We start from the raw sequence: 72,089 nt of genomic DNA, 5'->3' as shown, positions 1-72,089 counted from the left end.
GAATGGCGGTGCTGGCTTGAAGGACCGAGTGGCCTTTCCTGCACCTATTGTCTGTTGTCTATAATGAAATTCTTACTTGCTTCAGCACAACAGAATATGTAAACATAGTACATAATGGGAGATGAAAAAAAGTTCAAAATGCACACATACTCAATAATCTGTTACAGTTCAGAGCTTATTTGTTGTTGTGTTGAATAGCCTGATGACTGTAGGGAAGAAGCTGTTCCTGAACCTGGACGTTACAGTTTTCAGGCTCCTGTACCTTCTTCCCGATGGCAGTGGTGAGATGAGTATGTGGCCAGGATGGTGTGGGTCTTTGATGATGTTGGATGCCTTTTTGAGGCAGTGACTTAGATAGATCCCTTCAATGGTGGGGCGGTCAAAGCTGGTGATGGACTGGGCACTGGTCCCAACTTTTTGCAGTCTTTTCCGCTCCTGGACGTTCAAGTTGCCAAACCAGGCCACGATGCAACCAGTCAATATGCTCTCTATTGTGCACCTGTAGAAGTTCAGGATAATCCTCTTTGACATGCCGAATCTCTGTAATATGCTCAGTACAGTTGCTGATGTGCTCTCTTTATAATTGCATCAGTGTGCTGGGTCCAGGAAACATCTTTGGAAATATGCACGCCCAGGAATTTTAAGTTTTTGACCCTCTCCACCATTGTCCCATTGATGTGAACAAGATCCCCACAATCAGTTCCTTGGTTTTACTGATGTTGAGATGTTCTTGGTCACCTCCCTGACCAAGTCCCATCTCCCCCGATTACTCCTTTTGGCCGGGAGGCCAGCTCTATGAAGTGTCCTGGTGGTTCCAAAGTGCTTCCATTTAAGAATGACAGAGGCCACTTTGCTCTTCAGGACCTGCAGTGCTGCAGAAATTGTTTCATACCCTTCCCCAGATCTGTGTCTTAACACAATCCTGTCTCGGACGCCTACGGACAATTCCTTCGTCTTCATGGCTTAGTTTTTGCTCTGAAATGCACCATCATCCGGTTTGACCTTATATAGACAGTTGTGTGCCTTTCCAAATCGTGTACAATCAATTTAATTTACAACTGGTGGATTCCAATCAAGTTGTAGAAACATCTCAAGAATAATCAATGGAAACAGGATGCACCAAAGCTCAATTTTCAGTGTCATAGCAAAGGGTCTGAATACTTATGTAAGTAAATGTGATGTTTCAGTTATTTATTATTAATTACTTTGCAAAAATTTCTGGGGTATTGTGTGTGGATTGATGATAAAAAAAAATGAATTTAAGCCATTTTAAAATAAGGCTGTAATGTAACAAAATGTGAAAAAAGTGAAGGGGTCTGAATACTTTCTGAATGCACTGTATGCCTACACAAAAATCTATGGTATCTGCCTCAACCACCACCCCTGGCAGCATGTTCCAGGCTTTCACCACCCGCTCCGTACATCTCTTTTAAACTACGCCCCCCTCACCTTAAAGCTCTGCCCTCTCTTATTTGAATTTTCCATCTTGGGAATAAAGTTCTGGCTGTCTGTGTTGTGTGTTGTTGGAGGATAGCATCTCAAAGCCCGGTGGCCTGAAAATCCTTCTGTGGACTGCTTCATCTTGATAGGGCCAACAGTTGTGTAAGCAGGCACACACTTGACCTCAACATTGTCTGAGTGATAGTGGTGGAAGGAGGAACATCGGGTGCTCTTTGTTGAGTTGTCAGCTTTCCAAATCTCTTCAGCACCACTTAACTGAAAGTCCATTATGTCATAGAAACATAGAAATATAGAAATTAGGTGCAGGAGTAGGCCATTCGGCCCTTCGAGCCTGCACCGCCATTCAATATGATCATGGCTGATCATCCAACTCAGTATCCCGTACCTGCCTTCTCTCCATACCCCCTGATCCCCTTAGCCACAATGGCCACATCTAACTCCCTCTTAAATATAGTCAATGAACTGGCCTTAACTACCCTCTGTGGCAGAGAGTTCCAGAGATTCACCACTCTCTGTGTGAAAAAAGTTCTTCTCATCTCGGTTTTAAAGGATTTCCCCCTTATCCTTAAGCTGTGACCCCCTTGTCCTGGACTTCCCCAACATCGGGAGCAATGTTCCTGCATCTAGCCTGTCCAACCCCTTAAGAATGTCAAAGTGTTTATGCTTGTGTGTAACTAATCAGGTTTCGAAAACTAGACTGAGAACATGCCAAAGTGAAGGCTGTTCTTGATGGAATGCAATTATTAAACAAATCAAACCCCACATTAACAAAAAAAATCACAATTCAACCAACATTACTGTGTGTTGTTATCAATGTAATGACTTCTAGACAGGACAGATTTGCATTCTTTCTGGTCTATATCAGTCTGAGTGCAGGATTTGTTTTCCTTGTGTGGTTGTATGATCAGGAAGTTGGAAGGGAATCATTTGCCACGCAGTACAGCTGGCATCAGCGTTTTACATTCCGATGTCAGGTGCAACAAGCTTGGAATCTCAACATTTTTTGTACTTTGGCCAGAGTGTGTGGAAACAAAAACACATTTGGGAACCTCACAGTCAGGAGGCAGACTATTTCTCACTGTAAAGGGTAGTGGGTAGATGGAATGAGATGCCTGAGGAGATAGATAGGTTACCCTTATATCTTTCCCCCCTCTCCTTAAACCTGTTTCCTCCCATTCTCACCCCCCCCCCAACTTTGTGTAAAAGACTCTGTGCATTTACCCAATCTCTTCCTCTCGTGATTTTGAATTGCTCTATAATATCACATCTCACCTTCCTGCACTCCAAGGAATAAATCCCAGCCTGCCCTATAGCCCAGTTCCTTGAGTCTTGGCAACATCTTGGTAAATCTTTTCTGAACCCTTTCAAGCTTGACAACATCTTTCCTTGAACAAGGTGACCAAAACTGAGCACAATACTCTAAAAAGAGTCACGACCCATATCTTCTCTCCAGAGATGCTGCCTGTCCAGAGTTACTCCAGCATTTTGTGTCTATCTATAGTATGTATTGATCCATTATTTAAAGAGTAGGATTTGCAGTTGCAGGATAGTTGATACTGCCTGGAGGCAGAGTACAACACATAAATACAACATACACCATGCACATTGCCCACAATGTCAATGCTGAACATTATACCAAGATCAATAGGACGGTGGTGCAGCAGTAGAGTTGCTGCCTTAAGACCAGGGTTCGATCCCGACTACAGGTGCTGTCTGTATGGAGTTTCTACGTTCTCCCCGTGACCTGCGTGGGTTTTCTCTGGGAGCTTCGGTTTTCTCCCACACTCCAAAGACATAAAGGTTTGTCGGTTAATTGGCTTCCAATAAATGTTAAATTGTCCCTTGTGTAAGATAGTGTTAATGTGCGGGGATCGCTGGGCGGTGCGGACTCCGTGGGCTGGAAGAGCCTGTTTCCGCGCTGCCATTTAAACTAAAAAACGAAACATTGTGTTTTTTATTCAGGTCGCTCGCCTGTTGCAGCCTTCTGTTGTGTGGATCGATAACGCTGAGAAAACGTTCTACAAGAAGGTTCCAAAGGAGGAGAAGGGGGTATGCACAGAACTTCCTTTTGTGTTCAGCAGTTTTGAAATTCTTAGTTTGTAATTGAAAGTCTAATCATTGCATCAGCTGATTCTGATGTATTAAAGACCTTGAAGTATAAATGGTAGCAGAGTTTTGCTACCTACACAAGGCAAATTCACTGTCTGAGAGTTTCAACGCCACCTCAAAACTGAATCCACCAACTGTTTCACACCATAGCAATTGTCTCACAAGGAACAAGGCAGCTTTTTATAATTCCGTGTAGAATAAAATAGTAATTTGTTTCAGTCAGCTCCGGAGACCCAGGTTCGATCCTGACCACGGGTGCTGTCTGTACGGAGTTTGTACGATCTCCCCGTGATCGCGTGGGCTTTCTCCGAGATCTTGCTCAAAGGTTCCTGTTCAGTGGGGTGATTAAGATTGTTTGATTGTCATATCTACCGAAAATGGAACAATGAAGTTGCTGAACTTGGGGGTCGACGTTTTCAGACTCCTATGCATTCTTGCCTATAGCAGCAATAAAATGACAGTGGCCACGGTGGTGTGGGGTCCTTGATGGTGCTGGTTGCTCTTTTGAGGCTGCGCCTCCTGTAGATCCCAGTAATGGTGAGGGGGTCAGTACCTGTGATGGACAGGGTAGTCCTCCACCCTCTGTAGATCCCATTGATGTTCTCCTGATTGCGTAAGGCATGCGCAGCCTAAAGTTGTAGGACAACTTGTTCTATTTGATCATATTTGATTGTGCACGCCGGGTTGATTGCATTCGTCGAAACAGGGCAGATCACGTGAAGGTTGCAATCTTCCACCCCCCATTGATGTTGAGGTGGCCGGCACCCGTGATGGACTGGCCAGTGTCTACCACTTTTTGTAATTTCCTTCATTCTTGGGCCAAAGTTGCCAAACCAGGCCGTGGTGCAACTAGTCAATATTCTTTTCTACTGTATACTTATAGAAGTTCACGAGGATATAACCACATTCAGGGAAAGAAGCTGACTCGGCAGAGAGTAGAGCTCCTTAGAAACCAAAGGGGCCATCTCTGTGTGGAGCAGCAGAAGATAGAATCCCAGCTTGATCAACTTCTCCCTATAGCTCAGATTCTCGATAAGGTATATCATCGTATACCTTCTCTGTCTCCTTTTCAACATTGGAACATGACAAAATCTATTCCATAACATCGTGCCCAGAACAATACTCTAAGTGCGGCCTCACCAATGTCTGGTATAACTGCAGTATGACCTCCCGACTTCTATCCTCAATACTTTGATGAAAGCCAATGTACCAAAAGGCTACAGGGGTACCCCAAGGGGTACCCCAAGGCTCAGTACTGGGACCCCAGCTATTTACAATATATATTAATGATCTGGATGAGGGAATTGAAGGCAATATCTCCAAGTTTGCGGATGACACTAAGCTGGGGGGCAGTGTTAGCGGAGAGGAGGATGCTAGGAGACTGCAGGGTGACTTGGATAGGCTGGGTGAGTGGGCAAATGTTTGGCAGATGCAGTATAATGTGGATAAATGTGAGGTTATCCATTTTGGTGGCAAAAAAACAGGAAAGCAGACTATGTCTAAATGGTGGCCGATTGGGAAAGGGGGAGATGCAGCGAGACCTGGGTGTCATGGTACACCAGTCATTGAAGGTAGGCATGCAGGTGCAACAGGCAGTAAAGAAAGCGAATGGTATGTTAGCTTTCATTGCAAAAGGATTTGAGTATAGGAGCAGAGAGGTTCTACTGCAGTTGTACAGGGTCTTGGTGAGACCACACCTGGAGTATTGCGTACAGTTTTGGTCTCCAAGTCTGAGGAAGGACATTATTGCCATAGAGGGAGTGCAGAGACGGTTCACCAGACTGATTCCTGGGATGTCAGGACTGTCTTATGAAGAAAGACTGGACGGTTTATACTCTCTAGAATTTAGAAGATTGAGAGGGGATCTTATAGAAACTTACAAAATTCTTAAGGGGTTGGACAGGCTAGATGCAGGAAGATTGTTCCCGATGTTAGGGAAGTCCAGGACAAGGGGTCACAGCTTAAGGATAAAGGGGAAATCCTTTAAAACCGAGATGAGAAGAACTTTTTTCACACAGAGAGTGTGTGAATCTCTGGAACTCTCTGCCACAGAGGGTAGTTGAGGCCAGTTCATTGGCTATATTTAAGAGGGAGTTAGATGTGGCCCTTGTGGCTAAGGGGATCAGGGGGTATGGAGAGAAGGCAGGTACGGGATACTGAGTTGGATGATCTGCCATGATCATATTGAATGGCGGTGCAGGCTCGAAGGGCCGAATGGCCTACTCCTGCACCTAATTTCTATGTTTCTATGTTTCTAAAAGCCTTTTTGACTACCCTATCAATGTGTAATACCACCTTCAAGGATCTATGGGCACTCCTCGACCCCTCTGCTCCACAACAATTCCCAAAGCCCTACCATTCACTGTGTCGGTCCTGCCCATGTTAGACGTTCACTTCTCTACATACTTCCTTATAAAATCTAATATGTTGACACAAGAAACTGCAGATGCTGGAATTTTGAGCAAAACACAGTGACCTCCAGCAACTCGGGCTACATCTTAGTTTAGTTTTAGTTTAGAGATACAGCGCTGAAACAGGCCCTTTCGGCCCACCGGGTCCGCGCCGACCAGCGATCCCCGCACATTAACACTATCCTACGCACACTCGGGACAATTTTTTCATTTACCAAGCCAATTAACTTACAAACCTGTACGTCTTTGGAGTGTGGGAGGAAACCGAGATCTCGGAGAAAACCCACGCAGGTCACGGGGGGAACGTACAAACTCCATACAGACAGCACCCGTAGTCGGGATCGAACCCGGGTGTCCGGTGCTGCATTCGCTGCAATGCAGCAACTCTACCGCTGTGCCAACTGTGAACCTGTTTCACAGGCTAGTTATGAGAGTGCGCAAGTGGCATAAGGGCAGCACAGTGGCATAACTGAGAGAACCGCTGCCTCACAGCACCAGAGTTCAATCCTGACCTCGGGCACCTGCCTGTGTGGAGTTTGCACGTCCTTCCTGTGATCATCGGGTGCTCCGGATTCCTTCCACATCTCAAAGAATTATAGCTTAAATGGCCTCTGTAAAACTGCCCCCAAACATGTAGAGAGTGGATCTTCTTCCTGCTGTGTCCATCTTGTTTCAAATGTTGGCCTCGCTGTCATCGTCTGTTCTGAAAAGGACGCAAGCTTCCGGAGACCATCAGTGGGAGCCGTCACTTGTCGCAGTAGATGATGGTGGTAGCAGAATTAGCTCAGGATACTTCCAGTTTCCAGCCCCGCGACGTGGACGTTTCTGCTATGGGGCCAAGAGAGTGGATGAGAAAGTGGAATAACATAAAACTAGTATGAATGGACTTGGCAGGCAAGTCCTACACAGTGCCAGCCAAAGGCATCTTATGCTTTCTCAGCAAATCTCAGGCCAACCATCAATTTGAGATATGCTGGCTGCTCCTTCCTGTAAGAGTGGTTCAGTTTCTGCAAATCAGAAAAGTGTTCTCCAATCCACATCCTATGAAGCGCAAATTCTGTTGGAACCTGTACCTTTGACCGGAAGCAATGTTTTACTGAACTGGGACTTCAGATCACCATCAGGGCAGTCGAGTTGAGGGAAATATTCTGCATTCACTTCATCAAATTCCCACGCCTAGTTTATGTCTCATTTAAAATCACCAGCTTGTTTTCTTCACAAGCTCGATTATTTCCTATTTCTAGATGTTTAGGTGTTGCCTTATGTTCATTAATGCAGCGTGACAATCTTGTTGTTGCAGCTCTCTTAAGGGCCTGGTCCACTTTCACGACCTAATTCACGACCTTTGCCGAGTTTGCGCCCGACTCATACTCGCAGCATGGCTGTCACGAGGTTGTAGGCGGTCGTAGGTAGGTTCGTAGCAGGCCATGATGCTAGTTGTAGGTACTCATGGCATCAAGTAGATCGGGGCATTTTTTCAACATAATGAAAAATGTCCACGAGTAAAAAAAGTTGTGAATTAGGTCCTGAAAGTGGGACAGGTCCTTTAATGTTCAATGACCTTACTAACTCCTTGGCCATTTCAGTGAAGGTCGATACCACAGTATGGTCCTTTGATCCAACACGGCATTGTAAATCAGCTACATGCAAGGAAAACTACCAGTGAAATCAAAGCTAGTTTCCAACTGCAGGACAAAATAATTTCTGTAATAACAATATCCCGGAGCCCTTACGAAACAAAATATTGTGGAAAATTCTGTTATTCATAGTAAGGTCATAGCAATAAATGTTTCCTTAAACAGCTGGATCCGAAGAGATTAAAGAAATCTCTCCCAAGTATACTCAAATCCTTGAAATCAGAAGATCGTGTTCTCATTGTTGGCACAACACGACGTCCCTTTGATGCAGAATTAAAGTCTTTCTGCCGAACCTTCCAGAAAATTGTGCTCATTCCAAGACCAGACTACACGTCTCGATTTGGTAAGTATGGAGCAAGAACCTTCCCTCTAAGGAAGATATTCTTGTGACATGGTGGCCGACCAGGAAAAGGGGAGATGCAGCGAGACCTGGGTGTCATGGTACACCAGTCATTGAAAGTAGGCATGCAGGTGCAGCAGGCAGTGAAGAAAGCGAATGGTATGTTAGCCTTCATAGCAAAAGGATTTGAATATAGGAGCAGGGAGGTTCTACTGCAGTTGTACAGGGTCTTGGTGAGACCACACCTGGAGTATTGCTTACAGTTTTGGTCTCCAAATCTGAGGAAGGACATTATTGCCATAGAGGGAGTGCAGAGAAGGTTCACCAGACTGATTCCTGGGATGTCAGGACTGTCTTATGAAGAAAGACTTGGTTTATACTCTCTAGAATTTAGGAGATTGAGAGGGGATCGTATAGAAACTTACAAAACTCTTAAGGGGTTGGACAGGCTAGATGCAGGAAGATTGCTCCCGATGTTGGGGAAGTCCAGGACGAGGGGTCACAGCTTAAGGATAAGGGGGAAATCCTTTAAAACCGAGATGAGAAGAACTTTTTTCACACAGAGAGTGGTGAATCTCTGGAACTCTCTGCCACAGAGGGTAGTCGAGGCCAGTTCATTGGCTATATTTAAGAGGGAGTTAGATGTGGCCCTTGTGGCTAAGGGGATCAGAGGGTATGGAGAGAAGGCAGGTATTGGATACTGAGTTGGATGATCAGCCATGATCATATTGAATGGCGGTGCAGGCTCGAAGGGCCAAATGGCCTACTCTTGCACCTAATTTCTATGTTTCTATGACATGTACAAGGACATCCCTGGACATTCACATTTACAATGAGAAAAGAAATGGTCAAATAAAAATCACACGCAAAATCCCTTATTCAGAAATATCACACTGCACTTGCTTACTTGCACAACCACAGACCATTACATTCAAAATAATTTCTATACCAGTGCTTAGCATGAGGAATGAAAAGAAGGAACTCAGAGATACAGTGAAAAAGATTGGACTGGAACTACAGATTAACTAAAGTCCTTCCCCATTTTACTCAGTACAACTCTAACTTGACTCCTGACTAAAATTAGGCATTGCATGTATTGTGAATTCATAGGGAGTGCCACTGACCCTTGGATCAAAGTCAGACCTGTTGGTAATGACTGAGTCCACAATATCCTATTTCATAATCTGCACAAATGCAGTAAAATGCAGCTAAAAACCAAATGTACACTTCTCAAATCCATGCCTATTACAGAGTCCGGGGTACGGACTTTTTCTGCTTAAAGGTTCATTCAAAGGATAAGTGAAGAGTTGTTATTATATAAAAGTCAAGAAGACTTGGGCACAGCTCATTCACATCAAGATTCTGTGATCTTCTAAACCACATAACTTGACTGCACCCAGATTACATGCCAAGGAAGCTCAAGATACAAACGTCCCCCTTTGTACCAAATGAAAGTTCACGCAGTGTGGACGATTTTAATTGTATTTGGCAACATCTCAGAAATTCCTTGTTGCAAAGACCTTTATATGATCTTACTCCATCTCCCAATTCTGACAGACATGTTTATGTTGCCAGTTTAAACATTCATCTTCCACAATTACCAACAGTAAGTTACTAGCTGCTTTCCCTGACGTGTAATTGTATTATTTAATACAATAATTACTAATTACAACTCTCATGTTTCATGTCACAGTGTTGTGGAAGACCATAATCCAACAGCATGGTGGGATCCTGACGCATTCATTGGATATGAGTTCCCTGGCTAAGATCACTGATGGCTACACACTGGGACACCTTACTCAAGCTGCAAAGGATGTTCTTACTGAAAGACGCATAAAGCAGCTACACACAAAACCTCTGACTGCAGTGGAATTCATCCCGCCTCTGGCCAAGCAGGAACCTGTGTACCAAGAGGAGGAAAATTCATTCAAGGTAAAGAGGAATTTTTTACCATGGCACAGTTGCTAGCTGAGCACTATAAAACGCTGCGGTTGTAATTTACGATCCGTTACGACCCGCTAAAGAACGTCCCCGAGCTTCGACGTACCCGCTACATACATTCCACGTGCTTACCACGAGTTTGATTTTTTTTTTAAACTCGGGAGAGCTCTTGAATTACCTCGTACAGTGGGACAGGCCCTTAAGATTTGGTCATGAGTGGAAATTCGGCATCCAAGGATAGGGAGATCTGTTCTGCCCAAAAATAAGCATTTTGAACGTACGTCTGGCATGTTCGAACTCAGAGGATCAAAAGGAAAAATAAGATTCTCAGTCATCTGTTCATCTGCTCAGTTTTGCTGGTAACATTATATTAAGTTTCCATGTTGTAAAGAGCTAAATCTCACACGGGTTGAAGCACAAGCATTTTTATTGTTCAGGTCATCATCATCTAAGCAGTACGTCACACGTTCTCACTACTGCAGCTACTGTCAGGCAGTGGGTGAGTTCTTACACTATAAATGTTATAATTCGGCAGAGAGTTCACTGAGGTTTGGGATAAACCTGCCCAAGAAGTTGACCGTGCCTAAAAATCGTTGTAGGCTGGTGACGTCGGTTGGAACTGGCAGCTCGATGATAGCTGCAGTATTTAGTGGGTCAGGCTTTAACCCGTTGCTGGTGAACACGTGACCAACATATGTGACCTCGGAGACTCTGAACTTGCATTTCAGAGGGTTAAGCTTTAGATTAATGTCTCTGGCACGGTTCAATACTCTTCGCAGGTTGGCACCGTGTTCTGTTGAGTCTCGACCGTATACTAGGATCGTCAACAATGATGGCACAAGGATATTCTGCGAATAGCTGTTCCATTGCGCACTGAAAGACTTCGCTAGCAGTTGATGCCAAAGGGCATTCTTAAAAAACGGTAGCGGCCGAACGGGGCGGCAAATGTTGTTAGTGCAGATGACGCACGGTCTAACGGGATTTGCCAGAAGGAGCATTTGGCATTAAGGACTGAGAATACCGTTGCGTTGCCGATCTGTGCCGCTACATCCTCAGTGGTTCTCATCGGATAGTGTTGCCGTTTGATTGCTGTGTTCAAATCTTTAGGATTGATGCAGATGCGTAATTCCTTTTTTATCTTTTTTTGTGGTGACGACCATGGTGGAGACCCAGTCCGAGTGTTCACTGACCTCGGCAATAACTCTAATGGAGACCATACGCTTAAGTTTGTTGTGTATTTTCTCCCGCATGCCATGAAGGAGGTGCATGTACTATTGGGGTGACCGTATGATCTACTATGATCTCATATATTGTAGGCAGTTTGCCGAGGTTGTTGTCAAACACGTCTTTATAGTTGGATAGCACCTGTTGTGTTGGTTCCTCTCAAACAGAGTTTGTGGACAGCACGCCCAAAATAAACCAGACCCAGGTCATGGCATGCATTGATGTCAAGCAGGGTTTCTGAACTTGGTTGGACAATGTAGAAGAGTAAGTTATTTTTCTGCTCGTTGATAGTACATTTCAAGACGACTTACCCAACAGGTGAAGGATTTCCCCTCCGTAAGCTTGTAGGGTGGAGGAGTCTTTTTTCATGAGCTCAGTGGTTCTTATCTTGTTGAACTGTTTGAGTGACATAACGTTTACTCTGGCGCCGGTATCGACTTTGGCAATCAGAGGTTTGTTATTGATTGATCCTGCGGTAATTACTTTGGCTGGGAGGCGCAGGTTTAGGGAAAGTATGGTAGAGTCAATGTCTGTGTTATCAGTGTCGTTACCGTGGGAAACTTCATCTTGCTCTTGGGAATCAGAGTCAGACAGGTCTTGTCGAATCAGGTGCAGCTTCGTCCTTGAAACAGTACTCCCACTGGACCGACAACAATTAGCAAAGTGATTGAGTTTCTTGCAATTATGACATACTTTCCCATGGGCTACACAAAATTGGCGCTCCCTGGGGTGGAAATAGTTGCAGTTAGAGCACCTCGTGGCAGACACATTTTGATCTTTGTGGGACACAGTTAGAAACCTTTGCGGAGAATAACTAGCCAGATCTGCCTTCTCTCCATACCCCCTGATCCCTTTAGCCACAAGCGCCACATCTAACTCCCTCTTAAATATAGCCAATGAACTGGCCTCAACTACCTTCTGTGGCAGAGAGTTCCAGAGATTCACCTCTCTCTGTGTGAAAATTGATTTTCTCATCTCGGTCCTAAAGGATTTCCCCTCTATCCTCAGACTGTGACCCCTTGTCCTGGACTTCCCCAACATCGGAAACAATCTTCCTGCATCTAGCCTGTCCAACCCCTTAAGAATTTTGTATGTTTCTATAAGATCCCCCCTCAATCTCCTAAATTCTAGCGAGTACAAGCCGAGTCTATCCAGTCTTTCTTCATATGAAAGTCCTGACATCCCGGGAATCAGTCTGGTGAACCTTCTCTGCACTCCCTCCATGGCAATAATGTCCTTCCTCAGATTTGGAGACCAAAACTGTATGCAATACTCCAGGTGTGGTCTCACCATGACCCTGTACAACTGCAGTAGAACCTCCCTGCCCCTATACTCAAATCCTTTTGCTATGAATGCTAACATACCATTGGCTTTCTTCACTGCCTGCTGCACCTGCATGCCTACTTTCAATGACTGGTGTACCATGACACCCAGGTCTCATTGCATCTCCCCTTTTCCTAATCGGCCACCATTTAGATAATAGTCTACTTTATTGTTTTTGCCACCAAAGTGGATAACATCACATTTATCCACATTATACTGCATCTGCCAAACATTTGCCCACTCACCCAGCCTATCCAAGTCACCTTGCAGCCTCCTAGCATCCTCCTCACAGCTAACACTCCCCCCCAGCTTTGTGTATCTGCACTTCATCAGATAGCACAATGGGCTAAGAGTTCGGCTGGCGACCGGAAGGTAGCCGGTTCAAATCCCGCTTGGAGTGCATACTGTCGTTGTGTCCTTGGGCAAGACACTTCACCCACCTTTGCCTGTAATGGAATGTAATTACGGCGGCAGGCGCGGGCACACCGCGACGCCCTGTGTCTCCCTTTCAAGGGAGATGCTAAAAATGCATTTCGTTGTCTCTGTACTGTACACTGACAATGACAATAAATTGAATCATTTCATTTCAATGCAGGGCGGCAGATAGCACAATGGGCTAAGAGTTCGGCTGGCGACCGGAAGGTAGCCGGTTCAAATCCCGCTTGGAGTGCATACTGTCGTTGTGTCCTTGGGCAAGACACTTCACCCACCTTTGCCTGTAATGGAATGTACGGCGGCAGGCGCGGGCACACCGCGACGCCCTGTGTCTCCCTTTCAAGGGAGATGCTAAAAAAAATGCATTTCGTTGTCTCTGTACTGTACACTGACAATGACAATAAATTGAATCATTTCATTTCATTTTTTCATTTTCATTTCATGTCATCTGCAAACTTGGAGATGTTGCATTCAATTCCCTCGTCCAAATCATTAATATAAATTGTAAATAGCTGGGGTCCCAGCACAGAGCCTTGCGGTACCCCACTAATCACTGCCTGCCATTGTGAAAAGGACCCGTTTACTCCTACTCTTTGCTTCCTGTTTGCCAGCCAGTTCTCTATCCACATCAATACTGAACCCCCAATACCGTGTGCTTTAAGTTTGTATACTAATCTCTTATGTGGGACCTTGTCAAATGCCTTCTGAAAGTCCACATATATCACATCCAATGGTTCTGTCTTATCCACTCTACTAGTTGCATCCTCGAAAAATTCTATGATTCGTCAGACATGATTTACCTTTTGTAAATCCATGCTGACTTTGTCCAATGATTTCACCACTTTCCAAATGTGCTGCTATCCCATCTTTAATAACTGATTCTAGCAGTTTCCCCACTACCGATTAGACTAACTGGTCGTTTTCTCTCTCCCTCCCTTTTTAAAAAGTGGGGTTACATTAGCTAAGCTCCAATCCTCAGGTACTCCAGAATCTAAAGAGTTTTGAAAAATTATCACTAATGCAACCACTATTTCTGGGGCTACTTCCTTAAGTACTCTGGGATGCAGCCTATCTGGAGGATTTATCGGCCTTTAATCCATTCAATTTACCTAACACCACTTCCCGGCTTACCTGGGTTTCACCCAGTTCCTCCATCTCATTTGACCCGCGGTTCCCTGCTATTTCCGGCAGATTGTTTATCTTCCTCAGTGAAGACGGAACCAAAGTAGTTATACAATTGGTCTGCCATGTCCTTGTTCCCCATGATCAATTCAACGGTTTCTGACTGCAAGGGACCTACATTTGTTTTAACTAATCTTTTTCTCTTCACATACCTATAAAAACATTTGCAGTCAGTTTTTATGTTCCCTGCCAGTTTTCTTTCATAATTTATTTTCCCTTTCCTAATTAAGCCCTTCGTCCTCCTCTGCTGGACTGAATTTCTCCCAGTCCTCTCGTAGGCTGCTTTTTCTGGCTAATTTGTATGCTTCATCTTTTCTTTTGATGCTATCCCTGATTTCCCTTGTTATCCACGGATGCACTACCTTCCCTGATTTATTCTTTTGCCAAACTGGGATGAACCATTGTTGGAGTTCATCCATGCAGTTTTTAAATGCCTTCCATTCCACCGTCAACCCTTTTAGAATTAATTGCCAGTCCTAATGAAGAACTCAACCATATTATGGTCACTCTTGCCCAAGGGGCCACGCACAACAAGACTGCTAACTAACCCTTCCTCATTACTCAATACCCAGTCTAGAATAGCCTGCTCTCTCGCTGGTTCTGCTACATGTTGGTTTAGAAACCTATCCCGTTCACATTTCAAGAAATCCTCTTCCTCAGCACCCCTGCAAATTTGATTCACCCAATCTATATGTAGATTAAAGTCACCCATTATAACAGTTTTACCTTTGTTGCACGCATTTCTAATTTCCTGGTTGATGCCATCCCCAACTCCACTACTACTGTTAGGTGGCCTGTACATAACACCCACTAGCGTTTTCTGCCCCTTAGTGTTTCGCAGCTCTATCCATATCGATTCCACATCCTCCAAGCTAATGTCCTTCCTTTCCATTGCTTTAATCTCCTCTCTAACCAGCAACGCTACCCCACCTCCTTTTCCTTTCTGTCTATCCCTCCTGAATATTGACTATCCCTGGATGTTCATCTCCCAGCCTTGGTCACCCTGGAGCCATGTCTCCGTGATTCCAACTATATCATAATCATCAATAGCTATCTGCACATTCAACTCATCTATCTTATTACAAATGCTCCTTGCATTGAGACACAAAGCCTTCAGGCTTGTTTTTACAACACTCTTACCCCTTATACAATTATGTTGAAAAGTGGCCCTTTTTGATTTTTGCCCTGGATTTGTCTGCCTGCCCCTTTTACTTTTCACCTTGCTACCTATTGCTTCTACCCCCATTTTACACCCCTCTGTCTCTCTGCTCACACATTTAAGAACCCCACCACCTCTTATTCTCTGTTTATTATTTTTTTCTTCTTTCCCTCCTACATGTTGGGTCTGAGTGCTTCCCTTCTCTGCCTCCTGCCTCACACACTGTCTACTAGCTTTCTCTATTTGAGTCCCTCCCCCCAACCGTTCTAGTTTAAAGTCTCCGCAGTAGCCTTTGCAAATCTCCCCGCCAGGATATTGGTCCCCCTCGGGTTCAAGTGCAACCCATCCTTTTTGTACAGGTCACACCTTCCACAAAAGAGGTCCCAATGATCCAGAAACTTGAATCCCTGCCCTCTGCACCAGTCCTTCAGCCACGCATTTATCCTCCACCTCGCTCCATTGCTACTCTCACTGTCGCGTGGCACAGGCAGTAATCCCGAGATTGTTACATTTGCGGTCCTTCTCCTTAACTCTCCTCCTAACTCCCTAATTTCGCCTTTCAGGACCTCTTCTCTTTTTCTACCTATGTCATTGGTACCTATATGTACCACGACCTCGGGCTTCTCTCCCTCCCATTTCAGGATATCTTGGACACGTTCAGACATATCCTAGACCCTGGCACCAGGGAGGTAAACAACCATCCGGATCTGCCGACTGCATCCACAGAATCGCCTGTCTAACCCCCTAACTATAGAGTCCCCTATTACTAATGCCCTCCTCTTCTTTTCCTTACCCTTCTGAGCAACAGGACTGGTCAAACAGGAGTACTTATTGTCAATGTTTAAGAAGGAACTGCAGATGCTGGAGAATCGAAGGTACACAAAAAAGCTGGAGAAACTCAGCGGGTGCAGCAGCCGTCTGAAGAAGGGTTTAGGCCCGAAACGTTGCCTATTTCCTTTGCTCCATAGATGCTGCTGCACCCGCTGAGTTTCTCCAGCTTTTTTGTGTACTTATTGTCAAGGTGTACAGCCACCGGGGTACTCTCTAGTCCCTGCCTCTGCCCCTTGCCCCTCCTAACCGTGACCCACTTGGCTGCCTCCTGTGGCCTTGGAGTGACCACCTCTCTGTAACTCCTCTCAATGACTTCTTCGCTCTCCATGACCAGACGGAGGTCATTGAGCTGCTGCTCCAGATTCCTGATACGGTCCCTTAGGAGCCCCATCTCGACGCACCTGGCGCAGATGTGGACGTGTGGAAGGTTATCAGATTCTTTGACCTCCCACATCTGACATCCAGAACAGTAAACTGCCCTGGCCGTCATTCTCCCCCTTACCTAGGATACAATACAATACAAAATACAATACAATACAATACAAACTGCTAGAAGAAATCAGCAGTGACCCGTCTCCCCCCTTATCCGCTTCCACCAATCAACGTGTTCCTAAAGCCCACTTGTTTTGAAATGCGAACGGGACGTTGGAACGTTGCAGATTTTGGTTCTTCTCCCTCTGCAACCGCTCCAATGACTCTCGGGCCACTGTAATAAACAAGCCCCGCGCTCGGGTTTTATCCCACCGCTCGGGTGTAGTTCCTCCCTCTGCGACCGCTCCAACGTCTCTCGGGCCTCTGTCATCATCATTCGATGGCAGGTCGGACAGTTTCCTAAACTTTCTCAGCAGAACCGTTGGATTGTCTCAGCCGGCACCACTACCAGACCATTCGCGTCTAGGTGAGCTGCCGCAAATTCAAAAGAGTCAACGCGGATCATAGCCCCCGGACCCGCTAGATTCAACAGTATAACAGAGCATAGTCTCACTCAAACTTTCGCCATCGCTCGGCAATATCGGAATCAAACACGAGCGGGCTCGGCTTTCGACAAGAGTTTGCAATGTCATCAAAATCACTCACAAATAAAAACTGATTAAAAAATAAATTGCGGTAAACTGACGCGGCCTAGACCCGGTTTTCTGACCATGTAAAGAGCTCAATCTTACACAGGTTGAAGCACAAGCATCTTTATTGTTCAGGTCATCATCATCTAAGCAGTACATTACACATTCTCACTACTGCAGCTACTGCCAGGCAGTGGGTGAGTTCTTACACTATAAATGTTATAATTAGGCGGAGTTATAATTACTAAGCATTCTATTTGGTTAACATGCAATAGCCAATCTACACATGTTGTTTTAAAAGAAAGTGTAATCTCGATGTATGTTTTTCCGGTACCCACACCAACACGAAACTCTACAACTATTTCACTTCTAGAGAACTGTGAAATATATTTTTATCCAGGCAAGAATCACATGACATCGGATTTGGTCGCATTGACTTCAACATAAAGTGAGACCTGCCATTCTACATCACCAGGTTTAATTTAAATTTTTTTTTTTTTTTTAATTTAGAAATCTAGCATGCAAGAAGGCCCTTTGGCCCATCAGGTCCATACCGTCAATACCCATTCACGCTAGTTCTATGTTATCCCACTTTCTCATCCACTCCCTACACATTTTTTACACATGCAATTAACCTACAAATCCGCATATCGTGGAGGGAACCCGGAGCACCAGCAGGATACTCATGCGGTCACAGGGAGAACATGCAAACTCTGTATAGACAGCCCTCAAAGTCAGAAGCTGGGTCTGTGGTGCTATGAGGCAGCAGTTCTACCCGCTGCCAGTTATTAAATGTGCGTTGGGTGAAGGCTTCCCTCAGTTATCTGGTGCAAGTGACCAATATCATTAGGACTTATAATTGGACACGTTGAAACACAAGAGATACTCTGGAATTTTCTTCAACACCACCAAAGATTTGCAGGTCAAAGCCTGGCCATGTGCTGGCAGAACAGCACTGGACCAGAGCACGCTAGCCTGAAGGTTATAAAGGAATGGTAATCACAACCCAGCTTGATAGATCCGTTGTCTACCACACTTACGTTTGCAAACAGGTATAGAAATGTGGTTTGATGTTGTAAACAGTACCCTGCTGCACCTATGTATTCGATTGAAATGGCAGATTGAGATCAGCATCACAAAAGGAAAACACGTTTAATTGTCTTCAAGACATTCCTAGACTGTTCATATATTCAATTGCTATCCTGCCTGCCATGTCTTTCTGATATATTCTGCTTTTGAAATTAATTTACACCATTTTAAATGAGGTGGGCTATTCAGCACCCACTGCCTGCTCTGCCATTCAATAAGATCATGGCACATTAGCAGTTTCCTTAATGCAAACTATAAATCATGGAATTAATGTACTAAAACCATATCAACGGGCTTCCTAGAGTAAGGTGTCTCTGTTTCAAGAGCAACGAGTGCTAGGAACTAAGCTTCACACATTAGTAGAACCTTTCATCACAGCCGTGATGTCAGCAAGGACTCTGTAATGGGTCACCCCACAATATATAGGTTAGATTCAGAGCAGCAATACGTGGGCATCCGTGCTGTGGACCATCAGCAACAGAAGAATTGTGCTCCATCACAATGCCAAAGCTCATTAAAAATAAGGCGATGGTCAGAGCGTGCTAAAGAGTGGAAGCAGATTCAGACATAGTTGAGCAATCTTACAGCCAAGTGGTCTTTCCAAAGTTCTGCAGTCCTTCAATGGACAGCTGAGCAAGTGATGGGAAACCTCTCTAATCATCCCACCCGTGATGGTGATTTCAGCGTAGATGTGCAATAGACGAGCCTGAAACACCTACAGCCAGACATGGTGAGAAATTTATCCAACACAATCATTTCCCAGGCTTTCAGCATCAGGAATCAACCGAATACATTCATTCAACACATCCTCAAATAATGGTAAGCAGAATGGTTACTTTTAGTTTAGAGTTATAGGATGGGAACAGGCCCTTCGACTCACCGAGTCCTCACCGACCAGTGATCCCCGCACACTAACACCATCCTACACACACTAGGGACAATTTACAATTATACTTAGCCAATTAACCTACAAAATCTGTACATCTTGGGAGCATGGGAGGAAACCGGAGATCTCGGAGAAAACCCACGCAGGTCATGGGGAGAAGGTACGAACTCTGTACAGACAGCACCCGTAGTTGGGATCAAAACCAAGTCTCCGGAGCTGCAAGCGCTATAAGGCAGCAACTGCCGCCCTGTACTGTACTGTAAAAGATATGAGCTCAGACAATAAACTGGAGAGGGTATGGGCTGTGTAATAATGAAGAACTAGTCACAACTATAGTTTAGCCATTGTGGCACAGCTAGAACACTGATAACTCTACAGCAAGGTAGCTTGTTCCCAGATAAATCTTCAAAGCACAGTCTTTTGATTAATAAATTCTTCATTGTTGATGAAAAACAATAAGGTACATCCAAACTTCTTCCGACACATACACTATAATCTTCATAATATTATCTAAACGGTGGCCGATTGGGAAAGGGGGAGATGCAGCGAGACCTGGGTGTCATGGTACACCAGTCATTGAAGGTAGGCATGCAGGTGCTGCAGGCAGTAAAGAAAGCGAATGGCATGTTGGCTTTCATAGCAAGAGGATTTGAGTATAGGAGCAGGGAGGTTCTACTGCAGTTGTATAGGGTCTTGGTGAGACCACACCTGGAGTATTGCGTGCAGTTTTGGTCACCAAATCTGAGGAAGGACATTATTGCCATAGAGGGAGTGCAAAGAAGGTTCACCAGACTGATTCCTGGGATGTCAGGACTGTCTTATGAAGAAAGACTGGACAGACTTGGTTTATACTCTCTAGAATTTAGGAGATTGAGAGGGGATCTTATAGAAACTTACAAAATTCTTAAGGGGTTGGACAGGCTAGATGCAGGAAGATTGTTCCCGATGTTGGGGAAGTCCAGGACAAGGGGTCACAGCTTAAGGATAAGGGGGAAATCCTTTAAAACCGAGATGAGGAGAACTTTTTTCACACAGAGAGTGGTGAATCTCTGGAACTCTCTGCCACAGAGGGTAGTTGAGGCCAGTTCATTGGCTATATTTAAGAGGGAGTTAGATGTGGCCCTTGTGGCCAAGGGGATCAGAGGGTATGGAGAGAAGGCAGGTACGGGATACTGAGTTGGATGATCAGCCATGATCATATTAAATGGCGGTGCAGGCTTGAAGGGCCGAATGGCCTACTCCTGCACCTAATTTCTATGTTTCTATGTCTATGTTTCATCGAACCCCAGCTTATCGGTACCAAAACCAGAATGGATCATTTCTGGAATATCGGAAGGTAACCCTGAACTAAACGTGTTTCAGAAGAATTTACTCAATTACGGGCTAATAATGGGGAAAAAAGTTCATACTTAAATTCTGGAAAAATGCGCCTACACCAACAATAAAAATGTGGATATCAAATATGTTTGAAACACTACATCTGGAAGAGATGAGATTCCTCTTAGCAGGCAAAGCAGACCACTTCCAAAAGATGTGGTCTATGTTTTTGGAACTATTACAAGCATAAGGTGCAATAGTAATTTTAAAAATAAATAAATAAATAAAAGGTACCAGGATCTGGCAACGGTGGGGTTAAAAAACCCCCCCAACAAAAACAGACTTGGTTGGTAGTCCCCTTTCTGCGGAGTTTAATGTTATAATAGAGCAATTGTTTCTCCTTTCTTTTTCCTTATTTTCTAAGGTCTACTTTCTTTCTTTACTTCCTTCTCTAACTTCTTTTCTAAGGGGCTTTCTTTTCTCAACACTCTCCTGCACCTTCATGACTCTTGTGCACTTTCCTTACTTCCTTTACTTCTATCTTTTTCTTAAAGCTCAAAAAATGAAGCGGTACAAAAAATGTATTAAGACATATGTGTTGTGTAGTATTATAACTTACCGTACTTCTAATAAAAATAAAATTTAAAAAAGAACTCCAGCTTATCGCTTTAAAGGTTAGAGAACTCCTCGTGTCTCCGTTATGCTTCGCATGGTCGAAGGGTAAACCTTCTCCATGCTGATCCCAAACGTAACTGAAAACTAAGCTTCTGAGCAAGAAACTTAGCTCCAAACACACCCTAAAATATGTCATAAATCCCACCCACAATATAACGGGCAGTCTAAAATTTAAAGACACATGCCATCATTAATGACACACAAAACAAGCCAGATGGACATTATGCAAACCAATATTGTGCATCATTTTTATTTTTGTTCCGCTCTTTGGTTCTCAATGTACAGCAGCAAACTGGAGTAACTGTTTGTCTTTTTACTTCAGGATTGGTTTGTTAAAACACCTCTGGGCAAGAAGAGAGCAAAAGCAGCCACGGAATCAGAAAATGATGGAAAAGAGAAAGGCAAAAAAGGAAAGGATGGAAAAAAAGGAAAAGAAGCAAAGAAAAAAGGAAAAAAGAAAAAATAATATTCAGGTGTTACTGAGACAGTAGTTCCTGAATTCTGCATTCGTTATGAGTTGCAAGCATCCTGTATATACATGCGTAGTGAAGTTTTAACATGTAATTGTATTATAATTAAGTTGATTGAAACCATGTAACAATTAATAATATACAAAGCTGTGCGTGAAACTAATTCACTTAATTATTTACCAAATCGGGTGATATTACTTCCTTCAGCAAACGGAATTTTATTTTTAATGGTCTCTGTGGTCAGGAATGGCCCAATTGATCACAAAGATACCAGATTATGAAATGTATATTTTGGTAGCAAGAATAAAAGTTTGTTCCAACAAGAGCTTACCACATGAAACCTGTTATGGATGATGCAAGACACAGGAAATCCACAGAACAATGACATCCTGTGCTTCATTATTTGGTTATATTTAACCAGGCACAACAACATAAGGTGATTGCAAAACAACCCAAAGATCCTTCAAGGATTTATGAAACCACAGGATCAGAATAAGTGATCAGCCCTTTAGGCCACAGGTTGTCAGATATTTCTGCAGTGAGGGTTTTAAATCCTTGTAATTTTGTACCTCAGAGAAAGCAGAATTATTAGATATTGTTTTTATTCAAATCTGATATCATAGAATTTTGTTTGCTCTGGAATCTAATTTGGTTTAGTTCAGAGAAACAGCACAGAAACAGGCCCTTTGGCCCACTGCACCGACCATCGATCCCCGCACATTAATACTATTCGGCACACACTAGGGACAATTTACATTTATACCAAGCTAAATAGCCTACAGACTTGTACACCTTTGGAGTGTGGGATGAAACTGAAAATCTCTGAGAAAACCCACGCAGGTCACAGGGAGAATGTACAAACTCTGCACAGACAGCACCCATAGTCAGGGTGGAACGTGGGTCTCTGGCGCTGTAAGGCAGCAACTACCGCTGCACCACCGTGCCACTCCGTGCACAGTGAAAAAGAGGGAATTGTGAATAATGATGTCGGCTGTAATCCAGCAGGATAGAGGTTAGTTGCAGATAGGGTCGGAGAAGTGGCAGAACATAAAATGGAACAGTATTACAACAGGCCCTTTGGTCCACATACTCTGTGCTGAACATGATGCCAAGACCATTGCTTATCTACCTGCATGAAACCCAAATCCTTCTGTACCCTGCATATCCACAGGCTGGTGAGGTTTAATCTGGAAAAATGTGATTTGTTGGTAGTTCAAATGTAAGGAGAAAGTTCCTGAATTAATCAGGACAGAGTATACAGTAAATGGCAGCAACCTAAGGAACATTTATGTACAGAGGGACCATGGCAGGAATTTGCTTAGAACTCTGAAAGTGACAACATGAGTAGATATGGTTGTAAAGAAGGTAATTGTCTGACATGCTTGCTTTCATCATGAGGGGCATTGACTATAAGAATCAGGAAATCATCGGAAACTAGAAATTTGGTCCGGCCACATTCATAGAATTCTGTGCAGTATAGGCCACCTTGATCATGGCAAAGATGTGGAGGCTCTGAAGAGAGTGCACATCGAACATAGAACAGTACAGCAGAGAAACAGGCCCTTCAGCCCACATTGTCTGTCCTGAACATGGTGCCCAGTTAAAGCAATCTTACCTCCCCGCACATGATCCATTTCCCTTTATACCCTGCATAGCCACATGGTTATCTGAACGCATTTTAAACGCCACTATTGTATCTGCCTCCACCACAACCCTTGGTAATAGGTTCCGGGCCCCCACCACTCTCTGTAAAAAACTCACCCCACACATCTCCACCTCTTTTCCCCCTCTCACCTTATAGCTATGCCCTCTAGTGTTGGACATTTCCATCCTGGGAAAAAGATTCTGACTGTCTCTCCTATCTTTCTGCTTCTTCTTCTACTTCTTCTTCTTCTTGCATATGGCGTGCACAGCCTAAAGTTGTAGAACAACTTGTTCTATTTGATCTTATTTGATTGTGCATGCCGGGTTGATTGCATTCGTCGAAACAGGGCGGACCACGTGCAGGTTGCAATCTTCCACCCCTCTCCCATTTACGACTCTGAGAGTGTATACTTTTATTAGGTCTCCCCTGAACTTGATTCAGAAGGTGTTTACCAGGATGTTGTCTGGTTTTGTGATGGATGAGCAAGAAGGAGAGGCTCGCCAAACTTGGATTATTTGCTATTCAGCACCGGAGGCTAGGTAGGAGATAAACGTTTATGAAATTATGAGCGACATAGACAGGGTAGATAACTTGAATGTTTTTCTCAAGGTGTCAATATCAAATACTAAAGAGCATCCACTTATGGTTAGTGGGGGAAAGTTTAGAAAAAGTTTATCAAGCATGTTTAAGGCAGAGTGTAAGTTCCTGGAATAAGCTTCCTGGGATGCCGGTGAAAGCAGCTTTGGAGGAGTTTGTGGATGCAGCATAGTGCGCTTTTGGCCCACTGTGCTGCGATTTCCGACAGAACGCCGCCACCTATGGCCCTCATTTTTGGCCACCTCACTCAAAGCCCCCCTCCGCCTTACGCGTGTGGACGATTTTTCCCATCGATGAAAAATCAGAGAGATATTAATGTTTTTTTTTAAATTCACCTTTCTCTCTGCTGCCCCTGCTGGAGGGAGGGGGAGGGACTATAAAACAAGGAAGTGGTGTGCCTCACCCAGTCTCTGCAATATTGATGAAGCCAAGGGTCACGTCTCTCTGAGCTCTGAATAAATGTCTACACTTAATGTGGTTTGAAAATGAAAATATGGTTTGCTTGAAGTAAAAAGGCACTGCCTGCAAATGGTTGTTTGGGTGCTTTGGCTTGAAGTTGAAAGGCAACTACACTGCAAATGGTGGCTTGGGTGCTTTGGCTTGAATTTGAAAGGCACTACTTACTGCAAATGGTGACAGGTGCTTTGGCTTGAAGTTGAAAGGCACTACTTACTGCAAATGGTGACTTGGGCGCTTTGGCTTGAAGTTGAAAGACACTACTTACTGCAAATGGTGGCTTGGAGCTTTGGCTTGAAGCTGAAAGGCACAGCAAATGGTGGCTTGGTTGCTTTGGCTTGAGGTTGAAAGGCACTACTTACTGCAAATGGTGACATGAAGTTGAAAGGCACTACTTACTGCAAATGGTGGCTTGGGTGCTTTGGCTTGAAGTTGAAAGGCACTACTTACTGCAAATACTGGCATGCAGTTGAAAGGCACTACTTACTGCAAATGGTGGCACGGGTGCTTTGGCTTGACGTTGAAAGGCACTGCTTACTGCAAATGGTGGCTTGGGTGCTTTGGCTTGAAGTTGAAAGGCACTACTTACTGCAAATGGTGGCTTGGTTGATTTATCTTGAAGTTGAAGCACTTCTTATTGCAAATGGTGGCTTGGGTGCTTTGGCTTGAAGCTGAAAGGCACTAACTGCAAATAGTGGCATGAAGTTGAAAGGCACGACTTACTGCTAATGGTGACGGGCGTTTTGGCTTGAAGTTGAAAGGCACTACTTACTGCAATTGGTGGGGTGGATACATTAGCTTGAATTTGAAAGGCACTACTTAATGCAAATGGTGGCATGAAGTTGAAAGGCACTACTTACTGCAAATGGTGGCTTGCTTACTTTGGCTTGAAGTTGAAATGCACTACTTACTGCCAATTGCGGCTTGGGTGCTTTGGCTTGAAGTTAAAAGGCACTGATGCAAATACACTTACTTACTGTTTGCACTGTATATTGATTTTAGATAAAACGTTACCACTTACGGCTGTGATTTTTGGCCATCTTACTCAGTCCCCCCTTCGCTGAGCAGGTGCAGAGAATTCTTCCCATCAATGAAAAATAAAAGTGTTATTAGTGTTTATAAAATGTTGAGTATCTCTCTCCTGTCAGTCACGCCATGAAAGCCGCACCTTTTCTGGTGGGAGAGGGAGGGGTTATAAAATCCGGAAGTGTGGGTGTGGCTCAGTCTCTGCATGATGGGGAGGGAGAGGTCAAGACTCTCTGAGCTGTGAATCAACTGAACACACTGAATGTCTACTGAACTGTGAGTTTGGTGTTTTGTGTGGTTTTATGGTGGTTTCACCCTGCATGAAATGGTATGAAGCTGCATTTGAATTTGGTGGCCTTGCACCCTGCTTGAAGTGGAATGAAACTGCACTTGAATTGGGTGGCCTTGCATCCTGCTTGAAGTGGTATGAAACTGCACTGAATTTGGTGGCCTTGCACCCTGCTTGAAATGGTAGGAACATGGATTTGAATTTGGTGACCTTGCACCCTGCTTGAAATGGAATTTCAAGGAATAGTCATTAGTCAATTGCCAGCCCACCAGCCGAGAGTGAACTGCCAGCAGATCAGGCTTGAAGGACTGAGCTGCCACCCCACGAACCCATACCAGCACTCCAGAAAGCACCCCCACTGACCACCAATATTGGAATTGGTGGAGAGGTGGAATATTGTGTCGGGGGACCAGCTCTCCCATGTGAACATGGGACCCAACGGGTCCCACTTAGTATAGTATGTACTGTATATGTACATAGAAGAATAGTACACAATGGGAGTAGAAAAAAAGTTCAAAATGCACACATACTCAATAGTCTATTGTAGTTCAGAGCTTATTTGTTGTCGTGTTTAATAGCCTGATGGCTGTAGGGAAGAAGCTGTTCCTGAACCTGGACATTACAGTTTTCAGGCTCCTGTACCTTCTTCCCGATGGCAATAGTGAAATGAGTGTGTGGCCAGGATGGTGTGGGTCTTTGATGATGTAGCTGCCTTTTTGTGGCAGCAACTTCGATAAATCCCTTCGATGGTGGGGAGGTCAAAGCCGGTGATGGACTGGGCAGTGGTCACAACGTTTTGCAGTCTTTTCCGCTCCTGGACGTTCAAGTTGCTGAACCAGACAATGATGTAACCAGTCAGTATGCTCTCTATTGTGCACCTGTAGAAGTTCAGGAGAATCCTCTTTGACATGCCAAATCTCCGTAATCTGATTGTGGATGATCAGCCATGATCACATTGAATGGCGGTACGGCTTGAAGGGCCGAATGGCCTACTCCTGCACCTATTGTCTATTGTCTAATATGTTCCATTATTGTCCCTGAAGATGATTTGAAAGATTACCCAGAGATATAATATTGATGCTCTTTTTCAGGTGCTGGTAAGGCCACATCTGGAGAACTGTGGGCAAATTTGTGCCCCATATCTAAGGAGAGATGTGCTGGCTCTGGAGAGGGTCCTGAGGAGGTTTACAAGAATTATTCCAGGAATGAGTGGGTTAGCATATGATGAGCTTTGGACAGCAATGGGCCTCGACTCACTGGAGTTTAGAAGGTTGAGGGGGGACCTCATTGAAACTTACAGAATAATGAAGGGCATAGATAGAGTGGATGTGGAAAGGATGTTTCCATTGGTGGGAGAGTCTAGGACCAGAGGTCATAGCTTCAAAATTAAAGGGCGCTCTTTTAAAAAGGAGGTGAGGAGGAAGTTCTTTAGTCAGAGGGTAGTTAATCAGTGGAACTCATTGCCACAGATGGCTGTGGAGGCCAAGTCAGTGGATATCTTTAAGGCAGAGATGGACGTATTCTTGATTGAAACGGGTGTCAATGGTTATGGGGAGAAGGCAGGAAAATGTGATTAGGCAGAGATCAGCCAGGATTGAATGGCGGAGTTGACTCGATGGGCCAAATGGCCTAATTCTATTCCTATAACTTGTGAACTTGTGATAACCAGACTCTCAAAGCACCTCGTGATGGTGGACGTCAAGGCCACTGGACGGTAGTTGTTGAGGCATGAGATTGTGCTTTTGCTTGGCACCGGGATGATTGTTGTCTTCTTGAAGCAGGTGGGTGAAGGGGCTGTCCCACTGAGGAGACCTAATCCATGAGTTCTGACGAGTTTGCCCTCGATTCATACTCGCAGCATGGTCGACGCGAGGTCCTGGGAGGTCTTTGTAACTCTCCTTCATGCTCGAGAGTAGTCCCCGCGTACTCGAGGCCTCAGCTCAGTCGCGGCGTATTTTTCAACATGTTGAAAAATGCCTGCGAGTAAAAAAAGGTCGTCATGGAAAAAATCGATACTTTTCTACTCGTAGGTTTAGTCGAAGTAGGTCGTAGTAATTCGGCATGTTAGTCGTAGGTAATCAAAGGTAGTCGAAGGTAGTCGTAGATAGTCGTAGATAGTTTTCATCATAGTCGAAGGGAGGTTGAAGGAGATTGAAGGAGGTCGTCTTCACTCTCCACTATTCGTTGTCCAATTTTCCCGAAGTTAGTCGTAGCTAGTCAAAGCTAGTCTTCCACGAGGTCGAAGGAGGTTGAAGGAGGTCTTCTACATAGTTGAAGGAGGTCTTCAACATGACATTTTTTTCAAACTCCCCTAAAATCTTCTAAACTCACCAATTAGGTCGCCACAGTGGGACGGCTCCTTAATACTGAATGGAGGAGGGTGAGATTAAATATGTCCATGAACAATTCAGCCAGTTGGTCAGCGCAGTTCCTCTGCCCGGGCTAGTTGCTTTCCATGGGTTCACCCTTAGGAAGGCCAATCTAACTTGTGCACTAGTGACCATGGGAATAGGCACATGGTGTCTGATGGGACGGATGTCATTGCCCTGTTGGCGAGCACAGAATGCATTGTTCATCAGGGAGGTCACATCGTCACCAACAATGCTGCCTGCCTGCGTTTGGCCCATATCCCTCTGAACCTGTCCTATCCATGTGCCTGTCTAAATGTTTATTTAAACATTGCGATAGTACCTGCCTCAATCCCCTCCTCTGGAAGTTCATTCCATACACCCACCACTCTTTGTGCAAAAAACCTATCCCTCAGGTTCCTATTAAATTTTTCCCCCTCACCTTAAACCTATATCCTCTGGTTCTCAATTTCCCTACTCTAGGCAAGATTACCCTGTGCAGTTACCCGATCTATTCATCTCATGATTTTGTGCGCCTCTATAAAATCACCCTTTATCTTACAGGGCTCCAAGGAATAGAGTCCTAATCTGTTCAACCTCTCCCTGCAGTTCAGGCCCTCAAATCTTGGCAACATCCTCGCAAATCTTCTCTGTACCCTTTCCTGCTTGACAACATCTTTCCTTAAACCTGGAGACCAAAACTGAACACAGTGTTTTAAATGCGGCCTCACCAATGTCTTACATAACTGCATCATGATCTCCCAACTTTTATATTCAATACTTTGTCTGATGAAGGCCTATGTGCCGATAGCCTTTTATACCACGCTATTCACTGGTGATGCCACTTTCAAGGAGCTGTGTTCCTCTTCTCTACAACACTCCCCAGAGTCCTACCATTCAATGTGTTGGTCCTGCCCATGTTAGACTTTCCAAAGTGCAACACCTCACATTTCTCTGTCTTAAATTCCACCCTCTATAGTTCTTTGCGTGCAGTTCTGGTTGTCCTATTGCAGGAAGAATTTGGAAGCTTTGGAAAGGCTGCAGAGGAGGTTTACCAGAAAACTGCCTGGATTGGAGGGTTTCAGCTACAGGGCGATTTTGTACAGACTCTGGTTGTTCTTTCTGGAACATCAGAGGTCGAGGGGAGATAAAAGTATGTAAAATTATGAGAGGCATACTGTAGATAGGGTAGACGGTAATGTCCAACACTAACAGGAATATATATAAGAGAGGGAAAGTTTAATGGATATATGCGGGCGGGGATTTTACACAGAGAGTTGTGGAGGTCTGGAATGCATTGCCAGGGGTGGTGGTGGAGGCAGATATGATAGTGGAGGTGATGAGGTTTTTGGATCGGCACACGGAAATGCAGTTAATAGGGGTACATAGATCATGTGCTTGCAGAAGAGATCTATTCAGCTAGGCATCAAGTTGAGCAAGACCATTGTGAGCCCAATTGCCAGTTCCTCAGCTGTACGGTTCCATGTTCTATGTGCAATGTCCTCTGGTTCATGATCCCCTAACTAAAATACTCTCAGCATTCGCTCCGCCATTTATTATGCCTCTATTACAGTGTACATCACCCCTTAGCCTCCTTCGCTCCAAGCAATAAAGTCCTAGCTTGTCAAATCTCTCCCCATAGCTCTGGCCCTCGAATCCTGGCAACATCAACGTAAATCCTCTCTGCGCTCTTTCCAGATGCACGACTTCCTTGCTATGGCAAGATGACCAAAACTGACCGCAATAGTTCAAATGAGGCCTCACTAGTATCATGTATAACTTGAACTTTGACTGATCAAGGACAATGTACCAACAGCCTTCTTTATCACCCTATCTACCTGTGACCCAACACTTTCACAGAACTGTGTCCGCGTACTCCTCAATCCCTCTGCTCTACAACATTCCCCGGGCTCTACCATTCATTATCAAGGTACTGCCCTGATTTGCCTTCCCAGTGCAACATTTTACACATACCTGCATTAAACTCCATTGGCCATGCCTCAGTCTATTTGTGGAGCTGATGAAGATCTTGCTGTAATTTTGACAGGCATCAGACTGAATGGGTGATGTTTTGGGTCGAGACCCTTCTCCAGTCTGAAGAAGGGTCTCCACCCTAAATATCATCCACTTCTTCTCTACAGAGGTGCTGCCTGTCCCGCTGAGTTACTCCAGCATTTTGTGTCTGCCTACCCCAAATGTTAGGCTCCATAGTTCAGAGTTCCCAGGCTTTTCGTGAGCTTTTAAATAAGAGCACATTAGCCATCCACCAGTCATCTGACACCTCATCAATGTCTAACAATGATTCATACCACTAGGTGGCGCTGTACATGGCAGCCTCGCCAACAGCCTGTCTCGTCTTTTTTATTTTATTGTTTTGGTCTGTGTTTACGTGTGTTTATGGTTTTAGTGTACCTTTAGTTTTTGTATTATGTGGGGGGGGGTGGAACCTTTTTTATCTCTTCCCGCATCAGAGAGGCAACGTTTTTAACATATCTCCATCCGCACTGCGGCTTTAACATCGTGAAGCTGGCGGTCTCTTTGTTAGGGAGCAACTTCGGGAGCCCCAACCACATGAGCTTCGACTGCCCCGATCGCGGGAGCCTCGGTCGCCAACTGCGGAAACTTTGATCGCTACAACTGCGGATGTTTCGATTGCCCCGACCGTGGGAGAAAAAGAGGAAAGGAGGTATAGGTTATTTGCCTTCTATCACAGTGAGGAATGTGAGGTCGGCAAAAAACAAACAAGATGGACGTGCTGCCTGCGCTGGTGAGGACTCGGAGGGAGTGCCGTGAGTACAGTGATCTCGGCATTTGCGGAGACATCACTCCACATGGACATCCCAGAGTCTGGTGCGAGTGTGGACGGCTTTTTGATTGTTCGAACAGACAGGGACTACAGAGAGAATGGCAGCGATCGGTACAACTCTGGTCACATCACGGTGAGTGAGCGTGTGTGTGGCCTGGACATGGAACCGATGGCTGTGGGTCTCCGCTTATACCGTGTGTACTGGAGGATTCTCACACGCCGCTGTGGTGCCTGTTTATGTTTAATTTTTGATGTTGTTATGTGCCTTGTTGCTTTATTGTATGACTTGGCAAATGAAATTCCTTGCATGTTTACATACTTGGCGAATAAATTAATTACAATTACAATATCCTGTCAGGGCTCCTGAAACTCCTCGATTCCCACAATGTCTCCGAAATTCCTGTTCAGTTCCAAGAGATTTATCTCAATCCAATGAATCAAAAATTCCCTTAGTCCTTTCACAAAGATATCTTCAGAAGAAAGTCTGGGTCAGCAAACTATATCCATGCATATGTCGACATTATTTTCCTAAAATTGAATAATATATCAAATCTCATCCTCCAGACTTTCATAGAGATAGGTTCTTAATGTTCACCAAAATAGTGCAATCAAAAAGGGGCAACTAATGTTTAGAGTGTTTACATATAATTAACAGGTCAGGTAGATCAATCCACTCATAAATCACTAACATTGATGATGTACAAGATAAAATCCATTTTTTCTTTTGCTGACATTATATTTTTAACTCCTTCATACCAAACAACTGGAAGGATTTTCACAATTAAACCTGCAAAATAAAACAAACTAACCATTGCCTCTCTTACACAATTTCCCAGTAATGGATTGCTCAACAAGGAAAAACTGGATCGGATAGGGAGCACTCAAAGGGAAAACATGACACTCACTGGAATGAACCTGCATCAGTGCCATTGCATGTCCCAGCGCTTTGATGATTCATACTCCATCTGAGGAACACCCAGCCAACAAGCCGGCACAGATGAAGAATAAAACAGATGGCAAGAATAATTATATGGAAAGAGTATAAGAGATATGCTTCCATTGCTTCCAAGCCACAGGAAATACTGTTGCATGCAAAGCCTTTCAGCTTTGGTTCAGTAGTTGTACACTTGCCCAAGTCAGAAGATCAAGGTTTCAAAAATATTCCAGAGCAGGGGTGGGGAACCTGCAGTCTTAAGACCGCATGCGGCCTTCTGGACCATTAAGTGCGGCCTTTTGAATGAATCCAAATTTTGTAGAACAAATCCTTTTATTTTTATTAATACGTTTTTGTTTGTCTTTTATTATTTTTATTTTAATCTTAAAACACCAAAGAGTAAAATAAGATTCAACGAAATAATCCTCCCCGACTGATGGCCACAATTAAAACATTAGTAAGTCATGAGGGTTATTTTATTGCTACGAAGAGTTACTCGCTTTGGGCACTCGTACGGGTAGAACACGAGGAGAAGATTTCTTCAACAACTTTCAAAATAAATGTTGTGAAGTATATCTAATTGAAGTTTCTTGGATCCGGCCTTATTAGATTACAGCTAAGTTAATGCGGCATTCCAACATGAAAAGGTTCCCCACCCCTGCTCCAGAGACTTGATGTAATCTCGGCTGATAGACAAGAATAGTATGGAGCAAAGATCATAGTGCTCTGGAATCTTTGGTATGGAGGAAGCAACGTGTTGTTGTAGGGGGTTTAGGGTAAACAATAGCAAGGGCTAATAATTAGTTCATGAGGATGTGGATTGTGCTAATGTCGAGACAGGAAATGGCAGACAAAAGCCGAACAGGAGCTTCATTGATTATGTGTGCACCCTTCATTGCAACACAGATTTGGATCTATTGTTAATGAACTTAGACATGGATAATCATACCATTGTGTTTGTGACCTCACTAAGTCTTTCTGAGTTCCATCCTGCAATTAAAACTCTGCGGTATTGTTAATCAAGTCTCTGCAAAGACTCGCTGCTGTTAATCAGGTTTCTGAACAACCTCGTCATCAGAGAATATTAAAAAATGTACCAACATCACACTTGAAAGGTCAGCTTTGGCTGCTTCCTGGTACGTAAACACCAGTGTAATAAATGGCCCATTACTTCAAACACCAACTCCATGGTGACCTTTCCATGTTGCTCCTCCGGTATTAAAATAGTGAGGCCAGAGAGGAGAGGGAAGATAGCCAATACATCGAAACATAGAAAATAAGTGCAGGAGTAGGCCATTCGGCCCTTCGAGCCTGCACCGCCATTCAATATGATCATGGCTGATCATCCAACTCAGTATCCCGTACCTGCCTTCTCTCCATACCCCCTGATCCCCTTGGCCACAAGGGCCACATCTAACTCCCTCTTAAATATAGCCAATGAACTGGCCTCAACTACCCTCTGTGGCAGAGAGTTCCAGAGATTCACCACTCTCTGTGAAAAAAGTTCTTCTCATCTCGGTTTTAAAGGATTTCCCCCTTATCCTTAAGCTGTGACCCCTTGTCCTGGACCTCCCTAACATCGGGAACAATCTTCCTGCATCTAGCCTGTCCAACCCCTTAAGAATTTTGTATGTTTCTATAAGAGCTATAAGAGGGAGTGAATGGGGCTGGGGAAGGGGGAGGGGGCGGGAGTTGATAGATGGAGCCAGGTGGGGTTCTTAGGATGGAGGAACGTTAAATCCGATGCTGGGAGGTGATCGGTGGAAACCAACCAAGGAGATAATGTACAAAGCACTTGTCCGCCCACTGTTGGAATATTGCCAGACAATATGGGGCCCTCACCAGAAAAATAACATGGACACCCTTGACAAGGTTCAGAGGTGTGCAGCCAGCCCAGTTTTTCTATAACAACTACTCAACATGTTTCCAGTGTTTCCGATATGTTGAATCGCCTCGGCTGGGAGTCGCTGGAGTCCAGACGCTCCAAAGCCCGCTTGTCTACAAGAAGACTCATGGCATCATCCCTACTGCAACTCCCTTTACACTGGCATCAGCCAATCATCCCTTCATCTAAATCATTGATGTATATTATAAATAGCTGAGGTCCCAGCACCTCAATTTAACTTGAGCCTCAAATCTCAATTTAGCTTGAGATTTCAAGTAGAATGGAAATGGATCAGGGATAGTCAGCAGGAAACCTACGATAGAGCTGTGTACACTGGTTCAATGGTGCTTTTGTTGTCACATGTGTGAAGTGTTAACACACAGTGAAATTCTTCTTCTTACAAACTGTCCAGTAGAGTATTCCCATACCTAAGCAGGGGTGGAAGATAGCAACCTTCACGTGGTCCGCCCTGTATCGACTAATGCAATCAACTCGATGTGCACAAACAGAAGATCAAATAGAACAAGTTATCCAACAACTTTAGGCTGTGCACGCCACACAAAAGAAGAGGAAGATACCTAAGCACATCTCCGATTTGCAAATTGTAGAGAAATAGTCCACTGATCCCACATGCAAGAAGCACCATATATAGCTCAATTTTCAAAATCCAGCCGAGCTCTAGTTGTTATGAGCGGTGCCCATTCCACACAGGCCCGAAGGCTTTTACAGCCCTCTAGCCATTGCCTTCCCTTGGACGTCTAGATTGACCAGTAAGCCTACATCCTCCACTCAACCGTCCACCTTTGTACCCCAGGGGCACCTCCCACACCGGCCTCTAGGGTGCAGTAGAACTTGCTCCTTGACTGTAGCATCCATTCACGTCACTGGCTTCATCCTCTCCTCTTCGAGCCAGCACCGTCATTCACTGTGATCATGGCTGATCATCCACAATCAGTACCCCATTCCTGCCACCACCCTCTGACAAAATAAATTCCTCCTCATCTCCTTCCTAAAGGAACATCCTTTAATTCTGAGGCGGTGACCCTATGCTCCCAGATCTCTCTGCTCCACAACATTTTCCAGGGTGCTGCCATGTAAGGAACTGCCCTGGTTTGACTTCCCAAATTGCAACACCTCGCACGTATCTGCGTTAAACTCCATCAACTACTCCTCCGTCCAGTTGACCAGCTGGTGATTGTGCAGACAGATGAGATGTGTTTTTGGTATCATGTTTAGCACCAGTATTGTGTGACAAAGGACCTGATCCTATGCTGTACAGTTCTATGTTCTGTACTCCATATTAAAGCCATCACCCGTGGTGCTATGAACCTGGCGGTAGAAGGCACAATAGGCAGACTGACAATGCACCTGTTGACAAACAGCTACCTTTTGACATATATATTCAATGGCAAAACGAGTAGGACCTCAGCCTTTCCTTATTTTCATGAAATCAAAACAAAAACATCACATAGAACATACAGAGAGAAGTGGTCGCGGTTGCCTTTTTTACCAAAGAAAGACACAAAGTGTTGCAGTAACTCAGCGGGTCAAGCAGCATCTGTGGAGAACATGGATAGGTGATATTTCAGGTCCAGGTCTTCGGGGGACAAGCAGGGGCCGGCTTGGTGGGCTCGCCCTTCCAGGCCATGGTTCACTGTGTCCTACAAGCTGAGGTCAGCTCAGCAGCTTCCCCCTTGCAGGCTGCAGTCCACTGGGTCTAGCGTTCGGCTGCAGCAGACCAGCTCGGTGACATTCCCTTTCACAAACATTCCCTTTTTTTCTATCAATCAATCAACCAATCAATTTTATAGCACATTTAAAAACAACTCACATTGACCAAAGTGCTGTACATCAGCTCAGGTACTAATGTGCTACATACAACGGTACACAGACCTAATGATACATACATAAACTGTTTACAGCGCCCCCTCAGAGGGCCTCAAAAATGCCGGGGAGTAGGAATAGATTTTAAGCCTCGACTTAAAGGAGTCGATGGAGGGGGCAGTTCTGATGAGGAGAGGGATGCTGTTCCACAGTCTAGGTGCTGCAACCGAAAAAGCGGGGTCACCCCTGAGCTTGAGCCAAGACCGCGGGATAGTCAGTAGCCCCAAGTCGGCTGACCTGAGGGACCTGGAGATAGAATGGTGGGTTAGAAGATTTTTGACATGGGGGGGGGGGGCAACTTTGTATACAAATAAGAGGAGCTTGAAGTTGATTCTGTACCGGACTGGGAGCCAGTGGAGAGAGGCCAGAATCGGGATGATGTGGTACCATTTACGGGCACCCGTCAGAAGTCTCGCTGCGGTGTTTTGAACCAATTGCAGGTGGGACAGGGTTGATTGGCTGATGCCAGTGTAAAGGGAGTTGCAGTAGTGAAGGCGAGCGGAGGAATACGTGGATGATTTTTTTCATGGTCGTCAAATTGGAAGAATGGTTTGATTTTAGCTATGGTACGAAGCTGAAAGAAACTAGCTTTTACCACAGAGTTCACTTGCTTGTCAAACTTTAAAGTGGAGTTAAATATCACACCAAGTTTTTTGATGTGCTTGTTTGACCCCCACCCCCCTGCAATGGCGCGTTGGGGGGACGGGACCCAACGGGTCCCCTTTAGACTCGTCTCCTTTAAACTTTGCCTTTCCCCATAAACCTATCTTCACTAGAATTGGATTTTTCCATCCTGGAAAAAAGAATACGAGTTCCCAACCTATCTATGTTTCACTTCATTTTATATTCTTCTATCAGGTCTCCCAGCAACCTCTGACATTCCAGAGAAATAAAATCCAAGTCTCTCCCTGTTGCTAATTCTCCCTCACCCAGGCATCATTCTGGTAAAACTCCTCTGCACCCTTTCCAAAGCCCCCGCATCCTTTCTGTAATGGGGCAACCAGAATTGCACACAGTACTCCAAATGCGGCCGAACCAATGTCCTATAAAGCAGCATTTTGACTTTGCCTCTTATGCTCATGCCGCAATCTTCTGTACCTCTCAATCTACTTGTGTTTCCACTTTCAGCGAGTATTGAACTTGGACGCCTCTGTATACCAATGCTGTTAAGGGTCATGCTTAACTGACGTAACAGGTCACTGAAAAAGTCGCGGCGTGAAATGTTCAAAATCTTTCGGCGAACCTGATACGTCAGTCAATGACACCGGCAGTCGCCGAAAAAATCGCCAAGTGGGACAGGCCCTTTACAAAGATGTTGCCAGGACTCCAGGGCCAAAGCTGCAGGGAGAGGTTGTGCAGACTAGGACTTCTGTGGAGTACAGGTGGATGTGGGGTGATATTATAGATGGGTATAATATGATGAGAGGAATAGATAGGGTGAATGCACAGAGTTTAAGGTGAGAGAGGAAAGATTTAATAGGAAACCGAGGGGCAACATTTTAACATGAAGGGTGGTAGGTGCGTGGAATGGGCTGCCAGCGGAGGTAGTTGAGCCAGGTACTGTCACAACATTTAAGGAACATTTGGACAGGGACATGGATAGGATAGGTGTAAAGGGTTATGGGCCGAACTCCACACCAAGTCACACAGCACTGAGCAAAATACAAACCACTGGAGGAATCTAGAGATTCACGTGTGTCAACAAGAACTGGTTTGTCAACTTGATAGCATTCCTTTCATTATGAAGAAACGTGGTAATGGAATTACACCAGGATTAAGCAAAGAAATATTTTAATTCTTTGTGGTCTTGAAATCTAGTCAACATCAAACAACGTCACAAAATGGATTCAGGATTGTAAATGTTAGTTCAAACATTGAAAAGGAAAAACACACCATCATCTTCAATATTAGAACACACGTTATATAGATATATATATATATATATATTATATATATATTGCTGTGTTCACTGCAGACATATTATTAGATTTATGTTTCCTACAGGTAATTTCCGTACAATTAGTTGTGCAATCTGATGGAAGTCCAACTCACTCAGTCAAGATGCAAATACACCCTTCAGCCACTGAAAATATATTTGATATCTTCAGGTGCTCAATTATTTTGTGGGAGAACTGAATATTGTTAAGGGTTGGCTGTGTGTGTGTGTGGTGAAACCACGGACTTCAATTAGAACCAACCCCTGAAGATGGATCTTGACTCGAAACGTCAACTATTCTTTTTCTCCAGAGATGCTATCGGACCCACGTTATGTGTCTATCTTTGGTTTAAACCAGCATCTGCAGTTCCTTCCAACACACCCAGCAGCATCTCATCAGCTGCACGTACCCTGTCGTTTAACTGTACATAGTTCTTTGAAGGTCAAGTCGCAGGTAGATAATGTCTTTTGGCACATTGGCCTTCATCATTCGGAGTATTGAGTATAGAAGTTGGGAGGTCATGATGCAGTCATATAAGACGTTGGTGAGGCCGCATTTAGAGTATTATGTTCGGTTCTGGGCACCATGTTATAGGAAAGATATTGTCAAGTTGGAAAGGGTGCAGAGAAGATTTACAAGGATGTTGCCAGGACTAGAGGGTTTGAGCTATCGGGAGAGGTTGAGTAGGCTGGGACTATTCTTTGGAGCGCAGGAGGATAAGGGGTGATCTGATAGAGTTGTATAAAATCATGAGAGGAATAGATCGGGTAGATGCACAGAGTCTCTTGCCCAGAGTAGGGGAATCGAAAACCAGAGGACATAGGTTTAAGGTTAAGGGGGAATGATTTTATAGGCATTTGAGGGGTAATGTTTTTACATAAAGGCTATTGGGTATATGGAACGAACTGCCGGAGGAGGTAGTTGAGGCAGGTACTATCGCAAAGTTTAAGAAAGATTTAGACTGGTGCATGGATAGGAGAGGTTTAGAGGGATATGGGCCAAACGCAAGCAGGTGAGGGTAGTGTAGTTGAGACATGTTGGCCTGTGTGGGCAGGTTGGGCCAATGGGCCTGTTCCCATGTTGTATAACTATGACCCTTTGAGGACAGCAGATGGCTCTGGAAGAGCAGATGAAGGAAAATCGAAAAATTTATGTTGTGAAGAAGGGTGACTGGAGAGAGAATAGAGGGGCATAAATGTGGAACCGCTGGAGATTGTCAAGGTCATGAATAAATATTTGTCCTCTTTACCATGGAGAAAGTCATGAAGACGAGGGGGCTTTGGAAATGTAATAGAAATATCTTGAGGACAGTCCTTATCGCAGCCAATAAGCTGCTGCAAAACCTAAAATGTATAAATGGACACTGTGGGAAGCTAGAGAAGAAATGGCAGGAGTCCTAGCTGAGACGTACATGGTTAAGGTACCTGAAGACTGGAAGGTGGGTAATTTTGTTCCTCTATTTGAGAAGAGCTGCAAAGGAAAAGCATGGAACTGAAGCCTGACATGCGTGGGAGGTAAGTTACTGAGAGGGCTTTGTCAGATAAGATATATGTGCATTTAGAAATACGGGGGTTGACCAGGGAAAGTCATCATGGTATTATGCATCCAGGAGACATAGGTTTAAGGTGAATGGGGAAAGATTTACTAGGAACCTGAGGGGCAACGTTTCCACTCAGAGGTTGGTGGGCATATGGAACGAGCTGCTGGAGGAGGTAGTCGAGGCAGGTATTATAACAACATTTAAAAGATATTTGGGCAGGTACGTGGATAGGTTCAGAGGGATATGGGCTGAATGTGTGCCTGCAACTGATGTCGAGGTGGCTCAGATGTGGGTCAGAAGGGACTGGGTAAGGGAAGGCAGGATGGGATGAAGCTTTATGTGTGTATCTATGAGATCAGGGCATTTGGATATGTGTCCTGTGGGGAAGGAGAAGGTGGGAACAATGGGACTGTGTGCGCACGTTGCGTTGAAGGACGAGAAGCCGAAGCAAAGAAGTGGATCCAAATAATCAAAAAAAAAAAAAAAAAAACGGCAAATAACCGAAAGGGTGGGACGCCTAAAAGCAATCTCATCGAAAGGCCGCTCAGCCAAAAAGTCAAATAACGGACATGACGTTGCCGGGGGGGGCAGGACTTGTCAGCGATTGGTCCAGACCTCCGCGTCTATCACATCACTGGCCGGTGGAGACGGGATGGTCGGGGTCATTTTCCCACACAAGTATTAGGTGACTGGGCAATCTGAACCCGAGCAGCAAGTTGTAGGCGGCCGAAGGAGCGCATCCCTCGGGACAGCCCCCACTCGCCCACGGCCACGGCCGCCCTCTGCCTCGTCTCCCCCGTGCGGCCGCACTGTGACGGGCTGTGTGTCGGCAGCGGCGGGTGGAGCAGAGGTGTGGGACAGGCTGGTCCCTCCGTGTGTGAGGAGGGGAAACGTCAGAATGATGTCGGGATTGGAACTCAATGAGGTGTGGGCATACAGGAACTAAAGTAAGCAGAGTGCTGACCTTGACATTGGAAAGGGGGGGGGGGGGGGGGGGGATGGGGGGGGTGGGGGGGGGGGGGGGGGGGGGGGGGGGGGGGGGGGGGGGGGGTGGGGGGGGGGGGGGGGGGGGGGGGGGGGGGGGGGGGGGGGGGGGGGGGGGGGGGTTGTCAAAACCTGACAGACACTCACCATACGTTGTGATCCTTCTTGTAAACTTCTTCTGGACCCTCTACAGAGCCGGCACATGTACATTGGTTTCCTGCAGGTGGGTGAAGAAGGCGTTTTGAATGCTGATCCACATCAGTCGGGAAACTGAATGTAGAAGTTAGGACATCATGATCAGCTGGGAATATTGTGTTGAAAGGTCATTTGGATGGATACTGTACATGGATGAGAAAGGTGCGATGGGATATGGGACAAACACAGGCCATTGTGACTAGCTTTAATGGGACAACTTGGTTGCCATGAGAGCGTGGAGTTAGATGTTTCCATGCTATTGTATGTTTGTACAATTCAGTGGGGTTTTTTCTCTTTACAGGAAACTGCTACGTGTACAAGCACAATCTCACTGCGGGCGGGCCAAGTTCAAAACATTCAAGTCCAGTGCCTTAACACAAACGTGACAACACCAGTTATTACCCCAACCACACCGGTGACCACACCGAGCATTTTAGTTACTACACCAACCACACTGGACACCACAGACAGCACTTTAGTCACCACACCGACCACAACTGTGACCACACCAACCACGACCACCACAACAACCAAAAAACCCAGAAAACGACCATCATGTTCATCATCATCATCCGAAAGCAATGAACGATCAAGGAGATGCACGAGAAAGGTATCTCGAGGATTTTTATTGAATAGATTGCTAAAGAGATGCATGCCTGCAATATCACTTTTATCTACGCTGAAACAACAGCATAAATGTGATACGCTGATACGTTTTAGTGTATAAGATAAAGGACATTATTTGGACTGTTTTGCAGAGTTGTACAGCAGAGAAACAATTCCTTTGGCCCACCAAGTCCGCCAAATCCATGCCAACCTTACTGCCCATCTACACCAATCACACTTGCCTACATTAGGACAATATCCATCTATGCTGCTTATATAATTGCCTGATCTCAATGGTGCTCAGAACTGAACACAATACACTAATGCGGACTCACCAACGATTTATAGAACTGCAACATGACCTCCCAACTTCTATAATCAATACTTTGACTGATGAAGGTCAAAATGCCGAAAGCCATTTTGACCAACTTATCTACCTGTGATCCACTTTAAACAAACCATGTGCGTGCACTCCTGGATCCCTCTGCTCTACAACACTCCCCAGAGCCCTGTCATTCACTGTGTAGGTCCTTCCCCTTGTTAGTCTTCCCAAAATGCAACATCTCACATTTCTCTTTATTAAATTCCATCAACCATTCTTCAGTCCACCCGCCCAACCGATCAAGATCCTGCTTCAATTTGTGCCAAAGATCTTCACTATCTACAATACCACCCATTGTTGTGTCATCTGTAAACCTGCTAATAATATCTTGTACATTCACAACCAAATCAATGATATAGATGGCAAACAGTAATGGGCCCAGCACTGAACTCTGAGTAGTCACAGGCCTCCAGTCTGAAAAGAAAACTTTCATCATCATGATACTTCCTTCCATGAAGCCTATTTTCTATCCATTTGGAAATCTCGCCTTGTGATCTAACCTTCCAGAGCAGCCTACATATGCTGAAGTCCATATATACAACATCTACTTGTCTACCCTCATCAACCTTTGTGGTCACATCTTCAAAGCACTCAATCAGTTTAGTTTATTGTCACGTGTACCGAGATACAGTGAAAAGCTTTTGTTGTGCACCAACCAGCCAGCGGAAAGACAATACATGTTTACAGTCGATCCATTGACAGTGTATAGATACATGATAAGGGGAGTAAGATGAATAATGTTTAGTGCAAGATAAAGCCAGTAAAGTCCGGCCAAAGATAGTCCCAGGGTCTCCAATGTAGACAGTAGTTCAGGACTGCTCTCTAGTTGTCTGTTAAGCTAGTAGGCCAAAGTATGTCATACAACCTTAATTCATAGTAGATTGGTGCTGAGGTAGGATTATGGTTAGGGCTGTAGAGGGTGGATCAAGTGTATGATGGTTGATGAAAAGAAGCTGTTCTTGGCATTGGAGGTAACAGTTCTCAGGCTCCTGTGCCTTAGATACATAGAAAAATAGAAAATAGGTGCATTTGGCCCTTCGAGCCTGTACCACCAATCAATATGATCATGGCTGATCATCCAAAGTCAGTACCCCGTTCCTGCTTTTCCCCATATCCCTTGATTCCGTTAGCCCTAAGGAATTCTGTTACTGCCTTCGTTTTAATGGTAGGAGCGAGATATTGGCCAGGGTGGGGTGGGTCTTTGATGATAATAGCTGCCTTCTTGATGCATCACTTCCTATAGATCTCTTTGATGGTGGGGAAGGGGGGTGTGTCTGTACCCTTGATGGACAGAGCATCATCTAGAACTTTCTGAAGCCTCTTTCATTCCTGAGCACTGGAATTACCAAACCAGGCCATGACGCAACCAGTCAGAATGCTCTCCACTGTACAGTGGTAGAAGTTGCAAAATAATTACATACAGTGTCAACATTTAGAACAGAGGTGAATTCCACAGTACTTTCATAAACGTCCACGTATAAAGTCATTGCTTTCTTTGACCAATTGCTTTAATGAAACACTTTATTCTAGAACTATGGCCGAAGGTTTTGCAGGAGAAGTTCTGGCCACCGGAGGAGGAGGGGATTTTCGAGCAGGCAGAAGAAAAATAATAGGCAAAGGAGTCTAACCAGAGTTATTCGTTTTGCTCCGACTGCAGCTCTCAAGACAGAAGAGAATCAAGAGTAAAATGCAGGTTTGTTAAGTATCAGTTACTTGTCAGCATTTGATGTTGTTTCATTTTGCCCTTCCTTCATAGGTTCGAGGAGCAGATTTAGGCCATTCGGCCCATCGAGTTGTGAATCTGTGGAATTCTCTGCCACAGAAGGCAGTGGAGGCCAATTCACTGTATGTTTTCAGGAGAGAGTTAGATAGGGCGCTTAGGGCTAACGGAATCAAGGGATCTGGGGAGAAAGCAGGAACGGGATACTGATTTTGGATGATCAGCCATGATCATATTGAATACCGCCATTCAATATGATCATATTGGTTGTTATTCAGTTTAAATTTTAATTTTAATTGTTGAAATGATAACAGATTTCCCATTTCATACATGTCGCCTACCTTTTTAATTCCAAGTCTTTCCCATTGTTTGTATGTTTTATCAATAAGAGATGGTTTAAATACTGGATTATTCACTATTGGTGTTAGCACTGATAGGTTTCTTAATTTTAAAGTTAATTTTATTTGTTTCCAAATTCATATTGTATTATGGATAATTGGATTCTTCTTATATATTGTGTTGTTCAATTTTATCGGGAGAAGAGGATCGCTCCTATATCACACGGAGAACAATCCTCTTTCTCCATTCTTATCCATTCCGTCTGTTGAGGAGAGCTGTCCAACCAGTAAATTATATTCTTGATATGCACTGCCCAATAGTAATACAAACAATTAGGAAGTGAGAGTCCCCCAACCTCTTTGGGTTTACACAGATGGTTACTTTGAATTCTATGTGCTTTATAGTCCCAAATAAAGTTGGTAATACTAGAATCTAATATTTAAAAAAAATGTTTTGGTATATATATTGGTATGGATTGAAATAAGTATATTATTTGTGGTAAAAAAAATCATTTTTATAGCGTTTATTCTGCCTATTAATGACAGCGGGAGCGTTTTCCAGAAATTAATCAAGGCATTCAATTTATTTAATAGTGGCATAAAATTAGCATTAAATAATGATTTATATCTTCTGGTAATTTGAATACCCAAATACTTAAATTTTTCTGTTGCAATTTTAAAGGGAAATTTTAATAGATGAGTCGCTTTCTGAGGCTTTAATGACATAATTTCACTTTTATTCCAATTTATCCTATATCCTGAAAAAGGCCCAAATTCCTCTATTAAATTTAATGACGGGATACTCGTTTGTGAATTTGTAATATATTAAAGTTTATCATCTGCATATAATGAAATTTTATTATTTGAGTCTTTAGTATTATATCCCTGAATATTCGGATGCATTCTTATCCTTTCAGCCAGAGGCTCTATCATAAGGGCAAATAGCAGGGGTGATAATACACATCTTGATACCCCTTGATAATTGGAATTTTGGAGATAACATATTATTAGTTAATATCCTTGCCGTCGGTTTATCATATAATAATTTTACCCATCTGATAAAATTCTCTCCCATATTAAATGTTTGTAGTACTTTGTATAAGTACTGCCACTCTACCTGACCTCTGCATCCAGAGAGACAACTGATAAATCTTCCTTTTCCGTTTTATGTGAATACATTATATTAAAAAGGGGTCTCAGATTATTAGATGATTGTCTTTTAGGTATAAACCCCGTTTGGTCCAGATTTATCAATTTATTAATATATTTACTCTTCTTGCTCAAATCTTTGCTTACATTTTCTGATCTGTATTTAAAAGTGATATGGCTCTATATGAGCCTGGTTGTTCTAGATCTTTATCTTTTTTTGGTATAAGCGTAATTGCAGATTCGGCTAGTGTTTCTTGTAGTTTATTTTCGGTAAAAGCATGAGTATATAATTTAAGTAAACGTTGGACCGTTATCTCCTGAAATCTTTCATAAAATTAATTACTAAAACTGTCTGGTCCTGGCGTCTTCCCATTTTTCAATTATTTTATTGTTTCTCTTATTTCTTCACGTAATCTGAGCTCCTAGTTCCTCTTGTTCTAAGATATCCAGTTTTGGCAGATTACAGTTATCTAGAAAATGTATAATTTGACTGTCTTCTATTTTAGTTTTTAATGAGTATACATTTTGATAAAATTGAGCAAACCTTTTATTATTATCCTTGGGTAGTGTTAGTAGTTCACCTTTCTCTGATTTAATTTTAATGATAGTATTTTCCTTTTCTTGTTTCTTCAGTTGCCGCGCTAAAACTTTATGTGGCTTGTCACCAAATGCGAAATGTACCTGTTTTGTAATTTGGAATAATCTTATTACTCTTGCCGATAAAATTCGATTAAGTTTAAATTTCAATAATGTAATCTTATTATGTTTATCTATAGTTGGATCTTTTGCATTATCTAATTCTAATAGTTTAATTTCCTGTTCTAACGTCTGTTGTTCTGTCGTATTATTTTTATTTTGAAAACTTTGGTATGAAATTATAACTCCTCGGATGAATGCCTTAAAGGTTTCCCATAATAAAGATGGTGAAATACCTGGTGTCTCATTTGTCTCAAAAATTTTTTTTGTTGTTTTAAATACTCATGACCTTGTGGGTTATTTAATATTTGTACATTGAATCTCCAAAAAGGTTTTATACCCGGCATTCCCTCAACTTTTAATGCAAAAGTCAACGGGGAGTGATCAGAAATAATACTATTGTGATATTTAGGATTAATCGTATATGGAATAAATTTTGTATCCATTAAAAATAATCAATTCGCGAGTAAGTTTTATGTACCGCTGAATAGAACGGATATTCCCTTCCGGTTGGATTAACTATTCTCCATACATCTGTTATGTTAGTATTTTTTATATATGTGTTTAAAAATTAACTAGTCTTAGATTTGGAATTACCCTTCCTTGATTTTATTGATTTGTCTAAATATGGATCTGTAACACAATTAAAATCTCCCCCTAATATTACATTTTGGTAATTATGCTCTGCTATTATATCCAGAATTTTCTTTAAAAATAGTGGGTTATCAAAATTTGGAGCATAAATATTTATCATAGTCAGTGGTGTGGAGTAAATTTCTCCCGCAACTATAGTATACCTTCCTTCTTTATCAGATATAGTATTTTTTAATTTAAATGGTATACCTTTCCGAATAATAATAGCCATACCTCTTGCTTTAGAAGTAAATGATGAGTAGTCAGTTTGACCTATCCAACTTGCCTTCAATCTCATCTGTGTTTGTTGTTTCGTGTGTGTTTCTTGCAGAAAAGCTATGTCTGAATTTAATGATTTTAACTGTGCCAGAATCTTTCCCCTATTTTTATTTTTTTTGTTTTGTTTATTTTATTAGAAGTTAATACAGTACAAAACAGTACAGTGGAACCTAATTTTAGGTGCCAACTATGTAATACCGTAATCCATTCTATGTACAACCTCTAGTTTTATGTTATGAGAAGGAAGTAAGCAAGCCAAGAAAAAGAAAACAATAGAAAGAGGAAAAAGTGGAAAAATAGATGGTAGAGAGTAGAAAAACATGAAGTGTGTATATAAAAAGTAAAAAAGAAAAAGAAAAAGTGGAAAGTAGAAATAGAAGAGAAGGCCCCTTAAAAGAGAATTTTTCAAATCTGTATTCGGAGATGTAGATCTTTCCGCGTCATGAACTGAAATCAGCAATCTTTACGGTACCGCTGCATCACATGATTCCAAAAATCGATGAAAGGAGACCAACTCCTTAAGAATTGGTCATATTTATCTATTAGTCGGAGTCTCATTTCTTCAAGGCGTGCTATGTCCACCATATTCCTAATCCACATTTTAACAGTTGGTATGGTTGTATTTTTCCAAAATTTAAGTATCAATTTCTTTCCAATTATTAACCTATAATTAAAAAAAACATTTCGATCTTTATTTAAATTGATATCTTCTCCTATTATTCCAAATATAATCCATTCCGTTTTGGGTTCTATTCTTGACTTGAAAAGCTTTGTAAATATATCAAATATATCACTCCAAAATTTATTCAACTTTGTACATCCTACAAATGAATGTGTTATATTAGCATTTTGAAACAAACATTTATCGCATCTGGGAGAGACGTTTGGATAAAATTTATTCAACCTCGTTTTTGAATAATTGAATCTTTCCCCTCTTAATTGGATCATTCGCACCCCTAATATTCCTGCTACAAAATGTGATTCCTCCTTTCTTTATTCGTCTATTGTCTTGCATTGTAAATCAGTTTTGGTGGTTTTGATTCATATGGTGCAGCTAAATACCTCAGGATTTTGGGTGATCATCCCAGACTTCTGAAGTTGTTTTACATCTCCTCCCTCTATTGAACCTCAATGAAAAAAAGAATAAAGCACATATTGTGTTAGTGATGAAAAAAATTAACACGTGAAACACGTGAAAGTGAATTTAAAATAAAAGTGACTTTAAGGTATCAAAAAAGCGATACCTTAAAAACAAGAGGCCACCAATGGTGGCTAAAATTGAATTGACCTCCGTAGTTGGAATTGTACATTGAGTTCCGTCCCCTAGACAGAGTATCATAAAAGACTACAGGCCGTTTCATCTTTTTGTAACTAAAAATTGTCCAGTCAGGACGAATAATAACAGAAAAAACTTCAGAAATAGAGAGATAGCACAATCAAGCCAGAGGCAAATCAAACCTGTATGTTCAGTTCTGGATTTTCAACATGTTGAACATTCTTCGGAGACAGTCGGCGACAGTGGGTTTGCCGCCATTGAGCGTTGTTTGACTTCTCCTGACGTAGGTGCTGTCGTAGTTGTCGCCAGGTGATGTAGTTTGGCACCGGTGCTGACTTCAGTTTTTTTTGGTTTTTAAGGTAATGATTCTATTTCAAATTATATGTCAAAGGGGGTCCAGTCGCCGGATTTTCGGTGACCTGTTATGACTATGACAGTTGCCAACAGTCGCCTAAAATTAGCCTAAGTGGAACAGGGCCTTAAGAATGCAATGAGTGAGAGGCGTGGAACAGATTCAGATTGCATTACATTAAGTTGTTGCTTTTTCTGCCATTTCACAGATACGCCACTGACTTCTGACAGTAGGAGATCTGACAAAGCAGCTCCAGAACATGAATTGCTCAAAAGCCTTCTACAGGGTGTACTACAATTACTGCCGGGTCTGATATTCTCCTGCAACTGCTGGGATTCTCATGTTTAACGTGAGAGTTCTCTTCCTCTCCTCTGCAATCTCTGTCTTTTCCCTGCAATCCAACGAGTTGTAGCTGCCTGAATGCTACTGGAGACTGATATACAATAAAATATTAGGAAATGTACCAACCTGGATGGGGTCTCATCAGATACTGTGCTTTTCCGGATGTAAACAATCCTATAGCTGTTTCAAACAACTTTTCAAATGTTTTTTCTTGATTTTTCATGGGATATAATTTGGTACGAGAGTTAAAGCAATCATGTCTTGGCACACTAAACAATAGCTTCAACTCAATTACTTATTAAAAAATTGTGATCATGTAATCTAAAAGGTAGACAAAAATGCTGGAGAAACTCAGCGGGTCAGGCAGCATCTATTGAGCAAAGAAATAGGCGATGTTTCGGGTCGAGACCCTTCTTCAGACTTCTTTAGTCTGAAGAAGGGTCTCGACCCAAAACGTCACCTATTTCCTTCACTCCATAGATGCTGCCTCACCTACTGAGTTTCTCCAGCATTTTTGTCTACCTTCAATTTTTCCAGCATCTGCAGTTCTTTCTTAAACATGTAATCTCCAGGTCATTATTAGATGCATAAAACAAGATGACAATCAGTTCACATATTTTGTATCTATTTCTTTAGCTGGGTAAGACTTTTAACAATCTGTTGGCAATATCTTGTGATCTGTACTTAATAAATTATAATAAAATATGATTATCACAACCTTTCAATGTCTTACAAGTTTATTCAGGGGTGGAATTAACCATTGAAGCTTCAACTGCCTCCTCTAACAGCTCTTTCCACACACCTACCAAACTGTGTGTAAAATACTTGAACTAGTGGGAGGGAGGAACTGAAGAGAATCCACATTAGTCAGGAAATGGTGTTAGGTAAACCATTGGGACGGAAGGCAGATAAATCCCCATGGCCTGAAGGTCTCCATCCCAGAGAACTCAAGGAGGTGACCCTAGAAATTGTGGATGCATTGGTAAACTTTTGTCAATGTTCTATAGACTAGATCAGTTTCTGTGGACTGGATAGGTAATGTAACTCAATATTTTCAGAAAGAAGGGAGAGAGAAAACAGGGAATTATAGACAAGTCAGCCTGACATCGGTAGTGGGGAAGATGCTGGAGTCGATTATTATAGATGTTATAGTTGTGCCTTGGGATAGCAGTGACAGGATCGGTCAAAGTCAGCATAGATTTATGAAGGGGAAATTATGCTTGACTAATCTTCTGGAATATTTTGGGGATGTAACAAGTAGAATGGATGAGGGAGAGCCAGTGGATGAGGTGTAGCTGGACTTTCAAAAAGCCATTGACAAGGTCCCACACAAGAGATTAGTGGGCAAAATTAGAGCACATGTTATTGGGGGTAGGGTATTGACAAGGTTGTCAAACCGGAAGCAACGAGTAGGAATTAACGGGACCTTTTCAGAATGGCAGGCAGTGACTTGTGGGGTGCAGCAAGGCTCAGTGCTGGGACCCCAGTAATTTACAATTATGTGGATAAATGTGAGGTTATCCACTTTGGTGGCAAGAACAAGAAGGCAGATTATTATCTTATCTTATTATAATTCTGTAACCAAGACCTAGTTGGTTTCGTATTCAAGTCTTTCTGTCTCTCTGAAGGCACAATTCTGTAATTAAGGCTTAGTTTTACTGTTGATCAAGTTTCTGTATATTGTTGCCAGCTGAGAATGTAAAAGCTGTGCCGCTGTGCTCAGGAGATCAGCTTTGACTGGACTCCTAGTGCTCACAATTTCTAATAAATCGCTGGTTACTTTGAACACCAACTCCGCATGGCCTTCCCATTTGTTCCTACACCGTGGCTTCTTTAGCACTCGGTCGACTTGTGTTGCCCCTTTCAGAGAGCTGTGGACATGGACTTCATGATCCTTCTACACATGATCCCTCTATAATGCTGTTATGGTTCATGGCATCAACTATATATTTTCCCCATACATACTGTATTACCTCCCTACATCCGTCAGCTCACACACAAACTCTCTGACCAAAACCTCTAAATGGTAGCTCGCCATGTAGATCCACACAATGCTGGCTCTCATCACAAGGAACTAAAGAGATTTCATAAACACTTTGACTCCCCTTCCCATTCCCACACTGACCTTTCTGTCCTGGGATAGACACAAAAAGCTGGAGTAACTCAGCAGGACAGGCAGCATCTCTGCAGAGAAAGGATGGGTGACGTTTTGGGTCGGGACCAATCTGAAGGTTTAGGTGATATTTAATAGGAACTGAGGGGTAACCTTTTCACACAAAGGGTGGTGGGTGTATGGAACAAGCTGCCAGAGGAAGTAGTTGAGCCGGGAACTATCCCAACATTTAAGAAACAGTTAGACGGGTACATAGATAGGACAGGTTTGGAGGGATATAGGCCAGGTAGGACTAGTGTAGCTGGGACATGTTGGGCGGTGTGGGCAAGTTGGGATGAAGGGCCTGTTTCAATGCTGTATCAATCTTTGACTCTGTCACTATATATAGTGAAAAGCTTTTGTTTGTGTGCTATTCAAACAAAGAAAATATTCTACATTAATGCAGTCAGGCCACCCACAGTGCAGAGTATACAGTAAACAACACCCATTCCAGAATCCTATTGTGCTTTATACCAACATTCTTACTGATGGAAATTAGCTTTCATTTATTGAACACTATTTAAAAACTCTTTGCTTTAATGTTACCCCTGGCTATTCATGCAAATTCCTTCAGTCTCAAAAATGACCAAGGCAGCCTATAGTCAACCTCTCTCCCCCTTCTCACTCTCCTCCGTCTCCACCCGCGGGAATGTCCCACAGTCACTGACCATGATGCACCACCATCGGACCCCAACCCCCACTCAGGGTGATTTGCCCCTCCCTCCGTGACTGTTGGACGCTCCCATGGGTGGAGACGGAGGAGAGAGAGAAGGGGTAGAGAAGAGGAGAGAAAGAAGGGAGGGGGGCAGGGGGAGAGAAGAGGGAGAGAGAGAGGGGGGGGGGGGGGGGAGAGAGAGGGGAGAGAGAAAGGGAAAGAGAGAAAGAGAGAAAGAGAGACAAGGGGAGAGAGAAGGGGAGAGAGAGAGAGGGGAGGGAGAGAGAAGGGAGAGAGGGGAGGAGGGAGCAGGGGAAGAGAGAAGAGAAGAGAAGAGGGGGAAGAGTGGAGAGATGGAAGGGGGAGAGAGAAGGGAGAGAGAGAAGGAAGGGAGAGAGAGTGGGGGAGAGAGAAGAGGGGAGAAGGGAGAGATAGAGGGGGGAGAGAGAGGGGGAGAGAGAGAAGAGGGGAGAGAGAGAAGAGGGGAGAGAGAAGGGGGGAGACGGGAGCATGGGGTTCATTTTCCCACACAAGCTATAGATGACTGGGCAATCTGAACCCAAGCACTAAGTTGAAAGCGACCGAAGGTGTGCATCCCTCGGGACTGCCCCCGAGGCAAATCAAACCTGTATGTTCAGTTCTGGATTTTCAACATGTTGAACATTCTTTGGAGACAGTCGGAGACAGTGGGTTTGCCGCCATTGAGCGTTGTTTGACTTCTCCTGACGTAGGTGCTGTCGTAGTTGTCGCCAGGTGATGTAGTTTGTCACCGGTGTTGACTTCAGTTTTTTTTTATCTTATTATAATTCTGTAACCAAGACCTAGTTGGTTTCGTATTCAAGTCTTTCTGTCTCTCTGAAGGCACAATTCTGTAATTAAGGCTTAGTTTTACTGTTGATCAAGTTTCTGTGTATTGTTGCCAGCAGAGAATGTAAAAGCTGTGCCGCTGTGCTCAGGAGATCAGCTTTGACTGGACTCCTAGTGCTCACAATTTCTAATAAATCGCTGGTTACTTTGAACACCAACTCCGCATGGCCTTCCCATTTGTTCCTACACCGTGGCTTCTTTAGCACTCTGTCGACTTGTGTTGCCCCTTTCAGAGAGCTGTGGACATGGACTTCATGATCCTTCTACACATGATCCCTCTATAATGCTGTTATGGATCATGGCATCAACTATATATTTTCCCCATACATACTGTATTACCTCCCTACATCCGTCAGCTCACACACAAACTCTCTGACCAAAACCTCTAAATGGTAGCTCGCCATGTAGATCCACACAATGCTGGCTCTCATCACAAGGAACTAAAGAGATTTCATAAACACTTTGACTCCCCTTCCCATTCCCACACTGACCTTTCTGTCCTGGGATAGACACAAAAAGCTGGAGTAACTCAGCAGGACAGGCAGCATCTCTGCAGAGAAAGGATGGGTGACGTTTTGGGTCGGGACCAATCTGAAGGTTTAGGTGATATTTAATAGGAACTGAGGGGTAACCTTTTCACACAAAGGGTGGTGGGTGTATGGAACAAGCTGCCAGAGGAAGTAGTTGAGCCGGGAACTATCCCAACATTTAAGAAACAGTTAGACGGGTACATAGATAGGACAGGTTTGGAGGGATATAGGCCAGGTAGGACTAGTGTAGCTGGGACATGTTGGGCGGTGTGGGCAAGTTGGGACGAAGGGCCTGTTTCAATGCTGTATCAATCTTTGACTCGGTCACTATATATAGTGAAAAGCTTTTGTTTGTGTGCTATTCAAACAAAGAAAATATTCTACATTAATGCAGTCAGGCCACCCACAGTGCAGAGTATACAGTAAACAACACCCATTCCAGAATCCTATTGTGCTTTATATCAACATTCTTACTGATGGAAATTAGCTTTCATTTATTGAACACTATTTAAAAACTCTTTGCTTTAATGTTACCCCTGGCTATTCATGCAAATTCCTTCAGTCTCAAAAATGACCAAGGCAGCCTATAGTCAACCTCTCTCCCCCTTCTCACTCTCCTCCGTCTCCACCCGCGGGAATGTCCCACAGTCACTGACCATGATGCACCACCATCGGACCCCAACCCCCACTCAGGGTGATTTCCCCCTCCCTCCGTGACTGTTGGACGCTCCCATGGGTGGAGAGGAGGAGGAGAGAGAGAGAGATAGGGTAGATAGAGAGAGAGAGAGGGGAAGAGAGAGAGAGAGAGAGGGGGAGAGAGAGAGAGGGAGGGGAGAGAGAGGGGGGGGGAGAGGGGGAGAAGGGGAGAGAGAGAGAGGGAGAGAGAGGGGGAAGAGAGAGAGAGAGGGGAGAGAGAGAAGGGGGAGAGAGAGGGGGAGGGAGAGAGAGAGAGAGAGAGAGAGGGGGGGGGAGGGAGGGGGGGGGGGGGGGGAGGGGAGGGGGGGGGGGGGGGGGGGGGAGAGGGGAGAAAGAGGGGGTGGGGGGGAGAGAAGGGAGAGAGAGAAGAGAGAGAGAAGGGAGGGAGAGGAGGGAGAGAGCTGAGAGGAGAGGAGAAGGGAGAGAGAGAGAGAGAGAGAGAGAGGGGAGGGAGAGAGAGAGAGAGGGGGGAGAGAGGAGAGGGGAGAGAGAGAGGGGGGGGAGACAGGAGCATGGGGTTCATTTTCCCACACAAGCTATAGATGACTGGGCAATCTGAACCCAAGCACTAAGTTGAAAGCGTCCGAAGGTGTGCATCCCTCGGGACCGCCCCTGAGGCAAATCAAACCTGTATGTTCAGTTCTGGATTTTCAACATGTTGAACATTCTTCGGAGACAGTCGGAGACAGTGGGTTTGCCGTCATTGAGCGTTGTTTGACTTCTCCTGATTTGTCTCATTCGTCTCATTTGTCTCAAAAAAAATTTGTGTTGTTTTAAATACTCATGACCTTGTGGGTTATTTAATATTTGTACATTGAATCTCCAAAAAGGTTTTATACCCGGCATTCCCTCAACTTTTAATGCAAAAGTCAACGGGGAGTGATCAGAAATAATACTATTGTGATATTTAGGATTAATCGTATATGGAATAAATTTTCTATCCATTAAAAATAATCAATTCGCGAGTAAGTTTTATGTACCGCTGAATAGAACGGATATTCCCTTCCGGTTGGATTAACTATTCTCCATACATCTGTTATGTTAGTATTTTTTATATATGTGTTTAAAAATTAACTAGTCTTAGATTTGGAATTACCCTTCCTTGATTTTATTGATTTGTCTAAATATGGATCTATAACACAATTAAAATCTCCCCCTAATATTACAATTTGGTAATTATGCTCTGCTATTATATCCAGAAATTTCTTTAAAAATAGTGGGTTATCAAAATTTGGAGCATAAATATTTATCATAGTCAGTGGTGTGGAGTGAATTTCTCCCGCAACTATAGTATACCTTCCTTCTTTATCAGATATAGTATTTTTTAAATTTAAATGGTATACCTTTCCGAATAATAATAGCCGTACCTCTTGCTTTAGAAGTAAATGATGAGTAGTCAGTTTGACCTATCCAACTTGCCTTCAGTCTCATCTGTGTTTGTTGTTTTGTGTGTTTTTCTTGCAGAAAAGCTATGTCCGAATTTAATGATTTTAACTGTGCCAGAAACTTTCCACTATTTTTTTTTTTGTTTTGTTTATTTTATTAGAAGTTAATACAGTACAAAACAGTACAGTGGAACCTAATTTTAGGTGCCAAATATGTAATACCGTAATCCATTCTATGTACAACCTCTAGTTTTATGTTATGAGAAGGAAGTAAGCAAGCCAAGAAAAAGAAAACAATAGAAAGAGGAAAAAGTGGAAAAATAGATGGTAGAGAGTAGAAAAATGTGAAGTGTGTATATAAAAAAGAAAAAAGAAAAAGAAAAAGTGGAAAGTAGAAATAGAAGAGAAGGCCCCTTAAAAGAGAATTTTTCAAATCTGTATTCGGAGATGTAGATCTATCCGCGTCATGAACTGAAATCAGCAATCTTTACGGTACCGCTGCATCACATGATTCCAAAAAGTCGATGAAAGGAGACCAACTCCTTAAGAATTGGTCATATTTATCTATTAGTCGGAGTCTCATTTCTTCAAGGCATGCTATGTCCATCATATTCCTAATCCACATTTTAACAGTTGGTATGGTTGTATTTCTCCAAAATTTAAGTATCAATTTCTTTCCAATTATTAACCCATAATTAAAAAAAACATTTTGGTCTTTATTTAAATTGGTATCTTCTCCTATTATTCCAAATATAATCCATTCCGTTGTGGGTTCTATTCTTGACTTGAAAAGCTTTGTAAATATATCAAATATATCACTCCAAAATGTATTCAACTTTGTACATCCTACAAATGAATGTGTTATATTAGCGTTTTGAAACAAACATTTATCGCATCTGGGAGAGACGTTTGGATAAAATTTATTCAACCTCGTTTTTGAATAATTGAATCTTTCCCCTCTTAATTGGATCATTCGCACCCCTAATATTCCTGCTACAAAATGTGATCCCTCCATTCTTTATTCGTCTATTGTCTTGCATTGTAAATCAGTTTTGGTGGTTTTGATTCATATGGTGCAGCTAAATACCTCAGGATTTTGGGTGATCATCCCAGACTTCTGAAGTTGTTTTACATCTCCTCCCTCTATTGAACCTCAATGAAAAAAAGAATAAAGCACATATTGTGTTAGTGATGAAAAAAATTAACTAGTGAAACACGTGAAAGTGAATTTAAAATAAAAGTGACTTAAAGGTATCAAACCTTTATAGCTATAGATGACTGGGCAATCTGAACCCAAGCACTAAGTTGAAAGCGTCCGAAGGTGTGCATCCCTCGGGACCGCCCCCACTCTCCCACGGCCACCCACCGCGGGCTGCGGGTCGAGTGGAGCGGAGGTTTGGGACAATATTCATGCCTTCACAGTGATGTGATGGACGCGGGGATCTGGACCAATCGCTGACAAGTCCCGCCCCCGTCAACGTCATGTCCGTTATTGGACGTTTCTGTTGAGCAGCCGTCAGTTCGTTGGCCTGTAGGTGACGCCGCGTTTCGGGTAGGTGGCGTTTCGACAGAGCGGCCATTCGGTGAGTTTGCTATTAGGCAACGCAGCTTTTCGGATCCTTGGGATTTATGCGTCCCGCCCTTTCTGTTAGTTTGCATTTAGGCGTCCCATCCTTTCGGTTAGTCGGAGTCTCGTCTTCAGACTCTTTCAGTTTATTGTCGTTTCGGCCTCGTTTCCATTCTGTTCTTTGGCTTCGACTTCTTTGCTTCGGCTTCTTGTCTGTCGGCGCCATGTCCGGACACCCTTAAATGTAGCCTCACCAATATCTTATACAACTGCAACATGATCCCCCCAACTTCCATACTCAATACTCTAACTGACAAAGGCCAATGTGCCAAAAGCATTTTTGACCACCCTATCTACCAGCGACTTTCCAAAATGTAATACCTCACATTTCCCTGTATTAAATTCCATCAACCATTCCTCCGCCCACCTGGCCAATCGATCCAGATCCTGCTGCAAATTTTCACAACCATCTTCACTATAAGCAAAACCACCCACTTTTGTATCATCAGGAAACTTGCTAATCTTGCCCTGAATGTTCTCATCCAAATCATTGATGTAGATGACGAACAGTAACGGGCCCAGCACCGAACACTGAGGCACACCACTAGTCACAGGCCTCCAGTCCAAGAAGGAACCTTCCACTATCACCCTCTGCTTCCTTCCATGGAGCCAATTTGCTATCCATTCAGCTATCTCTCCTTGGATCCCATGGATCTAAACTTCCAGAGCAGCCTACCATGCGGAACCTTGTTGAATGCTTTGCTGAAGTCCATATATACAGCATCTACAGCTCTGTCCTCATCGACCTTTGTCATATTTTCAAAAATGCGATTAGATTTGTGGGACACGACCTCCCACGTACAAAACCATGCTGACTATCCTAATCAGCCCTGGTCCATCTAAATGCCTGTTTATCCTATCCCCCATAATACTCTTGAATAACTTTCCAACCACAGATGTTCAGCTCATTGTCCTAAAGTTCCCAGCATTTTCCCTGCAGCCCTTCTAGAATAGAGGCACAATATTTGCCACCCTCCATTGTTCTGGTGCCTCGACTGTATTTATATCTGATCAGGCCTTGGAGATTTGTCTACTTTCATACACAATTTACCTTCCGCACCTCTTTGACTGTAACAACTGACTGATCTCAAGACACTTCCAATGATGGCCCAAGTTCCACTGACCTCCTATCTTTCTCCACGGTAAATACGGGTGCTGTCTGTACAGAGTTTGTATATTATCCCCATGACCACGTGGGTTTATTCCGAGATCTTCGATTTCCTCCCTCACTCCAAAGACGTACAGGTTTGCAGGTTAATTAGTTTGGTATATATGTAATTTGTTCCTGGTGTGAACTGTGATATTTTATGTCAATGCTGTGTATAATATTCCATAAATAATTATAACTTGAGAATATTGTTTGTCATTATTTGCTGATTCTACTTCTGCTAACTGATCCAGCAAAACATGCAGGCATTGAAGATAGACACAAAATGCTGGAGTAACTCCGCGGGACAGGTAGCATCCCTGGAGAGAAGGAATGGGTGACGTTTCGGGTCGAGACCCTCCTTCAGACCAATTGTAGTTTATCGTGGGTCTCAGATGCTTGTTTTCTCGTTAAAGGGCAAGAATTGAAATTCTAACACAGAGAGTGGCGATACAGTACTCCAGCAGTATTGAATCCTGAAGGACAGGAGTGGCTGAATATGCAATTTCAGCGTCGTCCCAAGAGGAAGTTTCAAAACTTGTCCTGAAAACAAAGACTAAAAAAACAAATGGAGGACCTTCGTACTTTTATTTCAAGATAAATCTCAAGTATAAAGGAAGAACTGAAAAACTTCAAAGAAGAAATTTCAACCTCAGTTCAGTTCGAGAAGAATTGTTTACCTGGAAGGAAGAAATGTCTGAAAAATTAAATCAACAAATGGAAGAGGTAAACGTTAAACTTAATTTGATGGAATCGAACTTTAACTCTAGGTTGAAATACGGAAAGGCTGCAGGGCCTAATGCTTTAACCTCAGAATTTTATTAAAAATTTAATGATCTGATCTCTCCACGTCTACAGACATTATATAATTATGCTATCACTCAACAGAAACTGCCAGAAACTCTAAACAAATCGACAATGACACATACCAAAAAAGGATAAGGATCTTGAGGATCCAGGTTCATATAGAGCAATAGCTCTTTTAAACACTGATCAGAAGATATTAACTAACATTTTAGCCCATAGATTAAGTTTAGTGATTCATAAATTAATACATTGCGATCAAACAGGTTTTATCCCAAAATGTTATTTATTTTATAATCTGAGACCATTATTTAATATTATATATTCAAATAGAATAGCTAATGTAGATTTAGCAGTCATCTCGTTAGATGCTGAAAAAGCATTTGATCAGGTGGAATGGCCCTATCTATTTTTGGTGATGGAAAATGTTCATCTGGGTGAGAAGTTTGGTACGTGGGTTAAACTCCTATGTACAAACCCAAAAGCTAGAATATTGACAAATCAAATGTTATCACCCAAATTCAATCTGTCTAGAGGTTGTAGACAAGGATGCCCATTATCTCAGTTATTATTCGCCCTAGCTATCGAATCACTTGCAGAAAGTGTTAGAGCCCACCCAGAAATTTATGGGTATAATAATAAAGATACAGTTAATAACATTTCTTTATACACAGATGATGTATTACTATATATTACAAACCCTGAAACTAGTAATCCAAATTGACTAAATCTGATAACTCAACTTGGCTCATTCTCGGGATATAGAGTTAATTGGAATAAAAGTGAAATTACCCCAATAACGGAACTAAACCCACATACATTGCAACAATCTCATTTTAAAATAGTCTATGAAAAAATTAAATATCTTGAAATATATGTGACTAAGAAATATACTTCTTTATTTAAATTACATTTTCCTCCTTTATTTAATAAACTGCATATTCAGTATTGGTCGAATTAATGCCATAAAGATGATTTTCCTTCCACAAATATTGTATTTATTTCAATCAATTCCGATATATCTCTCCCAATTTTTTTTTTTTAAACTTGATTCTATTGTTACAAGTTTCAATTGGGATTTCCAGAACCATAGAATAAGTAAAAAACATTTATGTAAATCCAAGATGAATGGAGGATTAGTCTTAGCAAATGTTCTATTTTTATTTGGCAGTTAATATTAAAAATATGAACTTCTGGTTGGAAGATATGGATCAACAACCAGACTGGTTAGAGATGGAAAAGGAAGATTGTTTACCTTTTGAAATTGGCTCGATCTTGCTAACCCCTACAAAATGGAATAAAAAGACATAGTGAAAATCCGATAATATATTGTGGTATACGAACTTGGAAACAATTAAAAGTGACTTCAAAATTGGATAATTTATCACTCCTTCTTCTCCTCATTGTAAATAATCCTTCATTTACACCTTCTGTGTTGGATAAAGTGTTTGTACAATGGAAAAACCATGGAATTAAAAAGGTGGGACACCTTTACCGAAAAGGTATTTTTCTTTCATTTCAGGAGTTACAACAGAATTATAGACTGCACTCAAATATTTTTTTAGATATTTACAACATATACATCAATTAGCTTCTAAATATTGACATTTATCACAGATCGGAGAGATATTTGGAAAAATTCAGTTTCATTTTGTTTTAGAATAGTGCAGTCTGTGTAGTACGTTAAATTGTATTAAGGAGTGTCTGCCATTTAACGAGCTTTGATGTATATTTTGTAAACTTTCATACCATATATCTTTCATTATAGGTTGATCAAATTCATTTTCCCATGCTTGTCTTTATAGTTCTGCCGTTCACCCATTCCTTCTCTCCAGAGATGCTGTCTGTCCCGCTGAGTTACTCCAGAATTTTGTGTCAATATCAAACATTTATGAAACATTTAGACAGGTACATGGATAGGATAGGTTTGGAGGGATATGGACCAAATGCTGGGAGGTGGGACCAGTGTAGCTGGGACATTGTTGGCCGATGTGGGCAAGTTGGGCTGAAGGGCCTGTTTCCACACTGTATCACTGTGACTCTATGATCATTGCCTTCTCAAGGACAAAGGTGAATAGAAGAATGCCAGCCTGGTCAATGATGCCGATATCGCTTATGTGAACACGACTGAGATACCCAATGACCATTACATACCTTCTGCACCTTGGATTTCATAAACATGAAAACTCCCACTCAGTTATTCTGTCGCAATATAGTAAAGGTAATTAGCATGGAATGCATTGATTTCAAAACAGAAAGTTGACGAGTCACTCTCTCCTGGGACATGAAGGAGTTGAGTAATTTCCCTGTTCTCTATTACATCATTGTGGTATTATTCGTGGGATTGTTTTGTGAGGTCCAGGATATATATAAGTGTGAAATCAAACACTGTGACCAGTACATCTTCAGCCATGTATAGATGTAAAATGAAAACCATCCTCTTTGTTTTTGCTGCAGTCCACGTCTTCTACACCTCTGGCAAGTACTGAAACAAGCTGTCAATGGACTAGACTAGAGTATGATTTGTTCTGATAGTTCATGTGGGTTCAATCCAGCAAAAAAGTTAGCAAATATAATTTTGCATCATGAAATATTCAAATGTAATTCATGGGAAGGTAATTCCATTTTGACACAGAGCAGTAGATCAAAAGCTTTGTCTAAAGAGATAGGTTTTAAGGAACATGTCATGGTGCAGAGAGTAAGATGCAGAGACATTACTCAAAGATATATTGTTCTTGAAATCTGTTTTTGTTTCAGCGCAATCATGTGCAAGTTCAACCTTCCCAATTGTTGAAACTGCTACAATTGCACAGGTGAACGTGGACTCCTCAAACAGCAACCTCTTTGCTGTTACAAGATGTGAAGTAATCTTCGTAAGTGCATTTCATTTCACGGTTAATTTTTACCTCTTGCCAAAATGTATTAAATGACATGAGCATGTGTTTCTTCTCCTGCATTTGTTCTACTAGTTTTAAAACGGTTGTGGAAAAGTCCAGAACTGGTCTACAAATGTGGCAATGTGAATTTTATGGTGTTAGACAGGAGTTTGTAAAAGTTACAAACGGGTCAGCGGGTCAGGCAGCATCTCTGTAGAGAAGGAATAGGTGACGTTTTTGGGTCGAGACCCCTTTTCAGACTGTCAGGGGAAATGAAACGAGTGTTACAGACGGTGATATAGATACAGAACACATGAATAAAAGATGCAAATAAGTGACGATGATAAAGGAAACAGGCAATTGTTAGCTGTGGGCTAGGTGAAAACGGGTTACAGACAATGAGACTCAACAAGACGACCTTGAATCTGATACGACTTGGTTGGGGGAGGGAATGAGAGAGAGGGCATGCAGGGGTTATTTGAAGGTGGAGAAATCAATGTTCAGCATAATATCAATAGAGGGGATGCAGGAATATACTTAATAAGGAAGTTAGGAAGTTAAAAAGGGGATGTGAGGTAGATTGACAGAAAAAAAATAGAAAATCCAAAGAGATTTAAATAAGTACATTGTGAAAAAGAGTAACTAGGGAGAGAATAGGGCATCTCAAAGAGGAACATGAACATCTATTTGTGGAGCTGCAGGAAGTGGGCAAGATCATCGATGGAAATTTCACCTTTGTGGAGAAAGATATTAGAAACATAGAAACCAGGAGCTGGTTAATTGTAGGTTAATTGGCTTCGTGTAAACATAACATTGTCCCTAATGTGTGTAGGTAAGATAGTGTTTATGTGTGGGGGTCGCTGGTCGATGCGGACTTGGTGGGCTGCAGGGCCGTATGTCTAAAAACTAAACTAAACTAAACTAAACTAAACTAAACTAAACTAAACTAAACTAAACTAAACTAAACTAAGTTAAACCAAATCTTAACAAAATAAAATAGAGAATTTTCATTAGTATAAATATAATTACTGTTTCTCATGCCATAGTTTTGCAACAGGAGAAAAGTGCCCACAGAAACTATCTGAACACAAGCAATAGAAACTCATATGGATTAACAGTTGCTGCTTGTGCAACCAAAGTAAACCTTATCTCACTGTAGAATTAATTGTGGCGACAGTGTGAAACAGTAAATGTTTTTATACTAATGAAAGTTCTTTATTTTAGTTTGTTAAGATTTAGTTTAACTTAGTTTAGCTTAGTTTAGTTTATTATCTCAATGGGGTTAGGTTATGTAAGGGGGAGGTGCAGCGAGACCTGGGTGTCCTTGTACACCGGTCACTGAAAGTTGGCGTGCAGGTACAGCAGGCAATGAAGAAAGCTAATGGAATGTTGGCCTTCATAACAAGAGGATTTCAGTATAGGAGTAGAGAGGTTCTTCTGCAGTTGTATAGGGCTCTGGTAAGACCACATCTGGCGTATTGCGTACAGTTTTGGTCTCCTAATTTGAGGAAGGACATCCTTGTGATTGAGGCAGTGCAGCATAGGTTCACAAGATTGATCCCTGGGATGGCGGGACTGTCATATGAGGAAAGATTGAAAAGACTAGGCTTGTATTCACTGGAGTTTGGAAGGATGAGGGGGATCTTATAGAAACATATAACATTATAAAAGGACTGGACAAGCGAGATGCAGGAAAAATGTTCCCAATTTTGGGCCAGTCCAGAATCAGGGGCCACAGTCTTAGAATAAAGGGGAGGCCATTTAAGACTGAGGTGAGAAAAAAACCAGTAAGTTGTGCCTTAGAAAGGCAATGATTATCATCAAGGACCTCTACCACCTTGGCCATGCTCTCATCTCATGGCTTCTAATGGGAGAATAGGCTCAGTGACCTCCAAATTAAAGAACAACTTCTTTCCATCATCCATCAGCCATCTTGAACCACAACCTTACTTCAGCTAAGATCTACTATGAACTTTGTCAAGGGTGCACTACGTACTTTGGTAATTTATTGTTTATTGTACATTTATTTGCATGTTGTTGCATTAAGAACAAGTATGAGTTTCCTTGTCCCCTGCCCAGTGCATCTGACAATGAAACACTCGTAACCCTTGACCTACTGCATCAATGTGCATTGAAGGCCATCTTGAGAAGCAGCAAGTAGTGTGATTCAAGTGCAGCAAGACATAGGAAATCCAAATAACAATGGTGTCATTGGGCATGTTATTACAAATACTATTCATTGAGTGTAACATTCTTCTTTGTTTTTTTAGGAGGCTAATTTAGGAGAACGCCTATTCCTGGTGGTAATAGTTATCGATATCCAGGGAACTGTGTGTCTGAACAACTCCGGTATCGATCCATCAATCTGTGACCTGATACCCATCACGAATGCTGTGAGTGTTACACCATTTGCTATTCATTTCTCTGTTGTCATCTCTATTGACATAGGTTCATAAGTAAAAGGAGCAGAATTAGGCCAGTTGGCCCATCAACTCTACTCCGCCATTCAATCATGGCTGATCCGTCTTCCCACAGCACCTGTAGTTAGGATTGAAGCTGGGTCTCTGAAGCTGTAAGGCAGCAACTCTACCATTGCAACACCGTGCCAACCTCTTTCTACCCCTCATTGCATACTGCACATTCTGGAATGTGAACCACTGACTTCCCTTCTAACACTTTTCACAATCTACCCTTCACCTTCGAGTGATCACTTCTCTTGTCCTAAAAGGGGGCAGAATTCCCGACCTGCTTTTTCTAGCCAGCAGTTATGAGGTCAACGCACGCTGTTGATCAAAACATCAACAGACCCGTCACCCTCGTGGTGGAATACGGACTGAAAATGCTGGAGAAACTCAGGAAATTAGACAGCAGCTGTGGGAAGCAAAAATCCAGTGAATATTGCAAGACTGAGGCCATTGATTAGAAATGGGAAAAGTGAGGAAAGAAGTTCCACAAAGAAACTTGCATCCAAAACACTTCTTCTTGCGTATGGCGTGCACTGCCTCACGTTGTAGACACCAAAACACTACATCTGTTTGTTCGTGCACGTCGGGTTGATTGCATTATACGAAAACAGGGTGGACCATGTGAAGGCGGCAATCTCCCACCCCACCCAAAACACTAACTCTATTTCTCTTCCCACAGTCACATTGCAAGTAGATAGTGTGGTCAAGAAGGCTTTCAGCACATTGGTCTTCATCAGTCAGAGTCCTAAGTTTAAAAGATACGGGTCATGTTGCTTTTGTAGAGGGCATTGGTGAGGCCACATTGAAAATATTTTGCTCCGTTTCTGTTATCCTGTTATGGGAAAGTTGCTGCTAAGCTAGAAAGGGTGCAGAGAAGATTTAAAAAGGCCTGTCCCACTTGGTGATGTTTTCAGCGACTGCCAGCATCATTGACTGACGTAACAGGTCACTGAAAAAGTTGCGGCGTGAAATGTTCAAAATCTTTCGGTGACACTGATATGTCAAGTGGGACAGCCCCTTTACGAAGATGTTGCCAGGACTCGAGGGCCAAAGCTGCAGGGAGAGGTTGTGCAGACTAGGACTTCTATGGAGTACAGGTGGATGAGGGGTGATATTATAGAGGGGTATAAAATGATGAGAGGAATAGATAGGGTGAATGCACAGAGTTTAAGGTGAGAGAGGAAAGATTTAATAGGAAACCGAGGGGCAACATTTTAACATGAAGGGTGGTAGGTGCGTGGAATGGGCTGCCAGCGGAGGTAGTTGAGCCAGGAACTATCACAACATTTAAGAAACATTTGGACAGGGACATGGATAGGATAGGTGTAAAGGGTTATGGGCCGAACTCCACACCAAGTCACACAGCACTGAGCAAAATACAAACCACTGGAGGAATCTAGAGATTCACGTGTGTCCACAAGAACTGGTTTGTCAACTTGATAGCATTCCTTTCATTATGAAGAAACGTGGTAATGGAATTACACCAGGATTAAGCAAAGAGTTATTTTAATTCTTTGTGGTCTTGAAATCTAGTCAACATCAAACGACGTCACAAAATGGATTCAGGATTGTAAATGTTAGTTCAAACATTGAAAAGGAAAAACTAACCAACATCTTCAATATTAGAACACATGTATATATATATATATATATTGCTGTGTTCACTGCAGACATATTATTAGATTTATGTTTCCTACAGGTAATTTCCGTACAATTAGTTGTGCAATCTGATGGAAGTCCAACTCACTCAGTCAAGATGCAAATACACCCTTCAGCCACTGAAAATATATTTGATATCTTCAGGTGCTCAATTATTTTGTGGGAGAACTGAGTATTGTTAAGGGCTGGCTGTGTGTGTGGTGGTGAAACCACGGACTTCAATTAGAACCAACCCCTGAAGATGAATCTTGACTCGAAACGTCACCTATTCTTTTTCTCCAGAGATGCTATCGGACCCACGTTATGTGTCTATCTTTGGTTTAAACCAGCATCTGCAGTTCATTCCAACACACCCAGCAGGTATTATCGCAAAGTTTCAGAAAGATTTAGACTGGTGCATGGATAGGAGAGGTTTAGGGGGATATGGGCCAAACGCAAGCAGGTGAGGGTAGTGTAGGTGAGACATGTTGGCCTGTGTGGGCGGGCTGTGTGTCGGCAGCGCCGGGTGGAGCAGAGGTGTGGGACAGGCTGGTCCCTCCGTGTGTGAGGAGGAGAAACGTCAGAATTAAAAGACTTTCATTTAGGAATGCGAGGAGGTGAAATCTCCTTCGTCAGAGGGTGGTGAATCTGTGGAATTATTTACCACAGAAGGCTGTGGAGGACAAGACAGTGGATATTTTTAAGGCAGAGATAGACAGATTGTTGATTAGTACTTATTAGTCAGTTTTTATGCGGAGAAGGCAGGAGAATGGGGTTAGGTAAGAGAGATATATCAGCCGTGGTTGAATGGCGGAGTAGATTTAATGGGCCGGATGGTCTAATTCTACTCCTATTCCTTATGAACTTATGAATGCTGGAGACAGGAGAAGTACTCATGACTGGCAGGTGAGACCAGAGAACAAGGTTGGGAGGCGGAGGCCACAGAAGAAGAGCTCAGCATGATGTTGGGATTGGAACTCAATGAGGTGTGGGCACACAGGAACAAAAGTAAGCAGAGTGCTGACCTTGACATTGGAAAGGGGGAGGTGGGAGGGAGTTGGGGGGGGGGGGGGGTTGTCAAAACCTGACAGACACTCACCATACGTTGTGATCCTTCTTGTAAACATCTTCTGGACCCTCTCCAGAGCCGGCACATGTACATTGGTTTCCTGCAGGTGGGTGAAGAAGGCTTTTTGAATGCTGATCCACATCAGTCGGGAAACTGAATGTAGAAGTTGGGACATCATGATCAGTTGGGAATCTTGTGTTGAAAGGTAATTTGGACAGATACTGTACATGGATGAGAAAGGTGCGATGGGATATGGGGCAAACACAGGCCATTGTGACTAGCTTTGATGGGACATCTTGGTTGCCATGAGAGCGTGGAGTTAGATGTTTCCATGCTATAGTATGTTTGTACAATTCTGTGGGTTTTTTTCTCTTTACAGGAAACTGCTACGTGTACAAGCACAATCACCCTGCAGGTGGGCTTGTTTCAAAACATTCAAGTCCAGTGCTTTAACACAAACGTGACAACACCAGCTATTACCCCGACCACACCGGTGACCACACCGAGCATTTTAGTTACCACACTGGACACCACAGACAGCACTTTAGTTAACACACCGACCCCACTGGACACCACAGACAGCACTTTAGTTACCACACCGACCCCACTGGACACCACAGACAGCACTTTAGTTACCACACCGACCACAACTGTGACCACACCAACTACCACGGCCACCACAACAACCAAAAAACCTAGAAAACGACCATCATCTTCATCATCATCATCATCATCATCATCCGAAAGCGATGAACGATCAAGGAGATGCAGGGGAAAGGTATCTCGAGGATTTTTATTTAATTGATTGCTAAAGAGATGCACGCCTGCAATATCACTTTTATCTACGCTGAAACAACAGCATAAATGTGATACGCTGATACGTTTTAGTGTATAAGATAAAGGACATTATTTGGACTGTTTTGCAGAGTTGTACAGCAGAGAAACAATTCCTTTGGCCCACCAAGTCCACCAAATCCATGCCAACCTTACTGCCCATCTACACCAATCACACTTGCCTACATTAGGACAATATCCACCTATGCTGCTTATATAATTGCCTGACCTCAATGGTGCTCAGAACTGAACACAATACACTAATGCGGACTCACCAACGATTTATAGAACTGCAACATGACCTCCCAACTTCTATAATCAATACTTTGACTGATGAAGGTCAAAATGCCGAAAGCCATTTTGACCAACTTATCTACCTGTGATCCACTTTAAACAAACCATGTGCGTGCACTCCTGGATCCCTCTGCTCTACAACACTCCCCAGAGCCCTGTCATTCACTGTGTAGGTCCTTCCCCTTGTTAGTCTTCCCAAAATGCAACATCTCACATTTCTCTTTATTAAATTCCATCAACCATTCTTCAGTCCACCCGCCCAACCGATCAAGATCCTGCTGCAATTTGTGCCAAAGATCTTCACTATCTACAATACCACCCATTATTGTGTCATCTGTAAACCTGCTAATCATATCTTGTACATTCACAACCAAATCAATGATATAGATGACAAACAGTAACGGGCCCAGCACTCAACTCTGAATCATACCAGTAGTCACAGGCCTCCAGTCTGAAAAGAAAATTGTCACCATCGTGAAACTTCCTTCCATGAAGCCAATTTTCTATCCATTTGGAAATCTCTCCTTGTGATCTAACCTTCCAGAGCAGCCTACCATGTGGAACCTTGTCGAATGCTTTGCTGAAGTCCATATATACAACATCTACATGTCTACCCTCATCAACCTTTGTGGTCACATCTTCAAAGCACTCAATCAGTTTAGTTTAATGTCACGTGTACCGAGATACAGTGAAAAGCTTTTGTTGTGCACCAACCAGCCAGCGGAAAGACAATACATGTTTACAGTCGATCCATTGACAGTGTATAGATACATGATAAGGGGAGTAAGATGAATAATGTTTAGTGCAAGATAAAGCCAGTAAAGTCCGACCAAAGATAGTACCAGGGTCTCCAATGTAGACAATAGTTCAGGACTGCTCTCTAGTTGCCTGTTAAGCTGGTAGGCCAAAGTATGTCGTACAACCTTAGTTCATAGTAGATTGGTGCTGAGGTAGGATTATGGATAGGGTTGTAGAGGGTGGATCAAGTGTATGATGGTTGATGAAAAGAAGCTGTTCTTGGCATTGGAGGTAACAGTTCTCAGGCTCCTGTGCCTTAGATACATAGAAAAATAGAAAATAGATGCAGGAGTAGGCCATTTGGCCCTTCGAGCCTGTACTACCATTGAATATGATCATGGCTGATCATCCAAAGTCAGCACCCCGTTCCTGCTTTTCCCCATATCCCTTGATTCCGTTAGCCCTAAGGAATTCTGTTACTGCCTTTGTTGTAATGGTAGGAGTGAGATATTGGCCAGGGTGGGGTGGGTATTTGATGATAATAGCTGCCTTCTAAATGCAGCACTTCCTATAGATCCCTTTGATGGTGGTGGGGGGGGAGGGGGTGGTGTCTGTACCCTTGATGGACAGAGCAACATCTAGAACTTTCTGAAGCCTCTTTCATTCCTGGGCGCCGGAATTACCAAACCAGGCCATGACGCAGCCAGTCAGAATGCTCTCCACTGTACAGCGGTAGAAGTTGCAAAATAATTACATACAGTGTCAACATTTAGAACGGAGGTGAATTCCACAGTACTTTCATAAACGTCCACGTATAGTCATTGCTTTCTTTGACCAATTGCTTTAATGAAACACTTTATTCTAGAACGATGGCCGAAGGATTTGCAGGAGAAGATCTGGCCACCGGAGGAGGAGGGGATTTTCGAGCACAGAGAAGAAAAATAACAGGCAAAGGAGTCTAACCAGAGTTATTCGTTTTGCTCCGGCTGCAGCTCTCAAGACAGAAGAGAATCAAGATAGTAAAATGTAGGTTTGTTACGTTTCAGTTACTTGTCAGCATCTGATGTTGTTTTATTTTGTCCTTCCTTCATAGGTTCTCGGAGCTGAATTAGGCCGTTCGGCCCATCATTCATTCATGGCTGATCTATCTTTCCCTCACAACCCCATTCTCCTGCCTTCTCCCAGGCTCTTCGGCCCACAATGTCCATGCTGGTTGATGAATCCAAATTCAAATGATTTAATGAATCTTCATGATCTATCAGGAAACAGCTGATGGTAGTTTTACCAGTGTTTCATAAACAGCAGTCTGATTCACCATTGTTCTTGAACGACTGAGATTTCTCATGTTAGATCGGTCTGGGCAAAGTGGTCAAAATAAATAAAACTCCTTGTCTTAATAATGTAAATTTAAGCATGATGCTTCATATTTAACTATAGACAATTTATTTTTTAATCATTTATATTTTATGCTGCAACCTTTAACAAGACTTTACAATCATATTGCTCTTCAGGCATGTAAGAATTACTCTTCGGGAATGTACAAAGTAACTAATGTGTGAGATTGATTCTATTTCAAATTCCCCCCCTGAATATGAAGTTTCAAATTGCATTGAGCTGTGCTTGTTTTCAAGGCATGTGTGATCATTTCTTGGTGAAACCGAATCAGTTGTGAAATTGGACCGGGCCCCTCCATGTGTGATTCATGTACTGTAAACATCACTGACATTTTCTTGCGTTATTCCCATTCTATTTCCATCCACACTGCCGCTAAAATTACAAGTGAAAGGGCCTGGCCCACTCAGGCTATTTTTTAGGCGACTACAGGCGTCCAGGCTGTTGCCACATGGTCGCCGGGGTGTTGCCTGTATGGTCATGAGTCGTCTCCTCAGTTGCCCAAAGAGTCGTAGCATCTTTCTGGTCGCCACTGGATTTTCAACATGTTGAAACATTTTCGGAGACAGTCGGCAACAATGGGTTTGACTGTGGCAATGAGCGTAGCTGTACTTCTCCTGATGTAGGTGCTGTCGTAGTTGTCACCAGGTTAACGTAGGTTGTCACCAGGTGACATAGGTTGTCGCCAGTGCTGACCAGTTTTTTTTGTTTTTAAGGTAATGATTCTATTTCAAATTATATGTCAAAATGGGGCCCAGTCGCTGTTTTTTCGGCGACCTGCTACGACATGACAGTTGTCGGCAGTTGCCTAAAAATAGCCTAAGTGGGACAGGGCCTTAAGGATGCAATGGGTGAGAGGCGTGGAACAGACTCAGATTGCATTACATTAAGTTGTTGCTTTTTCTGCCATTTCACAGATACGCCACTGACTTCTGACAGTAGGAGATCTGACAAAGCAGCTCCAGAACATGAATTGCTCAAAAGCCTTCTACAGGGTGTGCTACAATTACTGCCGGGTCTGATATTCTCCTGCATGTAACTGCTGGGATTCTCATGTTTAACGTGAGAGTTCTCTTCCTCTCCTCTGCAATCTCTGTCTTTTCCCTGCAATCCAACGAGTTGTAGCAGCCTGACTGCTACTGGAGACTGATATACAATAACATATTAGGAAATGTACCAACCTGGATGGGGTCTCATCAGATACTGTGCTTTTCCGGATGTAAACAATCCTATAGCTGTTTCAAACAACTTTTCAAATATTTTTTCTTGATTTTTCATGGGATATCATTTGGTATTAGAGTTAAAGCAATCATGTATTTGATTAAACAATAGTTGCAACTTGATTCCTTATTAAGAAATTGTGATCATGTAATCTACAAGGTAGACAAAAATGCTGGAGAAACTCAGCGTGTGAGGCAGCATCTATGGAGCAACGGAATAGGTGACGTTTTGGTTTAAGTTCCTTCTTCAGTCTGAAGAAGTGTCTCGACCCAAAACGTCACCTACTCCTTCGCTCCATAGATGCTGCCTCACGCGCTGAGTTTCTCCAGAATTTTTGTCTACCTTCGATTTTTCCAGCATCTGTAGTTCTTTCTTAAACATGTAATCTCCAGGTCATTTTTAGACACATAAATCAAGATGACAATCAGTTCACATATGTTGTATCTATTTCTTTAGCTGGGTAAGACTTTTAACAATCTGTTGGCAATATCTTGTGATCTGTACTTAATCAATTATAATAAAATATGATTATCACAACCTTTCAATGTCTTACAAGTTTATTCAGGGGTGGAATTAACCATTGAAGCTTCAACTGCCTCCTCTAACAGCTCTTTCCACACACCTACCAAACTGTGTGTAAAATACTTGAACTAGTGGGAGGGAGGAACTGAAGGGAATCCACATTAGTCAGATTAGATTAGATTAGATTAGATTCCTTTATTTGTCATTCAAACCTTTCGGTCTAAATGACATGTCGTTGCCTGCAGCCATACATATAAGAATAAACAACAAAACACACAATAAACACAAATGAACATCCACCACAGTGAGTTCACCAGGCACCTCTTCACTATGATGGAGGCAAAGTCTTAAAGTCACTGTCTCTTCCCTCCTATTCTCCCTCTGCGTTGAGGCGATCCAGATCCAGGCCTCCGATGTTGTTACCCCACCGGGCGATGGTAAGTCGGTCCCACGGCTCAACCGAGCTCCGCGAACGGACCGTTTCAAGCTCCGCGACCCGGGTTGGTCGAAGCTGCCGAAGATTCCGCCTTCCAGTCCAGCGGACGCAGCTGTTGCCACGGGAGCTCTGTAAAAACAGGTCGCCAACCTGTGACCTGCGAGCTCCCGACGGTGTTGTCCACTGGTGGAAATGGTGTTAGGTAAACCATTGTGATGGAAGGCAGATAAATCCCCAGGGCCTGAAGGTCTGCAACCCAGAGATCTCAAGGAGGTGACCCTAGAAATCGTGGATGCATTGGTGAACTTTTGTCAATGTTCTATAGACTAGATCAGTTTCTGTGGACTGGATAGGTAATGTAACTCAATATTTTCAGAAAGAAGGGAGAGAGAAAACAGGGCTGTTATGGATCATGGCATCAACTATATATTTTCCCCATACATACTGTATTACCTCCCTACATCCGTCAGCTCACACACAAACTCTCTGACCAAAACCTCTAAATGGTAGCTCGCCATGTAGATCCACACAATGCTGGCTCTCATCACAAGGAACTAAAGAGATTTCATAAACACTTTGCCTCCCATTCCCATTCCCACACTGACCTTTCTGTCCTGGGATAGACACAAAAAGCTGGAGTAACTCAGCAGGACAGGCAGCATCTCTGCAGAGAAAGGATGGGTGACGTTTTGGGTCGGGACCAATCTGAAGGTTTAGGTGATATTTAATAGGAACTGAGGGGTAACCTTTTCACACAAAGGGTGGTGGGTGTATGGAACAAGCTGCCAGAGGAAGTAGTTGAGCCGGGAACTATCCCAACATTTAAGAAACAGTTAGACGGGTACATAGATAGGACAGGTTTGGAGGGATATAGGCCAGGTAGGACTAGTG

The 72,089-nt window shown here is 43.0% G+C and overlaps 2 protein-coding genes and 2 long non-coding RNA genes across 4 annotated transcripts in view; 3 read left to right on the top strand and 1 right to left on the bottom strand.

Moving 5' to 3' along the window:
• LOC129694112 (dynein regulatory complex protein 11-like) overlaps window positions 1-21,876 on the top strand; it is a gene marked incomplete at its 5' end in the record, with an annotated part of 37,115 nt that extends 15,239 nt beyond the window's left edge. The window contains 4 exons of the mRNA XM_055630834.1: window positions 3,424-3,510; window positions 7,784-7,961; window positions 9,652-9,890; window positions 21,404-21,876. Of these exons, the coding sequence (XP_055486809.1) occupies window positions 3,424-3,510; window positions 7,784-7,961; window positions 9,652-9,890; window positions 21,404-21,547 (648 nt within the window). The remainder of the gene's footprint in view (window positions 1-3,423; window positions 3,511-7,783; window positions 7,962-9,651; window positions 9,891-21,403) is intronic.
• An 18,439-nt stretch (window positions 21,877-40,315) lies between these two features.
• LOC129694115 (uncharacterized) lies at window positions 40,316-50,698 on the top strand. The gene is made up of 3 exons (XR_008722957.1): window positions 40,316-40,687; window positions 42,596-42,758; window positions 47,717-50,698. It is a non-coding gene; the product is annotated as an uncharacterized LOC129694115 (long non-coding RNA).
• A 6,385-nt stretch (window positions 50,699-57,083) lies between these two features.
• Window positions 57,084-65,872, bottom strand: LOC129694116 (uncharacterized). Its single transcript, XR_008722958.1, has 3 exons — window positions 65,792-65,872; window positions 58,969-58,998; window positions 57,084-57,589 (listed from the first exon to the last, which is right to left on the bottom strand). It is a non-coding gene; the product is annotated as an uncharacterized LOC129694116 (long non-coding RNA).
• On the top strand, window positions 60,031-70,777 carry LOC129694114 (mucin-2-like). The gene is made up of 6 exons (XM_055630835.1): window positions 60,031-60,191; window positions 60,471-60,586; window positions 62,860-62,982; window positions 66,141-66,531; window positions 68,491-68,653; window positions 69,937-70,777. The coding sequence occupies exons 1-6, from the start codon at window positions 60,125-60,127 to the stop codon at window positions 69,953-69,955; spliced, it is 879 nt and encodes a 292-aa protein (XP_055486810.1). The 5' UTR covers window positions 60,031-60,124; the 3' UTR covers window positions 69,956-70,777.
• Window positions 70,778-72,089: the final 1,312 nt, after the last annotated feature.

The sequence above is a fragment of the Leucoraja erinacea genome, unplaced genomic scaffold (assembly GCF_028641065.1).
Source record: "Leucoraja erinacea ecotype New England unplaced genomic scaffold, Leri_hhj_1 Leri_549S, whole genome shotgun sequence".
NCBI lineage: Eukaryota > Metazoa > Chordata > Chondrichthyes > Rajiformes > Rajidae > Leucoraja > Leucoraja erinaceus.
This window is presented reverse-complemented; position numbering and strand designations above follow the sequence as displayed.

Excerpts from the sequence above, each read along its gene's own strand:
- LOC129694114 (XM_055630835.1), top strand. The coding sequence starts at position 60,125 with ATGTATAGATGTAAAATGAAAACCATCCTCTTTGTTTTTGCTGCAGTC. Across the intron at positions 62,983-66,140 it reads TGATACCCATCACGAATGCT|GAAACTGCTACGTGTACAAG; the intron begins GTGAGTGTTACA and ends TTCTCTTTACAG. Across the intron at positions 66,532-68,490 it reads TGAACGATCAAGGAGATGCA|AGAACGATGGCCGAAGGATT; the intron begins GGGGAAAGGTAT and ends ACACTTTATTCT.